The following is a 72,089-nucleotide window of genomic DNA, read 5'->3' on the forward strand; positions in this document are numbered from 1 at the left end:
GCACCAATCAACCACACTGCCCGTGGCCCAACATTTCAACTCCCCCTCCCACTCTGCTGAGGACATGGAGGTCCTAGGCCTCCTTCACCGCCGCTCCCTCACCACCAGATGCTTGGAAGAAGAACACCTCATCTTCCACCTCGGAACACTTCAACCCCAGGGCATCAATGTGGACTTCAACAGCTTCCTCATTTCCCCTTCCCCCACCTCACCCTAGTTCCAAACTTCCAGTTCAGCACTCTCCCCATGACTTGTCCGGACTTGTCCGACCTGCCTATCTTCTTTTCCACCTATCCACTCCACCCTCTCCTCCCTGACCTATCACCTTCATCCCCACTCACCCATTGTACTCTATGCTACTCTCTCCCCACCCCACCCTCCTCTAGCTTATCTCTCCATGCTTCCAGCTCACTGCCTTTATTCCTGATGAAGGGCTTTTGCCCGAAACGTCAATTTCGCTGCTCATTGGATGCTGCCTGAACTGCTGTGCTCTTCCAGCACCACTGATCCAGAATCTGGTTTCCAGCATCTGCAGTCATTGTTTTTATCCCAATACCTCTAGTCATCCAGTTTTTCCTACACCTGCCAGCCATTCTCTTCACACTAGCAGGAACATGCTGTCCCTGAATTCTTGTTATCTCGCTTTTTTAAGCCTCCCACTTGCCAGATATCTCTTTACTTGCAAACAGCCTCCCGCAATCAACATTTCCAAGTCATAAGAACGTACGAAATAGGAGCAGGATTAGGCCGTTTGTCCTTCGAGCCTGCTCTGCCACTCAATAAAATCATGGCTAATCTTTTTGTGGACTCAGCTCCCCTTACACATATTTTCACCATATCCCTTACTTCCTTTATTTTCAAAGAAGTATCTACCTTAGCTTTAAAAGCAATTACTGAAGTAGCATCAACTAATTCCTTGGGCAAGCAATTCCATAGATTAACAACCCTCTGGGTGAAGATATTCTTTCAGCTCAGTTCTAAACCTGCTTTCTCTCACTTGAGACCATGCCCTCTTGTCCGAATCTCACCTACCAGTGGAAACATCCTACCTATTTCTATTTTATCGATTGCCTTCATAATTTTATATGTTTTCCCCTCATTCTTCTGAATTCCAATTAATATAATCACAATCTACTCAGCCTCTCCTTATAAGCCAACCCTCTCAACTCCAGAATCAACCTAGTGAACCTCTTCTGCATCCCCTCCAGTGCCAGTACATCCTTTCTTAAGTAAGGAGACCAAAACTGTACACAGTACTCCAGGTGTGGCTTCACCAGCACCTTGTACAGCTGTACCATTATCTCCCTGTTTTTTAACTTAACCCCTTTTGCACTGAAGGACAAAACTCCATTTGCCTTCCTAATTACTTGTACCTGCAAACCAACCTTCTGCGATTCTTGTTCAAGGGCACACCAGTCTCTCTGCAAATCAGCATGCTGCAACTTTTCAACCATTCAAGTAATAATCTATTTTGCTGTTACTCCTACCAAAATGTATGACTTCACATTTACTAACATTGTAATCCATCTGCCAGACCTTTGCCCATTCACTCAATGTATCTATGTACCTCTGCAAAGATTTGCAGTCCTCTGCACACTTTGCTCTGCCACTCGTCTCAATGTCATCAGGAAATGTTGACACCATACACGTGGTCTCCAACTCCAAATCATCTATATAAATTGTAAATAATTGGTGTCCCAATGCTGATCCCTGAGGCACACCACTAGTCACTGATTGCCAGCCAGAATAATACTCATTTGTCCCCACTCTTTGCTTCCTGTCAAGCAACCAATCCTCTATCCATGCTAATACTCTACCCCTAACACCATGCATCCTTATCTTATGCAGCAGCCTCATGTGCAGCACCTTGTCAAAGGCCTTTTGGAAATCTAGCTACACCACATCCACTGAGTCCCGATTGTCCACCTTGCTTGAAATGTCTTCGTAGAATTCCAAAAGATTTGTGAAGCATGACCTGCCCTTCATGAAGCCATGCTGCATCTGTACAATGGGACACTTTCTTTTGGGATGCCCTGCTATTTCGTCCTTGATAATAGACTCAAGCATCTTCCCCACTACAGAGGTTAAGCTCACTGGTCTATAATTCCCCATCTTTTGTCTACTTCCATTTTTAAACAGTGGTGTCACATTTGCTATTTTCCAAACTGCTGGGACTGCCCTAGTGTCCAGCGAATTTTGGAAAATTATCACCAGTCCACCTGCTATTCCTCCAACCATCTCCTTTCATACCCTGGGATGCATTCCAACAGGGCCAGGAGACTTATCTATCCTTATCTCCATGAGCTTACCAAACACTAACTCTTCCATAATAATAATTGTTTCCAGGTCTTCACCTATTTTCGCCTCTTCGTCACTTTTGGCATGTTATTAGTATCCTCCACTGTGAAGGCTGATCCAGAGTACCTGTTCAATGCCTCAGAAATTTCATCATATTCCATAAGTAACTGCCCCATATCATTCTCTAAAGACCAACATTTACTTTAGCCAATCTTCTTCGTTTTATATATTTATCAAAACCTTTGCTATCTGTCTTTATATTCTGTGCTAGTTTTTTTCTCATACTGTCTTACTTTTCTTTATAGCTCTTTTTGTGGCTTTCTGTTGACCTTTGAAGTTTCACCAATCTTCTAGGTTCCTGCTGTTTTTGGCCACTTTCTGTGCCTTCACTTTCACTTTGATAGCATGTCTTATTTCGTTAGACACTATGGCAGATTACCCCTCCTCTTACAGTCCTTCCATCTCACCAGAATATACTTTTGCTGAGCACTTTGAAAAATTTCTTTGAAAATCCTCCACTGCTTGTCAACTGTCGCACCATAAAATCTCTGTTTGCAGTCTACATCAGCCAGATACTCCTTTGTTCTATCATCGTCCCCCTTATTCAAGTACAGGATCCTGGTATTGGATTTTATCTTCACACTATTCAGCTGTAACCATACTATGATCACTCCTTCCAAAAGGATCCCAGACTATGAGGTCATTAATTATTTGTTTCTCATTACATAGGACCAGATCTAGGATAGTTTGCTCCCTAGTCGGTTCTTTTACATGCTGTTCAAGAAAACTATCACAGATATATCCAACAAACTCCTCCTCAAGGCTCCCCTGACTGAGCTGGTTCGCATAATCTACATGCAGATTATGAGCTGTACCATTTTTGCTGGCATTAATTATTTCCTGGTTTATTGCCTGCCCCGATGTGATATTATTTGGTGGCATATAGACTACACCTATCAGTGACTTTTTCTTCTTGAAATTCCTAACTTCCACACAAATGGATTTGGCCTCATACTCCATAGAGCCTGTATCATCTCTCAGCACCACCCTGATGTTGTCCTTGAATATCAGAACAGCACCAATTCCCTTGATTCTTGTCTGTCCTTCCAAATAGTCTGATAGCTCTGGATATTTAATTCCCAGTCATGACCATTCTGCAACCATGTCTCCGTGATGGCTATCAAATCACATTCGTTCACGATGATTTGTGCCGTTAACTCATCAACTTTGTTGCAAATGCTACAAGCAGTCTGGTAAAGTGCCTTTATGCTAGTTTTCTTACCATCATGATTGACAATATCTCTAATATCTCGAGTTATCCTTCATTTTTGCTTCTTTCATAGTCTGCCTTGAACTTAAACTCTCCTGCATACATTCTAACCTGCTGCTTACCTTTACATCTAGATATTAGGAAAGTTATCTTTATATTTGTCAGACGTGACTGTAAACCACCTTCCTTTTGTCTTGCAATGTTCACAGCACCTTGCCCATTAATAAGTATGTATATTTCATATCTTCCACAGGGGCAGAAGCTTTAATAATATTACTGAACAGCTTGTTGAGTTTGGATCCATGTGTTCCCCAGATTACTCAGGAGGTATTGTTTTGGTGAGCATTGATCAGTTCTTTTAATGTTCTCTCCATCAGAATCTCTGATTGGCGGAACAGCCAGCTGAGGACACACAACTCCTGCAGGATTTTGTTAATTAGAAAGTGCATGCAATGTATACACATGTTAATCTTCCTTTCATCTATGCATTTTGCTACTGATAGTAATTGAAAATTTGAAGTTTAACATCATTGATTATTCTAAATTCACAAGAATAGGTCTTCCTACTTTTGTGTATATATCTTTGTACTGGAGCAAAATTCCTCTGGCCAGTTGATGGATTAGGATGTAGCAATAAATTTGATGTCATTCCTGAATTGTTTAACTCTGACTTTAAGAGTTTAAACTCTGGTTAAGCCATATGGTACCTCCGTTCCTCTGGGCATCCTCCTTTCCCAAAGACTGCAAAGCAAATTATTTGAAAATTTTCAAGACTCTGAGCCTCACTGTGAAACACTATGTTGTAAAACACAAAATTGAACAATGATTCATCTGATGATAATTGATAAGTCTTGTCATTCTTAGATCATGCAGTATTGCAAAAAATAAGGTGAGTGAAATTGTCTCCATTTTTGTATGCTTTGATATGTTTTGTTATTCAAAATCTTAATTGAAATAAATATCACTTGATTCACTGCATAAAGGTTGACATGAGCTTCTTTAATCAAAGATATATTGGCATTGAGGGGGTATAGTATGGATTAATGAGAGCTCAAAACCTTAAAATTAGACAGTTCCGGAACTAACTCCAGAAGGAGGAGAGGAGTATCCCCAGTCTCCCAGATCAGAGGTCAGCATACCCTCCTTGGAAGACCAGTTCTACCCTAAGCTGTCCCCTTCCTAGCAACACATAATGTCATAGAGAAAAACATCCCTCATAGCAGAAAGAAAGGCCATCTCTTTGTGAAATGAGACCCTACTTCCATAGGAGAAGAGATCCAACCCGTATGAAAGGAACCCCTGTGGGAAAGGAGCTTCAGCCCTTGAGAAATCAGGCAATCCCAGCAAACCCAGAAAGGAGAAGCCATATTTGCATCCCCAGAGAAATAGAGTACCTCTGTGATACAGAAGGCCATTCCAACTGGACAGGAGCTTCCCACTATGGGAATGAATCATCTTGCAGTCAGGTGTTACTCCACAGAGCACTGTAGAGCTTTTATGGGAAATTACTGGCTTCTCATAGAGTCATAGAGTATGAAAACAGACCTTTCATTGCAACTCGTCCATGCCAAGCAAGTTTCCCAAACTAAACTAGTCCATTTTCCTGCATTTGGCCCATATCCCTCGAAACCGTTTCCATTCATTTACATGTCCAAATGTTTTTTAAAGGTTGTAACTGTACCTGCATCGATCATTTCCTCTAGTAGTTCATTTCACATATGAACCATCTTCTGTGTGAAAAAGTTGCCCCTCAGGTCTCTTTTAAATCATTATTAAAAGTTTGCCCTTTAATTTTGAACTCCCGAACTCTCAGGAGAAGATCTTTCTATTCACCTTATCTATTCCCCCTCATAATTATATAAAACTGTAAGACATCACCCGTTAACCTCCTGTATTCTGGTGAAGGAAGTCCCAGTTTATAAAGCCTCACATTATAACTCAAAACCTTCAGTCCCCGTAACATCCATGTAAATCTTTTCTGTAACGTCCCCCATTTAATAATATCCTTCCTATAGCAGGATGACCAGAACTTTTCATCATACTCCGAAAGTGGGTTTACCAAGGTCCTGTACAACAGCAACATCAGATTCATTACAGTATAGAAGGAAGCCATTTGAATCATCCCGACTGTCCATATCCATATGTAAATCATATGTATATATAGCATTTCCACCCACTTCTTGTCCATTCATTTTTAATGCTTGTGTGTCCTTTTTTTCCGAGGATACTACTGCTGAAAGCTTGGGAATTGCTTCCAATTTGGCTCATGGAATTGGACACAATCTTGGAATGGATCATGACTTTGCAGCTCCAAAATGTGTCTGTACAGACAAAAAAGCCGGTTGCATTATGGCTGAGGCACGAGGGTAAGAAGTGTAAATTGGCAAAATCTGTAAATAACAGGGTTAGAACGTTATTGGCAGAATGCTAGGAAGAGATTACAAAATAAGTGAGAAACAGGTGGAGGGGTAACATATTAAGCATAGCAACCTGTGACCTGTGGAATGCCAAGTTATTAAATCACCCATGATCCCATCGAATAGTGTGGCATATTCAATGGGACTGTTCCTATGTCTGATAGTCTTACTTGTCTGTGATGTTCTGTTCAACACTTTAACACTCCAACTCAAAATGCAATCAATTGCACTTTATTTGAAACTGGACTGTTTCTTCCCTTTTCTGATTTTTTCTGTTCTTTTGCAGAGTCCAACATTTCTCCATCAATCAACATCATCAGAGTACATTAACTTGGCATTTACTTTATTGTTGCTTGTAACATTTTGCTCTGTGCTAATTGCCTATTGTGGTTAGAAGCTACCCATGACTAGATTTTGAAAGCAGCTGTTTGGCTGTGATAATTTTGTAATGAACCATGGATTTGATAAAATTAAAGTTCTTTTATTTTGTGTATTTCTGAAGGTGTGTGTGCAATAATGCATCCATATTATTACTACTGATAACCAGAATCCATGTTATGGATAGGTGGGTATATAACTTAGACCGAACCACCCCAAGGCATTTTTGTTTGAGCTATTGGGAGAGGCTGAATAGAACATTACAGCGCAGTACAGGCCCTTCGTCCCTTGATGCTGTGCTAACATGTGGAACCAACCTGAAGCCCATCAATCCTACAACTATTCCGTTTTCATCCATATGTTTATCTAAAGACCATTTAAATGCCTTTAAAGTTGGTGACGCTACTACTGTTGCAGGCAGTTTATTCCACACCCTACTACTCTCTGAGTAAAGAAACTACCTCTGACATCTGTCCTATATCTATCATCCCTCAATTTAAAACTATGTTTCCTCATGCTATCCATCATGATCCGAGGAAAAAGGCTCTCACAGTACACCCTATCGAACCCGCTGATTATCTTATATGTCTCAATTAAGTAACCTCTCGATCTTTTTCTCTCTACCAAAAACAGCTTCAGGTCTCTCAGCCTTTCCATACAAGACCTTCCCTCCAAACCAAGCAACATCCCAGTAAATCTCCTCTGCATCCTTTCCAAAGCTTCCACATTCTTCCTATAATGTGGTAACCAGAACTGTACTTAATACACCAAGTGCGGCAACACCAGAGTTTTGTACAGCTGTAGCACGACCTCAAGGCTCCGAAACCCAGTCCCTCTACCAATAAAAGCTAACACACCATATGCATTCTTAAGAACCCTACCAAACTGGGCAGCAACTTTCAGGGATCTATGTACATGGACACTGAGATCTCTCTGCTCATCTACACTACCAAGAATCTTACCATTAGCCCAGTACTCTTTATTCCTGTTGTACCTTCCAAAGTGAATCACCTCACACTTTTCCGCATTAAACTCCATTTGCCACCTCTCAGCCCAACTCTGCAGCAAATCTATGTCCCTCTGTAACCCGCAACATCCTTCAGCACTATTCACACCTCCACCGACATTAGTGTCATCCGTAAATTTACTAATCCATCCTTCTACACCCTCATCCAGGTCATTTATAAAAATAACAAATGTCAGTGCCCCAAAACAGATCCTTGTGGTACACCACTAGCAATTGAACTCCAGGATGAACATTTCCCATCAACCATACCCTCTGTCTTCTTTCAGCTAGCCAACTTCTGATCCAAACTACTAAATCATCCTCAATTTCATGCCTCCGTATTCTGTGCAATAGCCTACTGTGGGGAATCTTATCAAATGCCTTACTGGAATACATATACACTGCATCAACTGCTTTACCCTCATCCACCTGTTTGGTCACCATCTCAAAAACCTCATTAAAGTTTGTGAGGCATGACCTACCCTTCACAAAACTGTGTTGATTATCTCTAATCAATTTGTTCCTCCCTAGATAATTGTAAATCCTATCTCTTATAACCTTTTCCAACACTTTACCCATAACCATGATAAGGCTCACTGGTCTATAATTATCAGGGTCGTCTCTACTCCCCTTCTTGAGCAAGGGGACAATATTTGCTGTACTTCAGTCTTCTGGCACTATTCCTTTAGACAATTATGACATAAAGATCAAAGCCAAAGGCCCTGCAATCTCCTCTCTGGATTCCCAGAGAATACTAGGATTATTCCCATCTGGCCCAGGGGACTTGTCTATTTCCAGAATTGCAAACACCTCCTCCTTGCAAAACTCAATCCCATCCAGTCTAGTAGCCTGTATCTCAGTGTTCTCCTCAACAACATTGTCTTTTTCCAGTGTGAATAATGACAAAAAATATTAATTTATCGCTTCCCCTATCTCCTCAGACCCTATGTACAACTTCCCAATACTATGCTTGATTGGCCCAAATCTTTCTCTAGTCATTATTTTATTCCTGATATACCTATCAAAAGCCTTAGGGTTTTCCTTGATCCTACCTGCCAATGACTTCTCATGGCTCTTATTTCACTCTCTTTCAGTGTTTCCTGGCTAACTTGCAACTCTCAAGCACCCTAACCCTTCATGTCTCATCCGAACATCAGCCTCCGCCTTCCTCTTGACAAGAGATTCAACTTCTTTTGTAAACCACAGCTCCCTCACTCGACCACTTCCTCCATGCCTGGCAGGTACATATGTAACAAGGAAATGCAGTAGCTGTACCTTGAATAAGCTCCACATTTCAATTGTGACCATCCACTGCAGTTTCATTCCCCATCCTATGAATCCTAAATCTTGCCTAATTGCATAATAATTAGATTAGATTAGATTACTTACAGTGTGGAAAAAGGCCCTTCGGCCCAACAAGTCCACACCGACCTGCCGAAGCGCAACCTACCCATACCCCTTCACATTTACTCCTTCACCTAACACTACAGGCAATTTAGCATGGCCAATTCACCTAACCTGCACATCTTTGGACTATGGGAGGAAACCGGAGCACCCGCAGGAAACCCACGCAGAATTGAACCCGGGTCTTGCGCTGTGAGGCAGCAGTGCTAACCACTGTGCCACCATGCCACCTGCAATAACTCTTGCCCTCCGTTATATGCCTATTCATTTCCATCGCTAAGTGAACATAACTGAATTGTGGTCACTATCACCCAACGTTCACCACCTCCAAGTCTAATACTTAGCCACATTCATTACCCAGCACCAAATCCAATGTGGCCTTGCCCCTTGTTGGCTGGCTGCATACTGTGTCAGGAAACTATCCTGCACACACTGAACAAAAACTGACCCACCCAAAGTACTCGAACTATAATATTTCCAGTCAATATTTGGAAAGTTAATGTCCCCCATAACAACTGCCCTGTTACTCTTGCTCCTGTCCAGAATTATCTTTGCTGTCCTTTCCTCTACATATCTGGAACTATTAGGAGGCCTATAGAAATCCCCCAACAAGGTGACCTCTCCTTTTCTGTTTCTAACCTCAGCCCATACTACCTCCATGGACAAGACATCAACTGTCCTTCCCCCCACCATAATACTGTCCTTGACTAACAATGCCACCCCCCCCCCCCTTTTTACCATCTCCCTTGATATTACTGAAACATCTAAATCCCAGAACCTGAAACAGCCATTCCAATCCCTGCTCTAGCCATGTCTCTGAAATGGCCACAACATCGAAGTTGCAGGTACCTGCCCATGCTGCAAGTTCACTCACCTTATTCCAGATGCTCCTTGCATTAAATTAGACACACTTCGAACCACCTTCCTGCTTGGCAGTGAACTCTTGCGACCTTGAAATTTCATTTCTGAACTCACTACTCTCAACCTTCTGGACATTGGAACTACAACGTAGGCTCCCATCTCCCTGAATTAGTTTGAACCCACTCAAATAGCAATAGCAAAGTTAGACCCCCTCCCACTGCCAAGGATCTTGGTATTCCTGGGTTCAGGTGTAGACCATCCTGTTTGTAGAGGTCCCACGTACCCCATAATGAACCCCAATTATCCAGGTATCCAAAACCCTCCCTCCTGCACCATCCCAGCCATGTGTAAAAATCCTCCCTCTCCCTATTCCTCGCCTCGCTAGCACATGGCACGGGCAACAAATCAGAGCTAACAATTTTGTTCTGCCACTAAGCTTACACCCTAGCTCCCTGAATTTCTGCCTTAAATCCCCATCTCTATGTCGTTAATACCTATGTGGACCACAACTTGGGGCTGCTACCCCTCCCCCTCAAGTATCGCAAAAACACGATCAGAGACATCACGAACCCTGGCACCTGGGAGGCAACACATCAATTGTGACTCTCTCATTACCACAGAACCTCCGGTCTGTCTTCCTAACTATGGAACCCCCAGTGGCTAATGCTCAGCTCATCTCCCCCCTTCCCTTCTGAGCAACAGAGGTAGACCTGTGCCCCCAAGACTTACCCCTTGTAAGTCACCCCCTCACCCACCCAACAGTATCCAAAACGGTATACTTGTTATTGAGAGGAATGGCAATGGGGTTCCCTGCACTGGCTGCCAGTTCCCTTCCCATCCCCTGACAGTAACCTATCTGCCTCTTTCTTGCATTTGAGATATAACTACCTTCCTGTAACTCCTCTCAATAATGCCCTCTACTTCCCAAATGATCTGAAGTTCATCTAGCTCCAGCTCCAGTTCCCTAATGCAGTTTTTGAGGAGTTGGTTGCACTTCCCACAGATGAAGTCAGCAGGGACACTAGTGGTCACTCCTCCCTCCCACATTCTGCAGGAGGAACATTCAACTACACTAACTGGCATCCCCACAGAACTAAATTCCAAAACAGATTGTAAAAAATTAAAAAATAGAAAAAAACTAGTCATCTTAAACCAATCTGGCACACAACTTTTTTTTCGGTTAGAGGAGGATGACATGTGGGAGACACGACCTGAGTACTGACACAACCACCACTTACTCAGCAGTGCCATGTCCACTCCTGCTCAGAAAATAGGCTGGGGTTATTTTCCCTGGATCGTCGGAGGCTGATGGGTGACCTTATAGAGGTCTATAAAATCATGAGTGGCATGTATTGGGTAAATAGGCAAGGCCTAGAGGGCATCGATTTAAGATGAGAGGGAAAAGGTACAAAAGGGACCTAAGGGGCAACTTTTTTACGCAGAGGGTGGTGTGTGTATGGAATGAGCTGTCAGAGGAAGTGGTGGTGGCTGGTATGATTACAACATTTAAAAGGCATATTGATGGTACATGAATAGAAAAGGTTTAGAAGGATATAGACTAAATGATGCCAAATCGGACTAGGTTTCAGATATCTGGTTGGCATGGACGAGTTGGACCGATGAATTGTTGCCATTTGTATATCTTTATGACTCTATAACCAGTTAGACAGAGGAATACATTAGTGTTCTACTAAAGGTCCGATGTTTATTTCCCCTTTTAAAATCAGTGCTCTTGAAATTGAAAAGTTTGTGGTGTAAGATTTGAACCTCTCTATTGATCCATGCATTTGACCCTTTGCATTTTGATTGTCTCATTTATTTCTTCAGACTTCAACCAGCCCAGGTCTTCAGCAGCTGCAGTAGAGATGCCTTACAACGCAGTCTAGCCCGTGGTATTGGGATGTGCCTTTATAACCTGCCTGATCCAAGTTTGTTAGTCCGTGGACAGAAATGTGGAAATTCTTATGTGGATCCAGGTGAAGAGTGCGACTGTGGAAAACCTGAGGTATGGAGAGTATACCTTTAAAAGAAATTTCTCCTGTCCTGTTTCTCTTGAAAGCAAGTGTTGTAATTTGGAGGTGAGCTGTCTAGTCAGTACCCAGTACTATAACTACCTTTGGTTGTTTTTTAAGTAGGAAAAAGCATGGTTGAGTGGAATCAAGCTCACACAGACTCAGGTTTTACTCTCAGTTGGTGAAGTTAGAATTTTAGCGGAAGTCACAGCTCTCTCTCTGCAAAAGCTTGTGTTCATGTTTTCAAGTTTTCCTTTCCATTTCCCTTTGCCAAGGTTGTGTTTATGAGAGGCTGCTATATTGGAACAGCCAATCAGTAGTAGCTAATATATATTTTATTTAGTTAAGAGTTACAGTTAAGCCAATTCATTTTTAAAATTTTTATTTGCCTGTATTTTAACTGTAGTGTAAGAACAAAACATGTTTCGCGTGGAGCCTCACAGTTTGACTAATCACATTGCATCTGGCATGCAATGCCTTATACTTGCCTTTAAATAAGAAAAAGTTAAGGTCTCCACAGTCTTCCTGACATATTTTGAAAGGATTTGGCCATAACAAATTGGAGACTCTTGTTAGGATCAAAATCTCTAATCCCAGGTTGGGTTTAGGGTTATTGGACTCAAAGATTCAAGTGTTGGTGGGTTTTTTTGGGTTTATATTCGGTTCTTTAAATAGGTATTCCTTGCTCTTTTAGTCACTAACCCAGTTTCTTGGGGGTGGAAGAAGTCACTTTGGGAGTTTTACACCACGTGCATAGGGCACAGCTTTTGAAATCAGTGGACAAGCTTTTGCCTTTTTCCTGAGGAAATGGGAGGTAATTGCAGCAATTGATCGACATTTAGAATTTTCAGAATTGCAATCATTAGAATCATTAGAAATGGCGAAAATATAATTGCAAATGCGACAATTTGAGTCAACAGCAAGAGAGAAAAGGAAAAGGAAAGGAAATCCTTCATTTTTGCAGCAGCAGCTGGAGCAGTGAGAGCAAGGGTAAATTTCCCTCTAAAAGGACTTGCTTTAAGAGTCAGCGGCCTCCATTTTGCAGCAGCAGTGGGAGCACTGAGAGTGAGGACCAGGAGACTGGCAGGAAGATAGTCCTCTAAAAGGACTTACCTCAAGAATCAGTGGCCTGCATTTTGCAGCAGTAGCAGGAGTGGTGAGAGTGATGACCGGGGACTGCCAGGAACGTAAACTTCCCTCTAAAAGGACTTACCTCAAGAGTCAGCGACCTCCATTTTGCAGCAGTGGCAGGAGAAGTGAGAGTGAGTACCAGACGGCTGCCAGGAAGGTAGTGTCTCCCAGCTGCCGTCCTCCTCTAACCAAAAAAGAGATTGTTGTGTGTTGATAAGGTATGCTTTTTCTATTTCTTTTTTAGCCAGTGATGGGTAAAATTTGTTTTCTTTTTCTCTTTTATCATTTATCTGTTATTTGATATTATAGTTGGACTAAGTTAAGCTTAAAAGTAAAAATAGCAGGAAATCTCAGACCTCAGTGTTATGTTCCTGTTGCTAATGTGAGAGCTCAAGGACGCAGCTGATGTCCCTGACTCCTTAGCATGCTGGAAGTGTGTCGAGGTGCAGCTCTTGTTAGACTGCATGATGAGTCTGGGGTTGCAGATGGACTCACTCTGGAGTGTCCGCGATGCTGAGGCATTTGTAGATAGCATGTTTAGCGAGTTGGTCACGCTGCCGAATAGGATTGTTGAGGCAGAAAGGGAATGGGTGAACAAAAGGCAGAGAAAGAGCAGGAAAGCAGTACCTTTGTCCCCTGTGGTCATCTCCCTCCAAAACAGGTATACCGGTTTGGATAAATTTGGGAGAGATGGCTCACTAAGGGAAGGCAACAGTAACCAGATTCATGGCAACGTGGCTGACTCTGCTGTTCAGAAGGATTATAGTCAGAGGGGATTCAATTGTAAGGGGAGTAGATAGGCAGTTCTGTGGTCCTGGTATGTATAGGCACCAATCATATCAGTAATAAACGGGATGAGGACCTATAAGCAAAATTGAGAAAGTTATGAGCTAAGTTAAAAAGTAGGACCTCAGTGGTAGTAATCTCAGTATTGTTAGTAGTGCCATGTGGTAGTCAGAGTAGAAATGAAAGAATAGGCGGGATGAATGCGTGGCTTGAGAGATGGTGCAGGAGGGAGGGGTTCAAATTTGTGGGACATTAGGACCGTTCTAGAGGAGGTGAGATGATGACAAATTGGACGGTGTACACCTGGACCACATGTGTTAGAGGTCTAGATGGAGCAGAATGTGTAAAGAGCACCCATGAGGGTTTTAATGAACAGTATGGTAATAGTCCAACTCAGAAAGGGCCATACTGGACCTGGTGTTGGGGAATGAGCCCAGCCAGGTGATTGACGTTTCATAGAACATCGAACATTACAGCGCAGTACAGGCACTTCTGCTCTCGATGTTGTGCTGACCTGTGGAACCAATCTGAAGCCCATCTATCCTGCACTATTCCATTTTCATCCATATGTTCATTCAATGACCATTTAATTTCCCTTAAAGTTGGCGAGTCTACTTCTGTTGCAGGCAGTGCATTCTGTGTCCCTACTATTCTCTGAGTAAAGAAACTACCTTTGACATCTCTCCGATATAAATCACCCTCAATTTAAAGCTATGTCCCCTTGTGCTAGCCATCACCATTAAAGGAAAAAAGCCCTCACTGTCCACCCTATCTAACAGTCTGATTATTTTATATGTCTCAATTAAGTCACCTTTCAACCTCCTTCGATCTAGCGAAAAGAGCCTCAAGTCCCTCAGCTTTTCCTCACAGTACCTTGCCTCCATACCAGGCAACATCCTAGTAAATCTCCTCTGCACCTTGCCAAAACTTCCACAACCTTCCTATAATCCGGTGACTAGAACTGTATGCAATACTCCAAGTGCGGCCGCACCAGAGTTTTGTACAGCTGCGGTATGACATTGTGGCTCCAAAACTCAATCCCTCCACCAATAAAACCTAATACACAAAGATCTCTCTGCTCCTCTACACTACCAAGAATTTTACCGTGAGCCCAGTATTCTTTATTCCTGTTGCTCCTTCCAAAGTGATCTACCTCATACCTTTCCACATGAAACTCCATTTCCCATGACTCATCCCAGTTCTGCAGCTTATCTATGTCCCTCTGTAACCTGCAACATTCTTCAGCACTATCCATATCTCCACCGACCTTAGTATCATCGCAAATTTACTAATCCATCTTTCTCCACCCTCACTGAACTCCAAGATGAACATTTCCCATCAACCACACCATCTGTCTTCTTTCAACTAGCTAATTTCTGATCCAAACCGCGAAATCAGCCTTCATCCCATGCTTCCATACTTTGTGCAATAGCCTACCATGTGGAACCTTATCAAACACCTTATTGAAATTCATATACACCATATCAACCACTGTACCCTCATCTACCTGTTTAGTCACCATCTCAAAGAACTGAGGGGAGAAAGTGAGGTCTGCAAATGTTGGAGATCAGAGCTGAAAATGTGTTGCTGGAAAAGCGCAGCAGGTCAGGCAGCATCCAAGGAACAGGAATTCCTGAAGAAGGGCTTATGCCCGAAATGTCGAATCTCCTGTTCCTTGGCTGCTGCCTGACCTGCTGCGCATTTTCAGATCTCAAAGAACTCAGTAAGGTTTGTGAGGCACGACCTACCCTTCACAAAACATGTTGACTATCCTAATCAACTTATTCCTTTCTAGATAATTATATATCTTATCTCTGATAACCTTTTCAAACACTTTACTCACAACTGAAGTAAGGCTCACTGGTCTATAATTACCACGGTTGTCTCTACTCCCCTTCTTGAACGAGGGGACAACATTTGTTATCCTCCGGTCTTCTGGCACTATTCCTGGAGACAATGATGACATAAAGATCATGGCCAAAGGCTCTGCAATCTCCTTCCTAGCTTCTCAGAGAATACTAGGATAAATTCCATTCTGGCCCTGGAAACTTAACTATTTTCACACTTTCCAGAATTGCTAACACTTCCTCCTCCCTGTGAACCTGAATCTCATCTAGTCTAGTAGCCTGTACCTCAGTATTCCATCAACAACATTGTCATTTTCCAGTGTGAATACTGACAAAACAAAATCATTTTGCACTTCCCCATCTCCTCGGACTCCACACACAACTTCCCACGACAATGCTTGATTGGCCCTAATCTTTCTCTCGTCATTCTTGATATACCTATATAAAGCTTTAGGGTTTTCCATTATCCTATCTGCCTACTACTTCTCATGTCCCCTGCTGGATCTTCTTAGTGCTCTCTTCAGGTCTTTCCTGGCTAACTTGCAAGTCTCACGTGCTCTAACTGATTTTTCACAATTCCTTCTAACATAAGCCTTCTTCTTTCTGTTGCCAAGAGATGCAGCTTCTTTAGTAAACCACGGCTCCCCATTCGACGACATCCTCCGTGCCTGACAGGTACATGTTCATCAAGGACGTGCAGCAGCTGTTGCTTCAATAGCTGCACATTTCAATTGTGCCCATCCCCTGCAATTTCCATCCCATACTATGCATCCTAATCACATCATCATTGCCTTTCCCCCAGCAGTAATTCTTGCCATGCGTTATATACCTATCTCTATCCATCGCTAAAGTAAACATAACTGAATTGTGGTCATTATCACCAAGTGCTCACCTACATCCAAATCTAACACCTGGCCATATTCATTGCCCAGTACAAAATCCCCTGTTGGCTTGTCTACATACTGTCAGGAAGCCCTCCTGCACACATCAGACAAAAACTGATCCATCTAAAGTACTCAAATTAAAGTGTGTCCAGTAACTATTTGAGAAGAAATACCTGGGGCCTGAACAGATATCTTAGCAGCATCCTTGAACATAGGTGAGGTCCCGGAGGACTGGAGAATTGCTAATGTTGTCCCCTTGTTTAAGAAGGGTAGCAGGGATTTAAATTAAAGGTAATTAAAGACTGGTGAGCCTGACATCAGTAGTAGGGAAGCTGATGAAGATGATTCAAAGGGGTAGTATCTGTTTACGTTTGGAAGAAAATGGGCTTATCAGTGCAGGGAAGGTCACGTCTTACCAAATTAATAGAATTATTTGAGGAAGTGACAAAGTTGTTTGATGAGGAATGGGCTGTAGGTGTATGTACGTGGACTTCAGTAAGGTGTTTGATAAGGTTCATGATGGTAGGCTGATCGAAAAAGTCAAGTCATGTGGCTTCCAGGGTGTACTGGCTAGATGGATAGAGAACTAGCTGGGTAGCAGGAGGCAGAGAGTAGTAGTGGAAGGGAGTTTCTCAAACTGGAGAACTGTGACCAGTGATGTTCCAAACGGATCTTTTTTGGGACCTCTGTTGTTTGTGATATACATAATTGATCTGGAGGAAGGTGGAGATAGTCTGATTAGTAAGTTTGCAGATGACACTAAGATTGGTGGAGTTGCAGATAATGAAGGGGATTGTAAGAGAATGCAGCAGAATAGAGATAGATTGGAAAGTTGGGCAGAGAAATGGCAGATGGAGTTCAATCTGGACAAATGGGAGGTGATGCAGTTTGGAAGATTCAATTCAAGAACAAAGTATGCAGTAAGTGGAAAAGTCGGGGGAAAATTATTGTGCAGAGAGATCTGGGTGTTCAGGTCCATTGTATCCTGAAGGTGGCAACGCAGGTCAGTGGAGTGGTCAAGAAGGCATACGGCATACTTCCTTAATCTTGGGGTATTGAGTACAAGAATTGGCGGGTCATGTTACAGTTGTATAGGATTTTGGTTCAGTAAAATTTCAATAAAGCGGACAGTTCTGGTCACCATATTACCAAAAGGATATGGATGCTTTGAAGAGGGTGCAAAGGAGGTTCACCGAAATGTTGCCTGGTATAGAGGGCACTAGCTGTGAAGAGAGGTTGAGTAGATTAGGATTATTTTCATTAGGAAGATGGAGTTTGGTTGGGGATCTGACTGCTGTCTACAAAATCATTAGAGGGAGTAGAGACAGGCTAGATAGCAAGAGGCTTTTTCACAGAGTGGGGGGGTTCAATTAGTTGGGGTCACAAATTCAAGATGAGAGGGGAAATGTTTAAGGGAGATATGCGTGGAAATTTCTTTACAAGCGGAGATGGTAGTGGCAGGCATGATAGTGTCATTTAAGATGTATCTAGATAGATCCATGAATGGACATGGAGTAGAAGGAAACAGATCCTTTGAGAATAGGCAACAGGTTTCGATAGAGGATCTGGATCGACACAGGCTTGGGGGGTCGAAGGGCATGTTCTTGTTATGTAATTTTCATTGTTCTTTGTTCTTTGAAATGAAGCAGTTTGAATTATCATTGGAAGCAGAATGAAAACAGAAAGACAGCGAGAAAGAGAGTTTTTAATTTCAGAAATTGGAACTGTAAACTGAAAGACGACTTAAAATGAAGCAGATAGAGGGGAAAGGTAAGAGTAGTGATGAGGACAGTGATGGAATGCACACCCATTGTAGCCAAAGGCCTGGTGGGGATCTTCATAAATGTGTACAAGCATTTCCTAAGTTCAGCAAGAAGGATGTAGAAGCATTTTTCACTTCATTTCAGAAAATGGCCAAACAAATGAAATGGCCGGTGACCATGTGGGTTTTGTTTCTTGACGCAAATTTGGTAGGTAGAGCTAGTGAGATGTTTGCATCACTATCAGATGAGGTATCTGGTGAGTATGATGAGATGAGAAAAGCCATCTTAAATGCACATGAGCTAGTGGCAGAAGCCAGCAATGTTTTAGGGATCTAAGGAGGGAATGTATTCACACTTACTAAGGATCAAGCAAAGTAATTTTGATAGGTGAAAAAAGGCATTGAAAATAGATTAAACACTTCGATGATTATTTTGAAGGAGTTCAAGACTTCACTTGCTGAAGTAGTGAGAATTCATGTGGAAGAACACAGAGTTAAACTGCAAGATTAACAATGGAAATGGCAGATGATTGAGTTAGTTCATAAATCAATGCTTGGCTTCCAACAATTATTTCAATCTGTGAGAGATAGAAATTGGGGAAAAGAGAAATCCTCAGGTGGTAAAGGAAAAGGAGATCTCATTAAAAATAATAAAGATAGTTTACTACAGGGTAAAAAGAAAGTCATGAGGAGAAATGAGAAATAAAGAAGTTCAGGTGTTTACGCTGAACTAAAATGGGCCACATGAAATCGCAGTTCTGATGGTTTAAAAGAAAGTTCTGAGGAAATGGATGTGGGAAAACATGATAAGCTAGTGAGTTTTCTTGAAATTGGTAAAGAAAAGCACAGCAGTAGCTAAAAATCTGCAAAAGAATATACAACCTGGTCAGACATTGGTTCAGAAAAAAATGCCAGATGTCTTCAAAGAATTTACTTACATGAGTAACATTTACTCATGTATGCCAGGAGAAACAGGTAAAGAAATTAAGATTTTAAGAGATGTCGGAGCAAGTCAACCTTTAGTGGGAGATGAGAAGATATGAAATTTGGAAGAAGTATTGCCAGAAATGGAAATATGTAGAATTCATGGTGAGATGAGCAGTGTTCTATTCTATAACATTAGGTTAGAGAGTCTGGTGAAAAGTGGCAGTAGGAATAATAAATTCTTGGTTCTGAAAATGCAATTTGTCCTTGTTAATGATATAGCTGGTTCACGGGTGGAAGTAATGCATACTGTTGGTGAAAAGCCAGTGGAAAATCCAACAACTGAGGTCTTACAGGAAGTATATCGTAGAATATTTTCTGACTGTCTTGTGACAACATTACAAAGCCACAGGTTGAAACAGGAGGAGAACTCAAGGAGTACGGATTAGGAATCTGACGATTCATGATCAGAAACCATGTTTGATAAATAGTATTGATAAAACAGGTGGAGAACAAGTGGATACTTTTAGTTCAGAAAACTTGTTGAATTACAACAGAAATATGAAAGACTGAAACAATTGTATCAAAAACTGTACAGAATAAAAACCTGAGTATATCGCAAAATGCTTCTATCTTAAAACGATATCTTGATGAAGATATGGAAACCATCACAAATTCAGGTCGAAGAAAAATGGGCAGACATTCACCAAGTAATATTATTGGTTTGTTATCAAAAGGAAGTGTTGAGGATAGCACATTAATTACCAATAGAAGGTAATTTGGGAGTAAGGAAAACTCAAGCCAAAATATTTTTACTGACCTGAATTGCGTAAAGATGTGGTTGAACTTTGCTGGATATGTAATATGTTCCAGGTAATAGAAAAACCTCTGTGATAAAACATGGATCATTAATACCTATGTCAATAAAACGTGGACCTGGAAAGGCACAGCAGATCAGGCAGCATTGGAAGAACAGGAAAGTCAACGTTTTGGGTCAGAATCCTTCATCAGGACTGGAGCTGGAAAGGCACAGCAGGTCAGGCAGCATCGAAGTGGCAGGAAAGTTGACGTTTCGGGTCAGGACTCTTCAGCATCCACAGTCCTTACTTTCAGCTTTTGATAAACCTTTTACAGTAGTCTTAACTGATTGCATAGGATGCCTCCCTAAAACAAAAAATGGGAATCAGTATTTGTTGCAGCTCTATAAGGCCCTGTTTCGACCCCAGTTGAAATATTGTGTTCAGTTCTGGTTGCATCATTATAGGAAAGATATGGAAGCTTTAGAGAGGGTGCAGAGGAGATTTGTCAGGTTGCTGCCTGGATTGGAGGGCATGAAGAAAGGTTGAGCCAGGTAGGATTTTTCTCACTGGAACAACGAAGGATGAAAGGTGACCTGATAGAGGTGTACAAGATGATGAGTCGCATAGAAAGAGTGGATAGTCATAGACTTTTTCCCAGGGTGGAAATGGATATCATGAGGGGACATAATTTTAAGGTGATTGGAGGAGGGTTTAGGGAAGATGTCAGAGGCAGGTTCTTTTTACAGAGAGTGGTGGATGTGTGGAATGCACTGCCAGCAGTGATAGTAGAGTCAGATTCATTAGGGACATTTAATCAACTCTTGGATTGGTACATAGATGATAGTAAAATGAAGCGTATGTAGGTTAGTTTGATTTTAGAGTAAGACAAAAGCTCAGCACAACATTGAGGGCTGAGGAATCACACTTTTTGACTATCATCTCCTATACTCAATACTAACACTAGTCGAGGAAAGTATACTGATCACCTGCCTCACTATCCTATCTACCTACGACTCCACTTTAAAGCAACTATGAACTTGCACCCCAAGGTTTCTTTGCTTAGCAACACTCCCTAGGACCATTAAGCAGCACCTCACATTTATCTAAATTAAACTCCATCTGCTTCTTCTTGGCCCATCGGCCCATCTATCAAGATCCCGTTGTACTCTGAGGTGATCTTCTTCGCTGTCCACTACACCTTCAATTTTCTGCAAACATAGTAATTAAACCTCCAATGTTCATTTATATAAATAATGAAAAGTAGTGGACCCAGTACTGATCCTTGTGGCAATCCACTTATCACAGGTATCCAGTCTGAAAAGAAACCCTCCACCACCATCTTCTCTCTTCGACCTTCAAGCCAGACGCTAGTTCTCCCTGAATTCATGTGATCTAACCTTGCTAACCAGTCTACCATGAGGAACATTGTTGAACGCCTTACTATTCTGCCCTCATCAATCCTCTTCATTACTTCTTCAAAAAAACTCAATCGTGGGACATGTTTTTCCACGCACAAAGCCAGGCTGACTATTCCTAATCAGTCCTTGCCTTTCCAAATGCATGTAAAGCCCGTCCCTCAGGATTCCCTCCAACAACTTTCCCACCACCGCTGTCAGGCTCTCCAGTCTGTAGTTCCCTGGATTTTCCTTACCAGCTTTCTTAAATAGTTATACCATGTTAGCCAACCTCCAGTCTTCTAGCACCTCACCAGTAACCATCAATGATACAAATGCCTCTGCAATCACTTCCCTAGTTTCCCATGGAGTTCTAGGGTACAACTGAACAGGTCCTGGAGATTTATCCACCATTACGCACTTTAAGACATCCAGCACATCCTCCTCTGTAATATGGACATTTTTCAAGATGTCATGATCTGTTTCCCCACATTCTATATCTTGCATCTCCTTCTCCGCAGTAAACACTTGTTTAGTATCCCCCATCTCCTGCGGTTTCACACATAGGCTGCCTTGCTGATTTTTGAGTGGCCTTATTCTCTCCCAGTTAGCCTTTTGTCCTTCACATATTTATAAAATCTCTTTGGATTCTCCTTACCTCTACTTGCCAAAACTACCTCATGTCCCCTTTGCACCCTCCTGATTTCCCTCTTAAGTATACTCTGACAGCTTTTGATTTATTATTGTCACATGTACCTGTGTACAGTGAAAGATTTTGTTTTGTGTGCAGTATAGGCAGATCATACCATTCAAAGTGCATCAGTGCAGTAGAACAGAGTGGAGAACATAACGTTATGGCTGCAGAGAAGGTGCAGAGAGAGACAAATGAACATTAAATTTAAATCTTGAGAGGTTCATTTTCAGAAGTCTAATAACAGCAGGGAAGAAACTGTTCTTGAAACTATTCACACGTGTATACAACTCCTTCATCTCCTGTCCAACAGAAGAGGGTAGAACAGAGTATAAAACTGGAATGCAACTTTGTTTATGTTGGGGGCAATGGGAAGTATAAATAGATTCAATGAATGGAAGGCTGGTTTACGTGATGGACTGTTTGTGGTTTCTTATGGTCTTGGGCAGAGCAGTTGCCAAACCACACTGTAATGCATCCAGGTAGAATGCTTCTATGGTGCATCTGTAAAAAATTGGTAAGAGTCATGTAGACATGCCAAATTTCCTTAGTCTCCTGAGGAAGTAGAAACTTTTTGTGCGTTGTTAACCATTGCATCAACATGAGTAGACCAGGATGGATTGTTGGTGATCATCATTCCCAGGAACTTGATGCTCTTGACCATCTCCACCTCAGCAGCATTGATTCAGCTCTCAAGCAACACATTTGCTACAGATGTGGTCACTATGAACCACAATGGTTCTACCAGTTCCCACGTCATACTGGTACAACACACTGAACTTGTCCTATACCTCTTTTATTTAGTGAGTTCTTAGTTTGTTTTTTATTTAAATTCCCATTGTAGTAAACTCTAAATATTTCACCTATTTACCTTCAATCTGAAAGTAACCGAGATCGTATAACTGGGCATTCTCACCAATCAATGAATAAAGAGTTACCTGTGTTGTCACTCTTGTGCTTGGCCCCTGATTCTGGGCTTAAGTTTATCCTGTTAAAGACCTAATAAGCTATGAGCCAAAAGAAAGCAAGAAGCTCCTCATCCCCTCTGCACCAAATTCCCTCAGACTATGTTGCACTTCTGATGCAAGCTCTCCTTCTTGACCATGTGAAGCTTTTAGTAGCTTGTTATGTTGGTACTTGCTTTCGAACCAGATAGAGACTGATAGAGACCAAAGAACAATGAATAATACAGCACAGGAACAGCCGAACGGCCCTCCAAACCTGTGACAACATATTTTGCCTGCCCTTAACAGAACTGTCTTTAATTACAGGATCCGTATCCCTCTATTCCCTCCCTATTTATGTATTTGTCCAGGTATTTCTTGAATGCTGCTATTGTGTCTGCTTCTACCATTTTCCTTTGGCAGTGCATTCCAGGCACTCACCAGCTGTTGTGTGAAAACCATGCCACACACATCTCTTTCAAACATCCTGCTCTGCACTTTGAACTTGTGCCCCCTTGTGATTGACCGCCTCCACCCTGGGGTAAAGCCTCATACTTTTCACTCAAACTATGCCATTCACAAACTTATAAATTTCAATCAGGTCACCCCTCCACCTCCAACATTTCAGTAAAAAAACAAACCCAGTCTATCCAATCTTTCTTCAAAGTTAAATACCAGGCAAACTTTTGTGGTAAACTTTTCTGTTTCCTCTCCAAAGCATCCACATCCTTCTAGTCATGTGGTGACCAGAACTGTGTGCACTATTTCAAGTGTGACCTAACTAAAGTTCGATAAAGCTGCAGTATATCTTGCCTTTGCATATACTCAATGCCTCTTCGAATGAAAGCAAGCATGCCATAAGCCATTTTTATTACCTAATCTACCTGTGCTTCAGTGATCTGTGGACCAGCACATCCAGATCTCTCTGCATATCATACTCCAAAGAGTTCTGCCATTCACTGTATAATTTCTACCTGTACTTGAACTTCCAAAATGCCTCACCTCATGTTTGTTCAGAAACTCCATCTATCGTTTTTCTGCCCATGCTTCTTATTGACCTATGTACTGTTGCATCCTCTGACAGTCCTCCTCACGATCCACAACTTCACCAATCTTTGTATTGCGCGTAAACTTACTAATAAGACCAGCTACACTTTCCTCAAAATCATGTATATAGGCCATAAACAGCAGAGGTCCCGGCACTGATCCCTGTGGAACACCACTCATCACAACTCTCCATTCTGCAAAGCATCCTTGCATCCTCTGTCTCCGATGACTAAGTCAGTTCTGTGTTAGTCTTGACAAGTCATCCTGATACCATGCGACTTCAGCTTTTGCATCAGAATGCCATGAGAGACCTTATCAAAGGCTGTACTGAAGTCCATGTAGATAACATTAACCCTTTTTTCCTCATCAGTCATCTTTGTCACTTCTTCAAAACTCAATCAAGTCAGTGAGGCATAATCTCCCCTGCACAAAACCATGCTGTCTATTGCTAATAACTCAATTTGCTTCAAAATGGGTATAGACCTTGTCCCGGAGAATCTTTTCCAATAAGTTCTCAATCACTGGCATGAGGTTCACAGGCCTGTACTTTCCTGGATTATCCCTTGTTAAAGAGTGGGACAAAATTGGATATTCTCCAATCCTTTGGGACCTCATCTGTGGACAGAGAGGATACAAAAATGTCTGTCGCTGCTCTAGCAATTTGTTCGTTTGCCTCCCTCAATATACTGGGATAAATCCCATTAGGACCCGGGAACATATCTGCCTTAATAATTTTTAAGACGCATAACACCGCTTCATAGGACATAGAATATTACAGTGCAATGCAGGCCCTTTGGCCCTCAATGTTGCACTGACCCGTGAAACCAATCTGAAGCCCAACTAACCTATACTATTCCATTTTCATCCACACATTTATCCAATGGCCATCTAAATGCCCTAAAAGTTGGCGAGTTTACTACTGTTGCAGGCAAAATTTTCCACGCTCCTACTTCTCTCTGAGTAAAGAAACTCCCTCTGACATCTGTCCTATATCTATCACCCCTCAATTTAAAGCTATGTACCCTCGAGCTAGCCATCACTATCCGAGGAAAAATGTTTCCACTGTCCACCCTATCTAACCCTCTGATTATCTAATATGCCTCAAATCACTTCTCAACCTTCTTCTCTCACAAAAACAGCCTCAAGTCCCTCAACCTTTCCTCAGAAGATCTTCCCTCCATACCAGCCAACATCCTAAAAAGTCTCCTCTGAACCCTTTGCAAAGCTTCCACATCCTTCCTATATTGTGGTGACCAGAACTGTGCACAATACTCCCAAGTGTGGCTGCACCAAATTTGTGTACAGCTGCAACATTACCTCAGGGCTTCAAAACTCAATCCTTCTACCAATAAAAGCTCACACACTATGCCTTCTTAACAACTCTGTCAACCTGGGTGGCAGCTTTCAAGGATCTATGTACATGGACACCAAGATCTCTCTGTTCTACACTGCCAAGAATCTTACCATTACCTCAGTACTCTTTATTTTGCACCTTCAAAAGGAATTACCTCACACTTTTCCACATTAAACTCCATTTGCCAAATCTCAGCTCAGCTCTGTACCTCATCTATGTCTCTCTGTAACCTGCAATATCTTTTGGCATTATCAACAACTCCACGGACCTAAGTGTCATCCGTAAATTTACTAACCCAGCTTACGCCCTCTTCTAGATCATTGCAGATCCTTGCTGTACTCCACTAATAACCGAACCCCAAGCTGAACATTTCCCATCAACCACCATCCCCTGTCTTCTTTCCGCTAGCCAATTTCTGATCCAAACCACCAAATCACCCTCAGTCCCATGCCTCCGTAATTTTATTGATAGCTTATCGTGGGAAACCTTATCAAATGTTCCGCAAGGATCTGTTTTGGGACCATTGCTGTTTGTCATTTTTATAAATGACCTGGAGGAGGGGCTAGAAGGTTGGGTGAGCAAGTTTGCAGATGATACAAAAGTCGGAGTTGTTGACAGTGAGAAAGGATGTGGCAGGTTACAGTGGAATATAGATAAGCTGCAGAAAGGTGGCAAATGGAGTTCAATGTAGGTAAGTGTGAAGTGATTCACTTTGGTAAGAGTAACAAGAAGATGGGATACTGGGTTAATGGTCGGATACTTGGTAGTGTGGATGAGCAGAGGGATTTTGGTGTCCATGTATGCTGATCTCTGAAAGTTGCCACCCAGGTAAATAGTGCTGTGAAGAAGGCATATGGCGTACTGGCTTTTATTGGTAGAGGAATTGAGTTCCGGAGTCCTGAGGTCATGTTGCAGTTGTATAAGACTCTGGTGCGGCCACATCTGGCGTATTGTGTGCAGTTTTGGTCGCCATATGATAGGAAGGATGTGGAGGCGCTGGAACGGGTGCAGAGGAGGTTTACCAGGATGTTGCCTGGTACGGTAGGAAGATCGTATGAGGAAAGGCTGAGGCACTTGGAGCTGTTTTCATTGGAGAAAAGAAGGTTTAGGGGTAACTTGATAGAGGTGTACAAGATGATTAGGGGTTTAGATAGGGTTGACCATGAGAACCTTTTTCCACGTATGGAGTCAGCTATTACGAGGGGGCATAGCTTTAAATTAAGGGGTGGTAGGTATAGGACAGATGTTAGGGGTAGATTCTTTACTCAGCGAGTCGTGAGTTCATGGAATGCCCTGCTAGTAGCAGTGGTGGACTCTCCCTCTTTATGGGCATTTAAACGGGCATTGGATAGACATATGAAGGATAGTGGGCTAGTGTAGGTTAGGTGGGCTTGGATCGACATAACATCGAGGGCCAAAGGGCCTGTACTGCGCTGTATTTTTCTATCTATGTAAATGTCTTATTGAAATCCATACAAACGAGACATCAACTGTTTTACTCTCATCCACCTGTTTGGTCACCATCTCAAAGAACTCAATAAGGTTTGTGAGGCACGACCTATCCTTCACAAAACCGTGTTGACTATCTCTAATCAACTTATTGCTTTCTAGATCCTATCTCTTATAACCTTTTCCAACACTTTACCCACAACTGAAGGCTTTCTGGTCTATAATTTACCAGGGTTGTCTCCACTCCCCTTCTTGAACAAAGAGACACCATTTGCTATCCTCCAGTCTTCTGGCACTATTCCTGTAGACAATGACAACATAAAGATCAAAGCCAAAGCCTCTGTAACCTCCTCCCTAGTTTCCCAGAGAATCCTAGGATAAATCCCATCTGGCCTGGGGAATTTATCTATTTTCACACTGTCCAGAATTTCTAACACTTCCTCATTGTGATTCTGAATCCTGTCAAGTCTAGTAGCCTGTATCTCAATATTCTCCTCAACAACATTCTTTTTTCAGTGTGAATACTGACGAAGAATATTCTTTTAGCACCTCTCCTAACTCAGACTCCATGCACACCTTCCCACTGCTGTCCTTGATTGGCCCTAATCTTACTCTAGTCATTCTTTTATTCCTGGTATACCTATAGAAAGCTTTAGGGTTTTCCTTGACCTTACCCGCCAACAACTTCTCATGTCCCCTCCTGGTTCTTCTTAGCCCTCTCTTTCGGTCTTTCCTGGCTAACTTGTAACTCTCAAGTGCCCTAACTGAGCCTTCACGTCTCATCCTTACATAAGCCTCCTCCTTCCTCTTGACAAGATACAACTTCTTTTGAAAACCACAGCTCCCTTGCTCAACCACTTCTTCAGTGCCTGACAGGTTACATACTTATCAAGGACATGCAATAGCTGCTTCACATTTCAATTGTGCCCATCACTACAGTTTCCTTCCCCATCCTATACATCCTAAATCTTGCCTAATTGCATCATAACTGCCTTCCCCCAGTCATAACGCTTGCCATGCGGTGTATACTGACCCCTTTTGTTACACAATAGCGTAAACCCTTCTGTTAATTTAAACCAGGCACACAGATAAGCACACCTCACCTCATTTGTAAATGTATGAGTGACAAAGATTTACCCCAAATTCCACTATTTAAAGAAAAAATGTAATAATTTATTTGTTAACTCCAAAAGAAGAGAACATTAAACAGCAACTACCTCCACTGTAAACCTTGTTTGTCTTAATGATGTATCTACCTTCCTCTCTATATCACTATATTGATCTCAGAAACCCCCCCCCCCCAGCTGTTTCGAATCTCTTCTATAGACTTTGCTCAGTCTTTTCTTTGGTCTTCTGTTTCACAGATTTCATATGAAAAGGTACTTTTCAGAGAGCATTGCTGCGGGCAGTCTGTTGGTGCCCTTTGCCTCTGTGGCTAATTGTTCAAAATGCCTGTGTTTTTATATGCCCAAACATATGATCGGCTCATTGGTTTGATGTTGTCAAAACAATAAAATTCAAATCGGATTGGATTTTGGTATCTTGGGGCATGATTTAAACTGATTGGCCAAATTCAAATTTTTTTGTATGACGTAGCAACTCATCTTGGCCATTTGTTTCACAGACAAATGTTACATTTTTAAAGTTTTCAGCAAACCTTTTCTAGGTCTGTGCCAGCTTTCACTGTCTCTTAAAAGTACAACACGCCTACAGCTTCATAACACTTTCCATCACTAAAGTAAACATAACCGTATTATGGTCACAATCACCAAAGTGCTCACCTACCTCCAAATCTAGAATCTGACCTGGTTCATTACCCAGTACTAAATCCAATATGGCCTTGTCTCTTGTTGGCCTGTCTACATCAGTCTTCAGCAAAAGCCTTACCTTCATTCCCCCTCTGTCCACGCATCAAAGAATTCAATATGTGGCGTGACATCGAACACTTCTTCTGCCGCCTCCGCCTCTGAACTTACTTTTTCAATTAGGACTCCCGCCTACCTTCTGAGGACCTCTTAACGTGCCTCCAACACATTCCATCCACCTGGACACTCCGTGTTGGCCAATTACCCACCCTTGATCTCTTCATTTCCAACTGTCGTCGAGACATTAACCGCCTCAGCCTGTCTCCCCCTGTCCCCCACTCCAACCTCTCACCCTCACAACGCGCAACCCTCCACTCCCTCTGTTCCAATCCCAACCTCACCATCAAACCAGCAGATAAAAGGGGGTGCAGTGGTAGTCTGGCACACTGACCTCTATTGGCTGAAGCCAGATGCCAACTCGAAGACACCTCCTCCTGCCGCCCCCTCAACCATGACCCCACCCCCATCACCAAACCATCATCTCCCAGATCATACAGAATCTCATCACCTCCGGAGATCTCTCACCCACAGCTTCCAACCTCATAGTCCGGGAACCCCGCACCACCCGATTCTACGTCCTACCCAAGATCCACAAGCCTGACCACCCCAGCCGACCCTTTGTCTCAACCTGCTCCTGCCCCACCGATGTCATCTCTACCTACCTCGACACTGTCCTATTGCCCCCAGTCCAGGAACTCCCCACATACATTTGAGACACCAACCCACGCCTTCCACCTCCTCCAAGACTTCCCCGGCCCCCAATGCCTCATCTTCAACATCCCTCTACACCTCCATTTGCTATGACTAGGGCCTCCAATCCCTTCGTTTCTTTCACTCAGGAAGACCCCACCAGTACCCTTCCACTGATACTCTCGTTTGTTCGGCTGAAATGGTCCTCACCCTTAACAATTTCTCCTTCGAATCGTCCCAATTCCCTCAGACGAAAGGGGTAGCCGTGGGCACCCATGTGGGCCCCAGCCATACCTGCCCCTTTGTCGGTTACATAGAACAGTTCATCTTCCGTAATTACACCGGCACCACTCCCCACCTCTTCCTCCACTACATTGATTACTCCATCGGCGCCAACTCGTGCTCCTGCGAGGAGGTTGAGCAGTTCATTAACTTCACCAACACATTTAACCCCGACCTTAAGTTCACTTGGACCATCTCTGACACATCCCTCCCCGTCCTCTCCATCTCCATCAACGACGACAGACACAACACTGACATTTTTTACAAACCCACCGACTCCCACAGCTACCTGGATTACACCTCTTCCCTCCCTACATCCTGCAAAAATGCTGTCCTGTATTACCAATTCCTCCACCTCGTCCTCTGCCATATCTGCTCCCAGAAGGACCAGTTCCACCACAGAACACACCAGATGGCTTCCTTCTTTAAAGACCGTAATTTCCCTTCCCATGTGGTTGAAGATGCCCTCCAACGCATCTCATCCACATCCTGCACATCGGCCCTCAGACCCCACCCCTCCAACTGCAACAAGGACAGAATACCCTCGGTCCTCACCTTCCACCCCACCAACTTCTGCATAAACCGCATCATCCACCAACATTTCCGCCACCAACAAGTGGACCCCACCATCAGGGATATATTTCCCTCCCCATCCCTTTCCGCTTTCCGCAACGACCGTTCTCTCCATGACTACCTGGTCAGGTCCACGCCCCCCATCAACTCACCCTCCCCTCCAGGCACCTTCCCCTGCCACCGCAGGAAACGTTAAAACCTGCGCTCACACCTCCCCACTCACCTCCATCCAAAGTCGCAAAGGAGCCTTCCACATCCATCAAAGTTTTACCTGCACTTCCACCAATATTATTTATTGTATCCATTGCTCCCGATGTGATCTCCTCTACATTGGTCACCTCCTCGCAGAGTGCTTTAGGGAACATCTCCAGGACACCCGCACCAATCAACCCAGCCGCCCTGTGGCTGAACATTTCAACTCTCCCTCCCACTCTGCTGAGGACATGTAGGTCCTGGGCCTCCTCCATTACCACTCCCCCACCACCTGATGCCTGGAGGAAGAATGCCTCATCTTCTGACTTGGAACACTTCAATCCCAGGGCATCAATGTGGACTTCACCAGTTTCCTCATTTCCCTTACCCCCACCTTATCCCATTTCCAAGCTTCCAACTAAGCACTGTCCTCATGTCTTTCCTATCTGCCAATCTTCCTTCCCACCTATCTGCTCCACCCTCCTCTCTGACCTACCACCTTCAACCCTATTTCTATCCACCTATTGCACTCTGCTACCTTCTCCCAGCCGTATCCTTCCCATTTATCTCTCCACCCCGGAGGCTCCCTGCCTCATTCCTGATGAAGGGCTTTTGCCCGAAACATTGATTTTCCTGCTCCTCGGATGCTACCTGACCTGCTGTGTTGTTCCAGCACCAGTCTAATCTTGACGACATACTGTGTCAGGAAACCCTCCAGCACTCATTGGACAAAAAACTGCCCCATCTAATGTACTTAAATGATAGCATTTCCAGTCAATATCTGGAAAGTTCAAGTCCCCCATAACAGCTACCCTGTTACTCTTGCTCTTATCCAGAATAATCTTTGCTCTCCTTTCCTCTACATATGTGGAACTATTAGGAGGCCTACAGAAAACCTCCAACAGAGTGACCTCTCCTTTCCTGTTTCTAACCTCAGCCTATACTACTTCAGCAGACAAGTCATCAACCATCCTTTCTGCCACTGTAATACTGTCCTTGACTAACTGTGCCACGTCTCCCCCTATTTTACCATCTTCCCTGTTCTTACTGAAACATGTAAATCTTGGAACCTGCAATAACCATTCCTGTCCCTGCTCTGACTATGTCACTGAAATGGCCACAACAACGAAGTCCCGCGTACCAATCCATGCTGCAGGTTCACCCATTTTATTCAGGATGCTCTTGCCATTGAAGTAGACACACTTCAAACCGCATTCCTGCTGCTGTGGCACTCTTGTGACCATAAAACCTTAATTCTGATCTCACTACTCTCAACCTTCTGGAGACTGGAACTTCAATTTGGGTTCCCATCCCCCTGCTTGTATTAGTTAAAACCCTACCGAAGAGTGTTAGCAAATTTCCCCCCCAAGGACAGACCATCCTGTTTGTCAAGGTCCCACCTACTCCAGAATATAGAACATAGAAAAATACAGCGCAGTACAGGCCCTTTGGCCCTCGATGTTGCGCCGACCGAAGCCTACCTAACCTACACTAGCCCAATAACCTTCATATGCTTGTCCAATGCCTGCTTAAATGACCATAAAGAGGGAGAGTCCACCACTGCTACTATCAGGGCATTCCATGAACTCACAACCTGATGAGTAAAAAATCTACCCCTAACATCTGTCCTATATCTACCACCCCTTAATTTAAAGCTGTGTCCCCTAGTAACAGCTGACTCCATTAGCGGAAAAAGGTTCTCACTGTCAACCCTATCTAAACGCCTAATCATCTTGTACACCTCTATCAAATCTCCCCTAAACCTTCTTTTCTCCAACAAGAACAGCCCCAAGTGCCTCAGCCTTTCCTCATACGATCTTCCTACCATACCAGGCAACATCCTGGTAAACCTCCTCTGCACTCGTTCTAATGCCTCCACATCCTTCCTATAGTATGGCGACCAAAACTGCACACAATACTCCAGATGAGGCCGCACCAGAGTCTTATACAACTGCAACATGACCTCAGGACTCCGGAACTCAATTCCTCTACCAATAAAGCCCAGTACACCATATGCCTTCTTCACAGCACTATTTACCTGGGTGGCAACTTTCAGAGATCTGTGTACATGGACACAAGATCCCTCTGCTCATCCACACTAGCAAGTAGCCTACCATTAGCCCAGTAATCCATCTTCTTGTTACTCCTACCAAAGTGAATGACTTCACACTTAGCTACATTGAACTCCATTTGCCACCTTTCTGCCCAGCTCTGCAACTTATCTATATCCCGCTGTAACCTGCCATATCCTTCTTCGCTGTCCACAACTCCACCGACTTTCGTGTCATCCGCAAACTTGCTCACCCAGCCTTTAAGCCCCTCCTCCAGGTCATTTATAAAAATGACAAACAGCAATGGTCCCAAAACAGATCCTTGTGGAACACCGCTAGTAACTGCACTCCAAGATGAACCTATACCATCAACAACTACCCTCTGTCTCCTTCCAGCCAGCCAATTCCTAATCCAAACCTCTAATGCACCCTCAATGCCATACCTCCGTAGTTTTTGCATTAGCCTGCCATGGGGTACCTTATCGAACGCCTTGCTAAAATCCATATACACCACATCTACTGCTTTACCCTCGTCCACTTCCTTGGTCACCTTCTCAAAGAACTCAATAAGGTTTGTGAGGCACGACCTGCCCTTCACAAAACCATGCTGACTATCATTGATCACATTATTCCTATCCAGATGTTCATAAATCCTATCCTTTACAATTCTCTCGAAGACTTTGCCCACAACAGAAGTGAGACTCACCGGTCTATAGTTACTAGGGCTATCCCTACTCCCCTTCTTGAACAAGGGGACCACATTCGCTATCCTCCAGTCTTCTGGCACTATTCCCGTAGACAACGACGACATAAAAATCAAGGCCAATGGCTCTGCTATCTCCTCCCTAGCTTTCCAGAGGATCCTAGGATAAATGCCATCAGGCCCAGGGGACTTATCTATTTTCATCCTTTCCAGTATTCCCCAGACCTCTTCCCTACATACCTCAAGGCCATCCATTCTAATCACTTGTGACTCAATATTCACATCAGCAACAGTGACCTGTTCCTGAGTGAATACTGATGAAAAGTATTGATTTAGTGTCTCTCCAATCTCCTCCGCCTCCACGCACAACTTCCCACTACTATCCTTGACTGGACCGATACCTACCCTAGTCATCCTTTTATTCCTGACATACCTATAGAAAGCCTTTGGGTTTTCCCTAATCCTACCAACTAAGGACTTTTCATGTCCCCTTCTCGCTGCTCTTAGCTCTCTCTTTAGATCCTTCCTGGCTACCTTATAACTCTCAATCGCCCCAATTGAACCTTTACGCCTCATCTTTACATAGGCCGCCCTCTTCCCTTTCACAAGGGATTCCAATTCCTTATTAAACCACGGCTCCCTCACAAGACCCTTTACTCCCTGCCTGACTGGTACAAACTTATCAAGACACCCATTAGCTGCTCCTTGAACAATCTCCACATATCATTTGTGTTCTTCCCTTGAAGCCTATTTTTCTAATCCACACATCCTAAGTCATGCCTCACCGCATCATAATTTCCCTGCCCCCAGCTATAACTGTTGCCCTGCAGTGCACACTTATCCCTCTCCATCACTAGAGTAAAAGAATGAGCCTCAATTATCCAGGTGTCTGAAACCCTCCCTCCTGCACTATTCCTGCAGCTAAGTGTTCTCCTCTCCTCTCTCCCTATTCCTCACCAACGCGTGATACGGGTAACAAACCAGAGATAACAACACTGTTTGTTCTAGCTTCCTTTTTAATAGCAGTTTGGCTTAGAAATTCGACACTTGTTTCTCTGAGATCATCCTCCACCAATTCCTTCTCTTTGCTTAACACGGACTTAAAGTATTCCTTTACGACCTCACTTCCTCTTCTAGCTCCAAACATAGATTCCCTCCTTTGTCCTTGACTGGGCCAACCCTTTCCCTGGTTACCATCTTGCTTTTTATGTGTATGAAATGCCTTGGGATTCGCCTTGATCCTGTTTGCTAATAACTTTTCATGACCTTGTTTAAGTTCTTTCCTACCTAACTCATATATTTCAAAGGCTTCATCAGTTCCCATCCTCCAAGACTTAACATATGCTTCCTTTTTCTTTTTGACCAAGGTCATAGCATCCCTGGTCATCCAGGTTCACTTAACTTGCCATGCCTATCCTTAATTCTCAGAGGAACCTGCCAATCTTATCAACTGCCATTTGAACAACTACCACATGTTCAATGTGGATTTACTCTCAAACAGCCAGCTCCAATCAAAATTGTTGTAGTTATTGATGCAATTCGCCTTCCCCCAAATTCTCCTTATTAGGAAAGGTACAAAACTTGACCTACACTTGGGAAATATGGCAGGGCAGGTGACTGAGGTGTCAGTGGGGGAGGACTTTGGGGCCAGTGACCATAGATCCATTAGATTTAAAATAGTGGTAGAAAAGGATAGACCAGATCTAAAAGTTGAAATTCTAAATTTGGTGAAAGGCCAATTTTGACGATATTAGGCAAGAATATTTGAAAGCTGATTGGAGGCAGATGTTCGCAGGTAAAGGGACGGCTGGAAAATGGGAAGCCTTCAGGAATGAGATAACGAGAATCCTGAGAAAGTATATTACTGGATGATGCTGACAATGCTGGATGACTAAAGAAATTGAGGGTTTGGTTAAGAAAAAGAAAGAAGCATATAATAAGGTTCGAGCTGAAAATGTGTTGCTGGAAAAGCGCAGCAGGTCAGGCAGCATCCAAGGAGCAGGAGAGTCGATGTTTCGGGCATGAGCCCTTCTTCAGGAATGAGGATGCTGCCTGACCTGCTGCACTTTTCCAGCAACACATTTTCAGCTCGAACCTTATCAAATGCCTTGCTGAAGTCCATACACACTACGTGACCGTCGTCGATCTGTCTTGACACCTCATCGAACAACTCAATCAGATTTGTGAGGCATGACCTGCCCCACACAAAGCCATGCTGACTGTCTTTAATCACACTATGCTTTGCCAAATAATCATAAATCCTATTCCTCAGAATTCTTTACAAAGCTTTGCTGACCACAGATGTAAGACTCACTGGTCTGTAATTGCCAGGGATATCCCTATTACCCTTCTTGAAAAGAGGAACAACATTTGTCTCCTTTCAATCTTCCGGTATTACTCCTGCGGAGAGTGAGGAGGCAGATATCCTCGCCAGTGACTTAGCCACCTCCTTTCCCACTTCCTGGAGCAGCCTAGGATAAATCTGGTCTGGCCCTGGGGACTTATCAATCTTAATATTTTCCAAAATTATAGAAGTTCATTCATCAATTTGATAGGAGGAAAGAAAATGTTCTTTCACCTGTTGATGTGTGTGTTTAAACTTTTGTATCTTCTGCCTGATGGAAGAGGTTGGAAGAGAGTATTATTGGGTGGGAGGTGTTTTTGATGATATTGGTACCCTTTCCTGCACAGCAAGAAGTATAACTGGCATCCTTTTGATGGGAAGTTGGCTTTCGTGGTGGTCTGGGTGGTGTACACAACTTTCCATAGTTTCTTACGCTCCTGAATTAAATTGAATTGAATTTATTGTCATGTGTTAGCAAGTTTTGAAAAGATTTGTAGCTCAGGTTGAGGTTCTGCATGAAGATTTACTCGTTGAGCTGCAAGGTTCATTTTCAGACATTTCATCACATCTTCAGGTGTTACTAGGGGACATAGCTTTAAATTAAGGGGTGGTAGGTATAGGACAGATGTTAGGGGTAGATTCTTCACACAGCGGGTTGTGAGTTCATGGAATGCCCTGCCCGTATCAGTGGTGAACTCTCCTTCTTTATGGTCATTTAAGCGGGCATTGGATAGGCATTTGGAAGTTATTGGGCTAGTATAGGTTAGGTAGGATTTGGTCGGCGCAACATCGAGGGCCGAAGGGCCTGTACTGCGCTGTATCCTTCTATGTTCTATGTTCTATGTTCAGTGAGCCTCCGGATGAAGCAGTACTGATGTTTTCTGCTTTCAATTTATATGTTTGGGTTCCCTTGGGTTGGTGATGTAATTTCCTGTGCTGATGTCATATCCTCTGGTGATGTCATTTTCTGTTCTTTTTCTCAGAGGGTGGTAAATGATGTCTAAGCCAATGTGTTTGTTGATAAAGTTCCGGTTGAAATGCTATGTTTCTAGGAATTCTCATGAGTGTCTCTGTTTGGCTTGTCCTAAGATGGATGTGTTGTCAAAGTGGTGTCCTTTCTTATCTGTATGTAAAGATACTAGAGAGAGAGGGTAATGTTGTTTTGGGATTAGTTGATGTTCATGTATCCTGGTGGCTAGTTTTCTGCCTGTTTGTCCAATGTCGTGTTTGTTACAGTTATTGCACGGTATTTTGTAAATGACATTAGATTTGCTTGTTGTCTGTATAGGGTCTTTCAAGTTCATTAGCTGCTGTTTTAGCGTATTGGTGGGTTTGTGGGCCTCCAGGATGTCAAAGGGTCTGAGTAACCTGGCAGTCATTTCTAAGATGTCTTTGATGTAGGGGAAAGTGGCTAGGGTTTCTGGACGCTTTTTGTCTGCTTGTTTGGGTTTGTTGCTGAGAAATCGGCGAACTGTGATCATTGGTGCCCATTGTCACGTATACCAAGGCATAGTGAAAAGCTTTATCTTGTGAGCAATACAGGCAGATCATGTAGTTATGCAGCATAGATAGTAAGAAATAGGTAGTAATTTATAAAAAGCATGATATTAAGTTTAAAGTGTATAGAACAGTTGTGCGAAATAGTAAACTTAGATCTGCACGCAGGAGCTCGCAAGGAGTCGACCATATCTGGCGCTATCTCTGGGGAGAGCACTTCCCCTACCAAGCCATTATGCACCCAGAAAGACAGTCAAAATACAGCTGGGAGATGTGAATATCGTTAATCAAGTGTTCTTGTTTGGCTTTACTGTCTACCTGATATATGACCATATCATGAGTGACCACAATATCGTGAGATTTCAGACACTCATACATAAGGATAGCAGCAGTCTTACAGTCATAGAGATGTACAGCATGGAAACAAACCCTTCAGTCCAATCTGTCCACGCCGACCAGATATTCCCAACCCCATCTAGTCCAACCAGCCCTCGGCGCATATCCCTCCAAACCATTCCTATTCATATAGCCATCCAAATGCCTCTTAAACGTTGCAATTGTACCAGCCTCCACCACATCCTTTGGCAGCTCATTCCACACATGTACCATCCTCTGTGTGAAAAGTTGCCCCGTAGATCTCTTTCATATCTTTCCCCTCTCACCCTAAACCTATGCTCTATAGTTCTGGACTCCCCAACCCCAGAGAAAAAACTTTGCCTATTTACCCTATCCATGCCCCTCATAATCTTATAAACCTCTATCAGGTCACCCCACAGTCTCTGGCGCTCCAGGAAGAACAGCTCCAACCTGTTCAGCCTCTCCTTATAGCTCAAACCTCCAACCCTGGCAACATCCTTGTAAATCTTTTCTGAACCCTTTCAAGTTTCACAACGTCTTTCCTAATTACACGCAATATTCCAAAAGTGGCCTAACCAATGTCCTGTACAGCCGCAACATGACCTCCCAACTCCTGTACTCAGTACTCTGACCAATAAACGAAAGCGTACTAAATGCCTTCTTCACTATTCTATCTACCTGCAACTCCACTTTCAAGGAGCTTTGAACCTGCGCTGCAAGACCTCTTTGCTCAGCAACACTCTCTAGGACCTTACAAGTCCTGCTAAGATTTGCTTTCCCAAAATGCAGCACCTTGCATTTATCTGAATTAAACTCCATCTGCCACTTCTTAGCCCATTGGCCCATCTGGTCAAGATCCTGTTGTAATCTGAGGTAACCCTCTTCGTTGTCCACGACATCTCCAATTTTGGTGTCATCTGCAAACTTACTAACTGTACCTCTTAGAAAACTCAATCAAGTTTGTGAGACATGATTTCTCACGCACAAAGCCATGTTGACTATCCCTAATCAGTCCTTGCCTTTCCAAATACATGTATACCCTGTCACTCAGGGTTCCCTCCAACAACTTGCCCACCACCGACGTCAGGCTCACTGGTCTATAGTTCCCTGGCTTGACCTTACCACCCTTCTTAAACAGTGTCTCCACATTAGCCAACCCCCAGTCTTCCAGCATCTCACCTGTGACTATCGATGATACAAATATCTCAGCAAGAGGCCCAGCAATCGCTACTCTAGCTTCCCATAGAGTTCCAGGGTACACCTGATCAGGTCCGAGGGATTTATCCACCTTTATGCATTTCAAAACATCCAGCACTTCCCCCTTTGTTATATGGACATTTTGCAAGATGTCACCATCTATTTCCCTACAGTCTATATCTTCCATATCCTTTTCCACAGTAAATACTGATGCAAAATACTCATTTAATATCTCCCCTATTTTCTGTGGTACCACACAAAGGCCACCTTGCTGATCTTTGAGGGGCCCTATTCTCTAGGAGAAAGTGAGGACTGCAGATGCTGGAGATCAGAGCTGAAAATATGTTGCTGGAAACCTGCAGCAGGTCAGGCAGCATCCAAGGAGCAGGAGAATCGACGTTTCGGGCATGAACCCTTCTTCAGGCCCTAATCTCTCCCTAGTATTCCTTTTGTCCTTAATGTATTTGTAAAAACTCTTTGGATTCTCCTTAATTCTGTTTGCCAAAGCTATCTCATGTCCCCTTTTTGTCCTCCTGATTTCCCTCTTAAGTATACTCCTACTTCCTTTATACTCTTCACTCGATCTATCCCGTCTATACCTTACATTTGCTTCTTTCTTTTTCTTAACCAAACCCTCAATTTCTTTAGTCATCCAACATTCCCTATACCTACCAGCCTTTCGTTTTACCTTAACAGGAATATACTTTCTCTGGATTCTTGTTATCTCATTTCTGAAGGCTTCCCATTTTCCAGCCGTCCCTTTACCTGCCAATATCTGCTTCCAATCGGCTTTTGAAATTTTTTGCCTAATACCGTCAACATTGGCCTTTCTCCAATTTAGAATTTCAACTTTTAGATCTGGTCTATCCTTTTCTATCATTATTTTAAATCTCATAGAATTATCGTCGCTGACCCCAAAGTGTTCCCCACTGCCCTGCCTTATTTCCCAAGAGTAGGTCAAGTTTTGCGTCTTCTCTCATAGGTACATCCATATACTGAATCAGAAAATTTTCTTGTACACACTTAAAAAATTCCTCTCCATCTAAACCCTTAACACTATGGCAGTCCCATAGAGGAGAAGAATGAGATACGAGATATTAGACTAGAAAGGATCGAGGTTAGTTACGAAGAAGTGTATCAATTCTCGAAGGAGTGAAAGTAGACAAGTCCCCTGGGCCGGATGGGATTTTTCCGAGGATTTCTGGGAAGCTAGGTAGGATATAGCAGAGCCTTTGGTTTTGATATTTGAGTCGCCATTGTCTACAGGTTTAGTACCAGAGGACTGGAGAATTGCAAATGTGCCCTTGTTCAAAAAGGTGAATAGAGATGACCCAGCTGCAAATGTGTTGCTGGTCAAAGCACAGCAGGCCAGGCAGCATCTCAGGAATAGAGAATTCGACGTTTCGAGCATAAGCCCTTCATCAGGAATAAGAGAGAGAGAGCCAAGCAGGCTAAGATAAAAGGTAGGGAGGAGGGACTAGGGGGAGGGGCGATGGAGGTGGGATAGGTGGAAGGAGGTAGAGAGGGACTCACTGAAATCCTTGTAGAGGGAGGAAGAGAGCTTCTTCAAGGAAGGCATCCTTGTAAGAGGATTCGCAGTAGGTTAAAATCTTTGAGTAAAAAATGAGGTCTGCAGATGCAGGAGATCACAGCTGCAAATGTGTTGCTGGTCAAAGCACAGCAGGCCAGGCAGCATCTCAGGAATAGAGAATTCGACGTTTCGAGCATAAGCCCTTCATCAGGAATAAGAGAGAGAGAGCCAAGCAGGCTAAGATAAAAGGTAGGGAGGAGGGACTAGGGGGAGGGGCGATGGAGGTGGGATAGGTGGAAGGAGGTAGAGAGGGACTCACTGAAATCCTTGTAGAGGGAGGAAGAGAGCTTCTTCAAGGAAGGCATCCTTGTAAGAGGATTCGCAGTAGGCTAAAATCTTCGAGTAAAAAATGAGGTCTGCAGATGCTGGAGATCACAGCTGCAAATGTGTTGCTGGTCAAAGCACAGCAGGCCAGGCAGCATCTCAGGAATAGAGAATTCGACGTTTCGAGCATAAGCCCTTCATCAGGAATAAGAGAGAGAGAGCCAAGCAGGCTAAGATAAAAGGTAGGGAGGAGGGACTAGGGGGAGGGGCGATGGAGGTGGGATAGGTGGAAGGAGGTAGAGAGGGACTCACTGAAATCCTTGTAGAGGGAGGAAGAGAGCTTCTTCAAGGAAGGCATCCTTGTAAGAGGATTCGCAGTAGGTTAAAATCTTTGAGTAAAAAATGAGGTCTGCAGATGCTGGAGATCACAGCTGCAAATGTGTTGCTGGTCAAAGCACAGCAGGCCAGGCAGCATCTCAGGAATAGAGAATTCGACGTTTCGAGCATAAGCCCTTCATCAGGAATAAGAGAGAGAGAGAGCCAAGCAGGCTAAGATAAAAGGTAGGGAGGAGGGACTAGGGGGAGGGGCGATGGAGGTGGGATAGGTGGAAGGAGGTAGAGAGGGACTCACTGAAATCCTTGTAGAGGGAGGAAGAGAGCTTCTTCAAGGAAGGCATCCTTGTAAGAGGATTCGCAGTAGGTTAAAATCTTTGAGTAAAAAATGAGGTCTGCAGATGCAGGAGATCACAGCTGCAAATGTGTTGCTGGTCAAAGCACAGCAGGCCAGGCAGCATCTCAGGAATAGAGAATTCGACGTTTCGAGCATAAGCCCTTCATCAGGAATAAGAGAGAGAGAGCCAAGCAGGCTAAGATAAAAGGTAGGGAGGAGGGACTAGGGGGAGAGGCGATGGAGGTGGGATAGACCCAGGTAATTATAGACCAGTCAGCCTTATTTCTGTTGTAGGAAAGGTTTTGGAAAGGATTATAAGCGATAAGATTTATAATCATCGAGCAAGCAACAATTTGATTTCAGGTTGTCAGCATATTTTTGTCAAGGGCTGGTCGTTTCACTAACCTCACTGAGTTTATTGAGAAGGTAACCAAGCATGGAGATGAGGGTAGGGCAGTTGACATGGTATGCATGGACTTCAGTAAAGCCTTTGATTAGATTCCACATGGTAAGTTGTTGGAGAAACTGCAGAGGCATGGGCTTGAGGGTGATTTAGCAGTTGGGATTAGAAACTGGCTTTCTGAAAGAAGGCAGCAAGTGGTGGTTGATGGAAAATATTCAGCTTGGAGTCCAGTTACTAGTGGTGTGCCACAAGGATCTGCTTTGGGACCACTGCTGTTTGTCATTTTTATAAATTACTTAGATGCAGGCATAGGTGGATGGATTAGTAAATTTGCAGATGACACTAAAGTCGGTGGAGTAGTGGACAGTTTGGAAGAATGTTACAGGTTGCAGGGGGACTTGGATAAACTGCAGAATTTGGTTGACAGATGGCAAATGAATTTCAATGCAGCATTTTGGGAAGAATAACAGGAAGGCAGAGTTCTTGGAAAGATTCTTGGTAGTGTGGGTATGCAGAGGGATCTTGGAGTCCATGTACATAGATCCCGAAGGTTGCCACCCAGGTGGATAGTGCTGTTAAGAAGGCATACGATGTGTTAGGTTTCATCGGTAGAGGGACTGAGTTCCAGAACCGCAATATCATGCTGCAACTATACAAAATGCTAGTGCGGCCACACTTGGAATATTGTGGTCGCCATATTTTGGGAAGGATGTGAACGCATTGGAAAAGGTGCAGAGGAGATTTACCAGGATGTTGCCTGGTCTTATGAGGAAAGGCTGAAAGACTTGGGTCTGTTCTCATTGGAAAGAAGAAGGTTAAGAGGGGATTTGACAGAGACATACAAAATGATCAGAGGATTAGATAGGGTAGACAGTGAAAGTCTTTTTCCTAGGATGATGATGTCAGCTTGTACGGAGGGACATAATTACAACTTGAGGGGTGATAGATTCTTGGTAGTGTAGTGGGCGGCACGGTGGCACAGTGGTTAGCACTGCTGCCTCACAGCGCCTGAGACCCGGGTTCAGTTCCCGACTCAGGCGACTGACTGTGTGGAGTTTGCACGTTCTCCCCGTGTCTGCGTGGGTTTCCTCCGGGTGCTCCGGTTTCCTCCCACAGTCCAAAGATGTGCGGGTCAGGTGAATTGGCTATGCTAAATTGCCCATAATGTTAGGTAGGGGGTAAATGTAGGGGTATGGGTGGGTTGCGCTTCGGCGGGTCGGTGTGGACTTGTTGGGCCAAAGGGCCTGTTTCCACACTGTAAGTAATCTAATCTAATGAGGCAGGTTATTTACTCAGGATGTCAGAGGCAGGTTCTTTATGCAGAGAGTGATAAAAGCATGGAATGCCCTTCCTGCCATTGTAGTTAACTCAGCCATATTAGGGAAATTTAAATAATCCTTGGATAAGCACATGAATGACGATGGGCTAGTGGAGCAGGATGAGCTGAGAATAGTTCACAGATCAGCGGAACATTGAGGGCTGAAGGGACTGTTCTGTGCTGTATTGTTCTATGTTTTATAACTAAACATCCTATTGAGAGGACAGGCAGTGTATCAGGGTTACCTTGATGGTCAAAAAAAGGAATTCTGTGGTTAGCAAGGAGTGATATAAAATTGAAAGCCATAGAATCTGTGTGAGTAGTAGAACATAGAACTTTACAGCACAGTACAGGCCCTTCAGCCCTCGATGTTGTGCTGCTCTGAGAAACTAATCTGAAGCCCATCTAACCCACACTAGTCCATTCTCGTCCATATGCCTATGCAGTGACCATTTAAATGCCCATAAAGTTGGAGAGTCTACGACTGTTGTAGACAGTGCGTTCCACGCCTCTACAGCTCTAATACTTTACTCTCTGAGTGAAGAAGCTACCCCTGACGTCTGTCTTCAATTTGAAGCTATGCCCCCTCATGCTAGCCTTCACCGTCCGAGGAAAAAGGCTGTCACTGTCCAACCAATCTAACCTTCTTATTATCTTATATGTCTCAATTAAGTCACCTCTCAACTATCTTCTCTCCAACAAAAACAGTCTCAAGTCCCTCAACCTTTCCTCAAAAGATGCTCCCTCCATACCTGGCAACATCCTATGAAATCTTCTATGAACACTTTCCAAAGCTTCCACATCCTTCCTATAATGTGATGACCAGAACTATATGCAATACTCCAGGTGTGGCCACACTACAGTTTTGTGCAGCTGCAGCCTGGCCGAATGGTTCCGAAACTAGATCCTGCTACTAATAAAAGATAACACACCGTATGCCTTCTAAACAGCCCTGTGTAAAAAGTGAGGTCTGCAGATGCTGGAGATCAGAGCTGAAAATGTGTTGCTGGTTAAAGCACAGCAGGTCAGGCAGCATCCAAGGAACAGGAAATTCGACGTTTCGGGCCAGAGCCCTTCATCAGGAATCACGATTCCTGATGAAGGGCTCTGGCCCGAATCGTCGAATTTCCTGTTCCTTGGATGCTGCCTGACCTGCTGTTCTTTAACCAGCAACACATTTTTAGTTCTAAACAGCCCTGTCAACCTGGGTGGCAACTTTCAGGGATCTATGTACCTGGACACCAAGATCTCTGCTCATCTACACTACCAAGAGTCTTACCATTAGCCCAGCATTCTGTATTCCTGTTACTCCTTCCATAGTGAATCACCTCACACTTTTCTGCATTCTACTCCATTTGTCACCTATCAGCCCAGCTTTGCAGCTTATCTATATCCCTCTGGAGCCTACAACAACCTTCGGCACTATCCACAACTCCACTGACCTTCATGTCATCCACAAATTTACTAACCCATCCTTCTACGCCTTCATCAAGGTTGTTTATAAAAATGGCAACAACAGTGGATGCAAAACAGTTCCTTGAGGTTCACCACTAGTATCTGAACTCCAGGATGAACATTTCCCATCAACCACCACCCTCTGTCTTCTTTCAACTAGCCAATTTCTGATCCAAACCGCTAAATCACCCTCAAACCCATGCCTCCATATTTTGTGCAGTGGCCTACCATGGGGAATCTTATCAAATGCCTTACTGAAATTCATATACACCACATCAATCGCTGTACCCTCATCCACCTGTTTGGTCACCTTCTCAAAGAACTCAGTAAGGTTTGTGAGGCGCGATCTATCCTTCACAAAACCGTGTTGACTATCCCTAATTAACTTATTCCTATCGAGATAATTATAAATTCTATTATAACCTTTTCCAACACTTTACCCACAACCAAAGTAAGGCTCACGAGTCTGTAATTACCAGGGTTGTCTCTACTTCCCTTCTGGAACAAGGGAACAACGTTTGCTTTCCTCCAGTTTTCTGGCACTACTCCTATAGACAATAATGTCATAAAGATCAAAGCCGAAGGCTCTGCAAACTCCTGCCTACCTTCCCAGGGAATCCTTGGATAAATCCCATCCGGCCTAGGGGATTTGTCTTTTTCATACTTTCCAGAATTTCAAGCACCACCTACTTGTGGTTCTCAATCCGGTCAAGTCTAGTAGCCTGTTTCTCAGTATTCTTGTTGACAACATTATCTTTTTCCAGTGTGAATCCTGACAAAAAGTATTCATTTGGCACTTCCCCTGTCTCCTCGCACAACTTCCCATTATTGTCCTTGATTGGCCGTAATCTTACTCTAGTCATTCTTTTATCGCTTAACTACCTATAGAAAGCTTTAGGGTTTTCCCTGATCCTATCCGCCAACAACGTCTCACGTCCCCTCCTTGCTCATCCTTGTAAATCTCAATCGCCTTTACTGAGCCTTCACATCTCATCCAAACATTGGTCTTCTTCTTCCTGTTGACAAGAGATTCAACTTCCTTCCTAAACCACAGTACCTGCACTCAACAACTTCCTTCTTGTCTGACAGGTACATAGTTATCAAGGACATGCAGTAGTTTTTTAAATAAGCTACACATTTCTATTGTGCCCATTCCCTGCAGTTTCCTTGCCCATCCTATGCATCCTAAATCTTGTCTAATCTCATTGTAATTTCCTGTCCCCCATCTGTAGCTCTTGCCCTCCAGTGTATACCTATTCTTTTCCATCACTAAAGTAAACATAATTGGATTATGGTCACTATCACCAAAGTGCTCACCTACCTCCAAATCCAACACCTGGCCGGGTTTATTTTCCAGTACCAAATCTAATGTGGCCTCGCCCCTTGTTGGTTTGTCTACATACTGTGTCAGAAAACCCTCTTGTACACAATAGACAATAACTGACCCATCTAAAGTACGTCAAATATAGTATTGCCAGTCAATATATGGGAAGTTGAAGTCCACATAACAACTACCCTGTCACTCTTGTTCCTATGGCGATTCCTTTCTTCGACATCTCTGGAAGTATTTGGAGGCCTGCAGAAAATTCCCACAGGGTGATCTTTCCTGTTTCTCAGCCCATATAACCCCAGTTGACAAGTCCTCAAACATCCTTTCTGCAGCCGTAATACTGTCCATGACTAACAATGTCACCCCCCCCACCCCCACCTCTTTTACCATCTCTCTCTTCTTATTGAAATGTCTAAATCCCGGAATTTGCAACAACTACTCCTGTCCCTGCTCTACCATGTCTCTGAAATGGCCACAACATCGAAATCTCAGGTACCGACCCATACTGCAAGTTCACCCACCTTATTTTGGATGCTCCTGGCATTGAAAGAGACTCGCTTCAAACCACCCTCTTGCTTGCCATTACCCTCTTGTGACCCTGAAGCTTCATTTCAGACCTCCATATTCTTCTCCTCCTCTACACTGGAACTGCAATTTAGGTTTCCAAACCCCTGCTGAATTAATTTAAACCTACCCAAAGAGTTTATGCCCAAAACGTTGATTTAGCTGCTCCTCGGATGCTGTCTGACCAGTTATGCTTTTCCAGCACCACACTCTTGCCATTTGTTGTGAAAGGCAAGAGGTTCAGAGGGGATTTGAGGAAAGGTTATGTTCACCCTATAGAACGCATTGCCTGGGAGGGTAGTTGAGACAAAAAAGCTGCAACTGCTGGAATCCAAGATAGACAAGCAGGAGGCTGGAAGAACATAGTAAGCCAGGCAGCTTTAGGAGGTGGAGAAAGCCTGGCCCTGAAGAAAGATTACACCCGAAACATCGATTTCTCCACCTCCTGCGTTGCCTGGCTTTCTGTGTTTTTCCAACCTCCTGTTTGTCTACCTGGGAGAGTAGTTGATGCAGGAAACTTGAAAGAATACTTGAATGAGCACTGAAAATGTAAACACATTAAAAACTTTGGGCCAAGTGCAAGGAAGTGGGGCTACTGTAGATTTAGAATGGTTATTGTTAGTGCCGACTCAGTGGTTTGAAGAGTCACTTCTGTACTGTCATAGTTGTAGAGGTCTACAGCATGGAAACTTGTCCTTTGGCCCAACTTGACCGTGCCACCCAGTTTTCACAATTTAAACTAGACCCATTTACCTGCATTTGGTCTATGTCCCTCCATGCCTATCTCCTCCATGTACCATGTCTAAATTGTTTCTTAAATGATGAAATTGTATTCACTTGCACCACTACCTTGGCAGCCCGTTCCAAACATTCACCACCCTCTGTGTGAAATAAAATGCCCCACTAGACTCTTTTGTGTCTCTCCCGTCTATGCCCTCTAGTTTTAGGCTCTCCTTCCATAGGGAGCAGCTGTCACTATCTACATTATGTATGTCTTTCATGATATTATATGACTCTATACGATTAGATTACTTACAATGTGGAAACAGGCTGTTTGGCCTAACAAGTTCACACCGACCCACCGATAAGGTCACCTCTCCAATTCCTATGCTCCAGGGGAAAAAGTCTCAGCCTATCCAACCTCTCCTTTTAACTCAAGCCTTCCAGAGCGGAAGCATCCAATTAATTTTTCTCTGCGCTCTTTATAGTTTAATAATATACTTTCTGTGTAGGTTAACAAGAACTGCGCTCAGTACTCCAGATGTGGTCTCACCAACATATTGTACAGCTGCAACAACAGCTGACCAATGAAAGCTGGAATACCAATAACCTACTTCACCTTCCTGGCTACCTTTGACTCCACTTTCAAGGAGTTATGAACCTGTACCCCTAAATCTCTTTGTTCTATAACATTCCTTAAGGCCCTACAATTGACTGTATAGGTTCTGTCCTGGTTTGCCTTACCAAAATGCAGCATCTTGCATTTACCTAACTTAGACTCCATCTTGTTTCTCAGCCTACTGGTCCAGTTGATCTTGCTGCCCTCCCAGAAAACCTTCTTCACTGTTCTTTGTACCACCAATCTTGGTATCATCTACAAATTTAGGGTAACCATACCTCTTAAATTCTCATGCAAATCATTTACTTAAAGGTTAAAAAGTAGTGGACCAATCCCTGTGGCACATCACTAGTCAATGGCCTCCAGTCTGAAAAACAATCCTCTACTACCACCCTCTGTCTTTTACCATCAAGGCAATTTTGTATTCAGTTGGCTAGCTCTTCCTGGATCTTGTGAGATTTGATCTGACTCAGCAGTCTACCATGTGTTACCTTGTGAAAGGCCTTGCTAAAGTCCATATAGACAATGTCTACCGCAATGCCCTCATTTAATTTCTTGGTCACCCCTTCAAAGTGCAGTCAAATTTGTAGCACATGATTTCTGACACACAAAGCCATGTGGATTATCCCGAATGAGCCATTGCCTCTCCAAATGTCTATAGATCCTGTCTCAGAATTTCCTGTAACAACTTACCCACCCTGGATGCTAGGCTCACTGATCTAATTCCCAGGTGTTTCCCTGCAGTCTTTCTTAAATAATGGCACAACGTTAGCCACCTTATAATCTTTGAGCATTTACACATTGCAGTCAATGATAAGAATGTCTCCACTGGGGTGCCACAATTTCCTCCCTAAACTTCCTGAGTGCTCTTTAAGACATTGGACAAGTTGCCACCTGAAAGTTTATTACAGAAGATAAACATTCAAGGTGTAGGGGGGCATGATATTAGCTAGCTAATAGGAAACTAGACATAAATGGCTAAACGTAAAATATTGGAAATGTTGGAGATCTGAAATCAAAACAAAATGCTAGAGAAGCTCAGCAGGTCTGCCAGCAAGTGTGGAGAGAGAAAGAAAGCTCTGAAGAAGACTCTTTGAACTCAAAAGAACCGAAGAAATAGGAGTAGGTGTAGGCCATTTGACCTCCCAGAATGGTCCACTATTTGATAGGATCATGGCTGATCTGGCACTCCTGATGTCCACTTTTCTGCCCTTTACTAACTCCTGATTTACCTACTGATCAAGAATCTATCTCAACCTTAAATATATACAAAGACTCTGCCCCATGGTTCTCTGTGCCAAGGAATTCCAAAGGCACTCCAAAGAACAAACTGGCCTGATGGTAAAAGACTGAGGGTAGTGGTAGAGGATTGTTTTTTAGACTGGATGCCAGTGACCAGTGGTGTGCCACAGAGATTGTTGTTGGGTCCACTACTTTTTAACTCTGAAAGAAGAAATTCTTCTTCATCTCAGACTGAAATTAGCACCTTTTACTTAGACTATGCCCTCTGGTCCTACACATTCTTATGATGGGAAACCTTTTCTCTCCATAGATGCTGCAAGAAATGCTAAATTGCTCCAACACTCTGTGCAGACATAATTTTCTTTTTAGATATGGCAAGATGTTATTGATAATGTGCACAGTAAACAATGCTGGGTCCTCAGCTTTTTATATTTTGCCTAATTACATTGGATAAAGGAAGCAAAGGACAATTGATAGATTTACACGAGTGGACAGAAATCTAGCAAATTGAGTATAATGTATAAATTTAAGTAGGAAGAATGAAAAGGAAGCCTACTCTATAATGTGAGGACTCGTAGAGCTCTGGAAGGTAGAAGAATTTATTGTTTGTCCCGAATAGATCCAGAGAAGGTCATGTGAGCTGTCTTCTTTAAACAGCTGCATTTCATGGGGTGCAGACACACAAATAATACTGTTAGGAAAGGACATCCAAGTTTTGACTCACTGGCATTGAAGGGATGGTGACACAGTTTGAAGTCAGGATGGGGTGTGTAGCTTGTAGAGGAACTTGCAGCTTATGATGTTTTCACATACAAGCTGCACTTGTTCTTTTGGGGAAAGTGTACAGTTTGATTATAGGGAGGAACATTATTTGCAGAAAGCGATAACAAGCTGGAAGTTGCTGCTGTTAAGGATACTTCAAGTGGAAACAATCAATTATTGATAAGAGCTTATGATGTGGAGGTGCTGATGTTGGACAGGGGTAGGCAAAGTTAAAAATCACACAACACCAGATTGTAGTCCAACATGTTTATTTGGAAGTAATAGCTTTCGGAGCTCTGCTCCTTCATCAGGTAGCTGTGGGGCAGGATCAGAAGACATAGAATTTATAGCAAAAGATCACAGCATCATGCACTTGAAATGATATATTGAACAAACCTACATTGCTATTAAGTCTTTCATTTTTTAGAGTGGGTTGTAGGTTTTGGTTCATTAATATGGATATCCCAGAACTTCTTTTAAGTCACATTCTCAAGATAACTTAAGATTTATTTTTAAAAAGTGACATCTCACCTCAGGCAAAGGTTCAGGTCTGTCTATATCCCAATCTTGAGTCAGACTGATCCTATTTCCAAAGTAGGAATTTATAAAATGTTACATGGGTTGACTGTCTGTATTGTATTGTATTGACTGCCTACACATTGTGTAAAAAAGTGAGGTCTGCAGATGCTGGAGATCACAGCTGAAAATGTGTTGCTGGTTAAAGCACAGCAGGTTAGGCAGCATCTCAGGAATGGGGAATTCGACGTTTCGAGCATAAGCCCTTCATCAGGAGATGAAGCTCCTGATGAAGGGCTTATGCTCGAAACGTCGAATTCCCTATTCCTGAGATGCTGCCTAACCTGCTGTGCTTTAACCAGCAACACATTTTCAGCTGTGATCTCCAGCATCTGCAGACCTCATTTTTTACTCGAAGATTTTAACCTACTGCGAATCCTCTTACAAGGATGCCTTCCTTGAAGAAGCTCTCTTCCTCCCTCTACAAGGATTTCAGTGAGTCTCTCTCTCATTCCTGATGAAGGGCTTATGCTCGAAACGTCGAATTCCCTATTCCTGAGATGCTGCCTAACCTGCTGTGCTTTAACCAGCAACACATTTTCAGCTGTGATCTCCAGCATCTGCAGACCTCATTTTTTACTCGAAGATTTTAACCTACTGTGAATCCTCTTGCAAGGATGCCTTCCTTGAAGAAGCTCTCGTCCTCCCTCTACAAGGATTTCAGTGAGTCTCTCTCTCTCATTCCTGATGAAGGGCTTATGCTCGAAACGTCGAATTCCCTATTCCTGAGATGCTGCCTAACCTGCTGTGCTTTAACCAGCAACACATTTTCAGCTGTGATCTCCAGCATCTGCAGACCTCATTTTTTACTCGAAGATTTTAACCTACTGCGAATCCTCTTACAAGGATGCCTTCCTTGAAGAAGCTCTCTTCCTCCCTCTACAAGGATTTCAGTGAGTCTCTCTCTCATTCCTGATGAAGGGCTTATGCTCGAAACGTCGAATTCCCTATTCCTGAGATGCTGCCTAACCTGCTGTGCTTTAACCAGCAACACATTTTCAGCTGTGATCTCCAGCATCTGCAGACCTCATTTTTTACTCGAAGATTTTAACCTACTGTGAATCCTCTTGCAAGGATGCCTTCCTTGAAGAAGCTCTCGTCCTCCCTCTACAAGGATTTCAGTGAGTCTCTCTCTCTCATTCCTGATGAAGGGCTTATGCTCGAAACGTCGAATTCCCTATTCCTGAGATGCTGCCTAACCTGCTGTGCTTTAACCAGCAACACATTTTCAGCTGTGATCTCCAGCATCTGCAGACCTCATTTTTTACTCGAAGATTTTAACCTACTGCGAATCCTCTTACAAGGATGCCTTCCTTGAAGAAGCTCTCTTCCTCCCTCTACAAGGATTTCAGTGAGTCTCTCTCTCATTCCTGATGAAGGGCTTATGCTCGAAACGTCGAATTCCCTATTCCTGAGATGCTGCCTAACCTGCTGTGCTTTAACCAGCAACACATTTTCAGCTGCCTACACATTGTGTGCTTTTTGAGCAAAATAGAATGTATTTGCAAATGCAATTCTGCAGTTGAAGTTGATTCAGCAGCAGGAAATAAAGAGTTGGAATACTTAGTAAGTACTCAATTTAGCAGCTGAAAATGTGTTGCTGGAAAAGCGCAGCAGGTCAGGCAGCATCCAAGGAACAGGGAGATTCGACGTTTCGGGCATAAGCCCTTCTTCAGGAATGAGGAAAGTGTGTCCAGCAGGCTAAGATAAAAGGTAGGGAGGATGGATTGGGGGAGGGGCGATGGAGATGCGATAGGTTGAAAGAGGTCAAGGTGAGGGTGATAGGCCGGAGTGGGGTGGGGGTGGGGAGGTCAGGAAGAAGATTGCAGGTTAGGAAGGCGGTGCTGAGTTCGAGGGATTTGACTGAGACAAGATGGGGGGAGGGGAAATGAGGAAACTGGAGAAATCTGAGTTCATCTCTTGTGGTTGGAGGGTTCCTAGGCAGAAGATGAGGCGCTCTTCCTTCAACCGTCGTGTTGTTATGGTCTGGCGGTGGAGGAATCCAAGGACCTGCATGTCCTTGGTGGAGTGGGAAGGGGAGTTAAAGTGTTGAGCCACGGGGTGGTTGGGTTGGTTGGTCCGGGTGTCCCAGAGGTGTTCTCTGAAACGTTCCGCAAGTAGGCGGCCTCTCTCCCCAATATAGAGGAGGCCACAAGAAATGCAAAACTTGCGCCCACACCTCCTCCCTTCCTTCTCTCCAAGGCCCCAAGGGATCCTTCCATATCCGCCACAACTTCACCTGCACCTCCACACACATCATCTATTGCATCCACTGCACCCGATGTGGTGGTTAAGGGTCTATAGTGCAGTCCTCCTTTGTTCCTAAGTTCCAACAACAAAGCCTCATTTGAAGATCCTTCCAAGATGTTATCCCTTCTTACTATAGTAACTTCTCAGTTAATCATGCAACAATACTGCCTCTTGTACTATCCTCTGTCCAATCTGAAGATCCTGTACTCAGCAAGGTTGTGCTGTCATTCTTGTCCCTCCCTTTACCGCATATCTGTGATGGCAATAACATCGCAATTCCACGTGTTAATCCACACCCTTAACTCATCTGTCTTACCTGTAATATGCATTGCATTAACATAGATCCAATCCAGTCTCACCTACTCCTTCAAAATTGAGAATAGCTGAAAATCCCTCTTCCTTGGTTTTTTTACTAACGTATGTTGTGTCCCTACCACACTAGCATTACGAACTTTCCCCTCCAAAACTATTGTAGATTCCTTCCAACAGCATGACTAAACCCACCCACAAGGACATTAGTCCCTTTCTGGTTCAGATGCAATTTTCATCTTGCACATACTCCACCTTTCCCTAAAACAGTCCCAGTGATTCAGGAGTCAAAAACCCTTCCCACTGCATGAACTCTTAAGCCATTCATTCAGCTGCCCTATTGTCCCATTTCTGCACTCGCTGACATGTGGTACCGGGAACAATCCAGAAATTACAACTATTTGAGATGTTGCTTTATAATGTACTTTCCAACTCACCACCTAAATGTTTGGTGCCAGTTTGTACCATGACCAGTTGCCTATCATCTTCCCCGTTCAGGATGCCCTGGAGCTATTCAGTGATATCTCCTACCCTGGCACGAGGGAGACAACAGACCATCCTGAGTCATATCTGTGGTGCAGAAACACCTATGCCATTCATCTAACTCATGAACCACCCATCATTATCACTCACAGAGCAGTAATTCCTGCACATTTGATTATCCAAGACCCTGGTCAGGTCCATGACTTCCCACTTATGACAGCTCATACATTCCACTTAACTGGCTTTGCCTGCTCAACTTCAACTTGAAGTTAGCATGCACAGCAGATGCTGGAGAGTCAGAGTCAATAAAGTATGGTGCTGGAAAAGCACAGCAGGTCAGGTAGCAACTGAGGTGCAGGAGAGTCGATATTTCAGCAGAACCCTTCATCAGAGCTGGGGATGGGGAAGGGGATGATAAATAAATGGGGGATGGGGTTGGGGGGTGGTAGGTGGGATGGCAATAGGTGAATGCAGATAGGACGTGATTGAGGTTGGTCAGTGGGAAGAGTGGAGCAGATAGGTAGGAAGGAAGATAGTCAAATAGGTCAGATCAAGAGGGTGATGCTGAGTTAGAAGGCTGGATCTGGGGTGGGATGGGGAGATTCGGAATCTGGTGAATTCAACGTGGTTGTAGACTTCCAAGATGGAAGGTGAGCTGTTCTTCCTCCAGTTTACGGGTGGCATTATTTAAGCAGTGGAGAAGGGCCAGAATGGACATGTCATTGGGGAAGTCAAATTGAAATGTTGGCCACTGGAAAGTGGGATTGGTTGGTGTGTACGGACCAGAGATGCTCCCTAAACCATTCCGCGAGTTTGCACTCATTCTGTTCGATGTAGAGGCGACCACAGCGAGAGCAACAGATGCAATAAATGAGCTTCGAGAGTATGCAAGTAAATTTTTGCTGGATTTGGCGTGATCCTTTGGCGCCTTGGGCAGAAATGATGGGGTAGGTGTGGGCGCAGATTTTGGATCTCTTGTGGTAGCACTGGAAGATGCTATGTGTGGAGAGCATGGAAGTCACAGAGGGAAAGGTCCCTATAGAATGCAGATCAGAGTGGGGAGGGAAATACTTGAATTTACTTAGTCTAACTTGCTAATTTTTCTAGTTATTTAATCGTAAAGATTATTACGACATGGGGTAAACCCTCCTGCTAAATTTAGAACCAGCAACAAAGAAACGATTTATCCCATGCAGTAGTCTGTAAAAATTGGAGTGGCCAAGAAATATTTAAAATAAAAATTAACACTTTATTTCTTAAAGTATAACAGAGAGTAATTAATTGACAATTATTTACCATTCCTTACTCTAAACTATCTGTGACCTTCCCTTCTAAAGTGCTAGTCTGATAAAACACCCAATTAAAATTTACAAAGCCACACTTCTTATCTCAAAACCAGGCAGCTATAGGTTTTTCTCTTTGGATCTTCCTGAGTCATCTTTTCTCCTTGTTAAGAATTTCTGTGTCACAAGTTACTGATCGTAAAGGAACTTTTAAGACAGATTTTTTTCCAAGCAGTCTACATGCTAGGCTTGGTGGTTCTCCTCTCAACTGTTCAATTTTCCCCAGTCTTATACTCCAGAGCATCGGATTGGGTCATTGTCTTTTAAGATTGTCAATATACTCAATTCAATCTTGATTGGAGTTTGATATGTTTCAGGTATAAGTTAAACAGATTGGCTGAATTCGAATTTGTTTTTGTCTCCAAGCAACAAACTGTTTCTGGTCAATGGTAACCTCAAGGAGTTGAACGTATGTGGTTCAGTGATGGTAACACCATTGAATATCAAAGGGCGGTGATTAGATTATCTTTTAGTAGAAATAGTCATTTTGTCTGGCATTTGTGTGGCACGAATGTTACTGATCACTTGTCAGCCCAAGCCTGGATATTGTCCAGATGTTGTTATATTTGCACCAAGACAATGATGATATTCAGAAATGAGTGACCCTTGGCAAAACTCAACTGGGCGGCATTAAGCAGGTTATTGTTGAACAGATGCTGCTTGATAGCACTGTTGATGACACATTTCATTCCTCACTAATGATTGAGATTAGACCATGAGGAGGTAATGTATCTGTAAAATGCCTTGCGGTTTTGCTTCACCAGATTTGCCAAAGGTTTTTCTTGGCCCCTCTTTGCCCATCTAAATTTCTTAATCAGCCCCTTACACTGTTTTTACTCCTCAAGAACCTGCCCTGTTTTTAATGCTCTGCACCTCACATATGCTTCCTTCTTAACATGGTCACTGATTATTTTCTGGGTTATAGGAAGGCTTATCATGGAGTTCCTGAAGAGAAAGTGTTAGGTTCCTTGTTTTACTCAGTGAGTAGTTAAGGTATGGAATGGGATAACTGGAAGTAAGGTGGTGGTGATGTTGTTTTGTGCTTGTGTCCCAGAGATGTTCTCTGAAGTGTTCTGTAAGTTGGCATATTATCTCCCTAATGTAGAGAAGACCACATCGAGAGCAACGGACGCAGTAGCTGAGGAGTTTGAATGTGTAGGAAAATCTCTGCCAGAGAGTAAGGATCCTTTGAGGCCTTGGATGGCAGTGAGGGGGGAGGTGTTGGCGTAAATTTTACACCTCTTGTTGTGGCAATGGAAGGTGTCGGGAGTGGTGGCTGGGTTGATGGGAAGTGTGGTGGATGGGGGGAGTGGACTTAAGGAAAGAGTCATGGAGGGAATGGTCTCTGCGGAATGCTGAAAGGGATGGAAAGGGAAGTATATCTCTGGTGGTGGGATCCGATGGTTGGTGATGGAAATGGAAGAGGAATATGCGTTGTATCCAGCGATTGGTGGTTTGGATGGGAAGGAGCAGGTGGATATATCCTTGTTGCAATTGAAGGGATGGGGTTCAAGGGTGGAGGTGCGGGAAGTGGAGGAGAGGCGCTGAAGGGCATTGTTGACCATGTGGAATGGGAAATTGCAGTTCTTGATGTAAGAGGCCATCTGGGTTGTTCTGGAGTGCAATTGATCCTCCTAGGAGCAGATTCAGCAGAGGTAGCGGAATTGGGAGTAAGGGATAGTGTTTTTACAGGAGGCAGGGTGGCAAGAGGTGTAGTCCAGGTAGCTTTGGGAGTTGGTGGGTTTGAAGTAGATGTTAGTCTTAAGTCAGAAGCTGGAAATGGAAATGAAGAGCTCCAGGAAGGGGAAGGAGGTGTCTGAGATTGTCCAAGTAAACTTGAGGTCAGGGTGGAAGGTGTCATGAAGTTGATGAACTGTTCAACCTCCTCGTGGGATCATGAGGTGGCGCCAATATAGTCACCTACATAGTGGAGGAAAAGGTGGGGAATGGTGCCAGTGTAGCTATGGAAGATGGATTGTTCCATGTACCCGACACAGGCATAGCTGGGCAGTCATGGCTACCCCTTTGGTCATGAGGAAGTGGGAGAATTTGAAGGAGAAATTGTTGAGGGGCAGGACCAGTTCAGCCAATTGAATGAGTTTGTCGGTGGAAGGGTACTGGTTGGGTCAGCGGGAGAAGAAGAAACGGAGGGTCTGGAGGCCTTTGTCACAGTGGATGGATGTGTGCAGGGACTGGTTGTCCATGGTGAAGACAAGGCATTGGGAGCCAGTAGTCCTCACATTCGCCTAATTCTGTCTGTGGAGCCTGCTGTGCCATTTGATATGATTATTGTAGATTTCATCTCAACCTGGAGGACTGATTTGTAATTTGCAGATGACACTAAAATCGACTATATAGTGGACAGTGAACAAGATTATCTCAGAGTACAATGGGACCTTGATTAGATGGGCCAAGGGGCTGAGGAGTGGCAGACAGATTTTAATATCAATAAATGTACTATGTTGTGGAAGGCAAGTCAAGGCAGGATTTATACACTTAATGATAAGGTCCTGAGGAGTGTTGCTGAAGATAGACCTTGGAGTACAAATTCATACTTCCCTGAAAGTGGTGTGGCAGGTAGACAGGATAATGAAGAAGGTGTTTGGTATGCTTGCCTCTATTGTTCGGTACATTGAGTAGAGGAGTTGAGCTAGGTAAAAGTGAGGACTTCAGATGCTGGAGATCAGAGTCTCGATTAGAGTTGGTGCTGGAAAAGCACAGCAGGTCAGGCAGCATCTAGGAGCAGGAAAATCAATGTTTCAGGCAAAAGCTCTTCATCAGGAATAAAGGCAAGGAGCCTCCAGAGTGGAGATATAGGAGTTGAGCTGTCATGTGGTCACTGTACAGGACATTGGTTAGGGCATTTTTGCAATATTGCATTCAATTCCAGTCTCCCTGCTATAGGAAAGATGTTACAAAACTTGAAAGGGTTCAGAAAAGATTTACAAAGTTGTTGCCAGGGTTGGAGGGTTTGAATATAGAGAGAAGCAGAATAGGTCCTCTCCAGCAAGAACAGTATCATCAAGCCAGTGGACCTATGCCTTACCACCCACTTCACCTTCAACAACAAAGCCTATAGACAAACCAACGGAACACCCATGAGATCTCCAAAATCAGGGTTCTTAGCAGAGGCAGTAATGCAGAGACACGAACAAACAGCTCTGCCAACCACCCAACCCAAACTTTGGGTCCGCTACGTGGATGACACCTTTGTCACCACTAAACGAAACAAATTAGAGGAAACCTTCACGACCATCAATAATACCCTTATTGGCATAAAATTCACTACAGAGGCAGAAAGCAACAACAAACTGTCATTTCTAGATGTCACAGTGGAGCACACAGCCAATGGGGAACTTCAAACCAGCATCTACAGGAAAACAACACAATGGACCAAGTATTGTACTACAGAAGCAATCATTCCAATATCCACAAACAAAGTTCCATCAGAACATTATTTCAACGAGCCACCATACACTGCAGCACTGAGGAACTAGGAAGGGCAGAGGAAAATCACCTATGCAGTGTGTTCAAAAAGAATGGATAACCAATGAACACAGTCCGCCGATTTCTCAGCAATAAACCCAAACAAGCAGACCAAAAGCATCCAGAAACCCTAGCCACTCTCCCCTACATTAAAGACATCTCGGAAATGACTGCCAGACTGCTCAGACCCTTTGGCATCATGGTAGCACACAAACCCACCAACACACTAAAACAGCAGCTAAAGAACTTGAAAGACCCAATATAGACAACATGCAAAACTAACGTCATTTACAAAATACCGTTCAAGGACTGTGACAAACACGACATTGCACAAACAGGCAGAAAACTAGCCACCAGGATACATGAACATCAACTAGCCACAAAAAGACATGACCTCTCTCACTTGTATCCGTTCATACAGATAAGGAAGAACACCACTTTGACTGGGACAACATATCCCTCCTAGGACAACGAAACAGAGAGACACACGAGAATTCCTAGAAACATGGCACTCCAACTGGAACTCTATCAATAAACACATTGACTTGGACTCCATTTACCACCCCCTGAGAAAAAGAACAAGAAATTACATCTCCATAGGAAATGACATAACTGCAGGAAATGATGTCACCAATCCAAAGAAACCCAAATATATAAATAGAAAACAGGAAACATCAGCAGTGTTTCGTCTGGAGGCTCACTGAAGATGTTGCCTAACTTGAAAGTGAACCTTCCAGCTCAGCGAGCAAACCTACATCCATAAGGTGAATAGCTAAGGATGTTTTTTTCACCCAGAGGTGTCCAAAGGTTGAGGGCATGGGTTTAAAGGTGAGTGGAGAAAGATATAAAAGGGAATTAAGGGCAACATTTTCATGTAAAGGATGGTCCTTGGATGGTAGAGCTGCCAGAGGAACTGGTGCAAGCTGGTACAATTACAACATTTGAAAGGTAAATAGATGAGTATATGAATAGAAAAGGTTTAGAAGAATATAGATCAAATGCTGGCAAATGAAATTAGATTAAATAAGGATATCTAGTTGGCATGGACGAGTTGGACCAAAGGGTCTGTTTCCTCGCTGTACAATTCTAACTCCACTTTTCATAAGCCTTCATCCTATTATTAATTATAAATTTGTTTATTCCTCATTAAATGTATCCAGTGTCCTAGCATCTACCACACTCTGGGATAGTGAATTCCACGGGTTCATAACCCTTTGAGAAAAGAAATTTCTCCTTATCTCAGTTTTAAATCTGCTTTTATCCTAAACATATGACCCCTCAAGCTAGATTGCCCCGCATGAGGAAGCATTCTTTCATATCTTCTCTGCCAGTCTCCTTTAGCATCTTACATACCCAAATTTATTCAACTGTTATTCTTCTATAACTCTCTTCATAAGCCAAATCTCTCATCTCTGTAATCAGTGTAATGAATCTCTACCGAACAGTCTCCAGTGCAACTACATCCTTCCTCAAGTAAGAGGACCGCAATTGTACGTAGTGCTCCAAATGCAGAATCTCTAATGCTTTGCACAGTTGCAGCGACAGTTCCCTACTTTTATCACTACAGAAATAGTGTATAAATGCAAATATTCCCTTTGCCTTCCTTATTACATGCTTCTTCTGCATGTTAATTCTCTGTGATTCATGCACAAGGACAGCCAATCTCTCTACCCCAAAGCACTCTGAAGTTCTTCTGCATTTAGCTAATGAATTACTTTTCTGTTCCTCCAAAAAATGGACAACGTAACACTTATTCACATTAAATTTCATGTGCAAAATTTTGGGCTATTCACCTAACCTGTCCATATCTATTTTTAAATTTATTACTTCTTCATTGCAGCTTACTGTCCAATTTATTTCAGTGTCATCTACAAATTTGGCAGTAGGTACATTCTATTCTCACATCCAGATAAAGAAAGTTAATAGTTGGGGCTCATGGACTGAATCTTTTGATAGCTCACTACTTACACCTTGCCAGCCAAAACAGACCTTACTGTGGTGGCTTCCCGGCCAATGTAGTGACCTCCTGACCTAGCATGGCGGTCTCATGGCCCAGTGTGGTGGTCTCTTGGCCTGGCGTGGTGATGTTTTGGTGGTACACAGCAGTCTCTCAGCCCGGTGTGGCCTTAGCCTGGTGTGGACTTCCAGTCTCAAGGTGATTCTTCAAAGTGCTCTCTCACTGTGGCTAAGCACTTAAAAAGGACTGTAATGTTTGAACTTTAAACTTTGTTTCTTTACTTTCTACTTAATGTTAAAACATTTGCGTGTAACATCTGCCATTTTTTTGTGTGTTTCATGCTATACAATAATTACTTTGGTGTTTAAATTCTAACTTTATTCTTTCTTTCTACCTTGTTCTTAAGATTCTGTATGTAAGTACTTGTACTTCAGATAGCACCTTGTTTGGTGATATTATGCACTTTGTACTGTGTTCCTTACTTTTGTACTTGAGTACGTGACAATAAAATCAAACCCAATATATATCCCAACTCTCAGCTTTCTGATGACTGGTTAATCTCTCAAAAATATTAAATTATTCCTAATCCTAAGTATAAATGTATCTTAATCTTTTGTGCAGCACCTTATCAAGTGCCATTTGGAAGTCTAGATATATTTCATCTACAGGGTCCCTATTATCCATTTTCTTGGTACATCTTCAAAGAATTCTGGCCATTTCATCAAATATGATTTACCCTTCATACATTAGATCAGATTCAGCATGGTTTTACTTTGACTTTCCAAATGTCCAATTATTGTTGCGGTCCACCGTGAAAACTGAAGCAAAATATTGATTTAGTAGCTCTGCCGTTTTAGTGTTCCCCACTATTAACTCCCCAGTCTTATCTTCAAAGGGACCAACATTCTCATTAGCTACTCTGCTCCCTTTTATATACTTACAGAAGCTTATGTTACCTGTTGTTATATTTTGTGCTAGTTCTCTTCAATACTTTCCTTTTGCTCTTTTTACGACATTTTTAGTCACCATCTGTTCTTTAAAAGTTTCCCAATCTTCCAACATACTAGTTGCCTTTGCAACTTGGTATGCCTTAGGTTTTTTCTTTATATTGTCTATAACTTCCTTTCTTAGCTGTGGATTTTTTTTCCCCTTCTTTCACAAACCTTCTTCCTTTTTGGAATGTATTTTAGTTGGGAGCATTTGAGTACCTTCTTAAACATTTACCACTGTCCATCAACTGTCCTACTTTTAGTCTTCCTGCCCATTCACTGGGGCCAGATCTGACCTCATGCCTATATAATGTCCTTTGTTTAACACCAGAATGCTAGTTTGGAATTCAAGTTTCTTACCCTTCAGCTGAGTTTGAAATTCTAGTCCACTATGATCATACTTGCCTCAAGGATTCTTTACTATGAGATCACTAATTAATGATGAAGGGCTTTTGCCCGAAATGTCGAATTTCCTGTTCCTTGGATGCTGCCTGACCTGCTGTGCTTTAACCAGCAACACATTTTCAGCTCTGATCTCCAGCATCTGCAGACCTCACTTTTTACTCGATCACTAATTAATCCCAATTTATTACCCAATACCAAATCCAGAATAGCCATTTCTTCAGTTAGTTCCATAACATACTGTTCCAAGAAACAATCGCTGAAATACTCAATGAGGCTTCAGGTTATCCAAACAAATTTGATTAATCGAGTTGATATTTATACTAAAATCACCCATGATTATTACTGTACTTTTCTTATAGGCCCCAGTATTTCCTGGTTTGTACTGCAGTCTACTGCAGGACTGTGTGGGGTGGCTCAGTGGTTAGCACTACAGCCTCACAGCGCCAGCCTCAAGTGACTGTGTGGAATTTGCACATTCTTGTCTGTGTGGGTTTCCTCACACAATCCCACAGATGTGCAGGTCAGGTGAATTGGCCATGCTAAATTGCCAAGTCAGGGGTAAATATATGGTGGGAAAATGTGTTTGGGTGTGTTACCCTTTGGATGGTCGGTGTGGACTTGTTGGGCTGAGGGGTCTGTTTCCACACTGTAGGGAACCTAATCTCATGTTTGAGGACTTATAGATTACTCCAACCAGGGCCGTTTTTAACTTGCTGTTTCTAATTTCTACACAGCCTAATTCTACATCTTGATCTCCAGTGCTGATGTCATTTCTCACGAGAGCACTGATCCATGCCTTTACTAACAAAGCTACACCATCTCCTTTTCCCGCCTGCCTATCCTTACAAACACCGAGTGTTCATGGATATTCAATTCCAAACCTGATCTCCCTGCAACCACATCTCAGTAATCACACCCATTGGTCTCTATTTGCACTGTTAACTCATTAATTTTATTCTAAATCATTCATTCATTTCGATATAAAACCTTTAAGTTTGTTCTATTGTCAAATTTCTACTCTTGTACAAATCCTTGGTGTAATATGATGTTTAGACCTTCTGACCATTGTTTTCTGGTAACATTGAACATGATCACTAACTTACACTTCTACTTTCTCCTTTCACTTTGATTTTCTAATTTCCATGTAACTGAATACTTTCCCTCCAGTCCCCAATATTTACTCTGAATACCGATCTACAGCCTTAGTTATGTGATACATCAGCACTCTAGTTACAGCATGACGCAACTGGATTCCATCCCTATCAGAACAGTTTCAACCTTCCCCAGTACTAATGCCAATGGTTCATGAATTCAAACCCATTTCTCTCAGGCCAATTTTACATGTATATTTACCTCTCTAATATTATTGACCCTGTGCCAATTACATCATGGTTCAGGTACTAATCTGGTGTTTATTACCTTTTACATAAAAGATATTAGTGAAGCAGATTTTCTTTTTCAGCAATTGACCATGGATTCATGGTCCCTGTTAAACTCAATTCCAGATTTTTATTGAATTCAAATACTACCATTTACCAGATTTGAACTAAAGTCCTCGGAGCATTATCTTGATCTCTGAATTAACAGTTCAGCTATGATACCACTAGGCTGTCACATCTTCTATAAGAAGAATAGTTTTCTTCTGCTCTGTAAAGCTTTTATGATTCTGCGATATAGTGGAAATTCACCAAGATTCATTAGACAGCAGCTTCCAAACTTTTGATCACTACACCTAGACGGAAAGGTCCGCAATTACATGGGAGCACTGCTATCTGGCACACTAAACCACGCTGTCATATTGATTTGGAAATGTTGGATCGGAAGCCTGAAATTCCCTCCTCAGTGACATTATGAGTCTACCTACAGCAGATGGTCTGCTGTGGTTCAAAAAGACAACACATAATACCTTCTCAAGGACATCTATGGATGGGCAGTAAATGCTGGCTCAGCCAAAAATGTCCACATGCCCAAAATTGAATTGTAATCACAGAAGGTACCACTACAGAATTGTTTATTTCCTTTCCCATTTTGCCCCTGATTATTTAATACTTTTGGAATGCTATTCATGCCTTCTATCTGCCTCATTGTGTGTCATATATCCTGATTGTTAGTTGGATCTACAATGTATGTTTAACAAAATGTATGTCCTAAACAAAACAAACTTAAAGGTTCTGTATCTGACTGCATGGACCATTCAGAACAAAATTAATGAGTTAACAGGACAAATATCATTATTCAACTCCTCTGCTATTTTCTGCTTCCCCATTATATTTCCCCAGCCACACTATCTGAGAGACCTATGTTCACATTGGCTCCTCTATTCCTTGAATATATTTGAAGTAGTTCCTGCTGTCCATCTTGATATTACATGATAATTTACTTTCAGAATCTATTTTCTCCCTCTTTGCTATCTTTTTGGTCAACTTTTATTGGTTTTGAAACTTTTCCAATCCTCTCCCTTCCCAATAATCTGTAGCATATTGTGGGTCAGATTTCCTGGAAGAGTGACAATCTCACACAGTTTGCCACTACAGTCTTTTTTTAATGGAAGAAGGGAGCTCTGCACATCTGAGATGAAGTTCTGCTCAGGTTTCCCTCAAAAAGGTGAAGCCATTCTCCCAATCTAATGGTTCTTTTATAGTATATTACCGTCAGCAGGAGGCAAACCACATCCCATTTTCACAGCTGTGAAATTGAAGGACCCAGGATAAGTATATCAGGTAAGTATGATACTAATGTTCTGGAAAGGTTTGGTGTAAGATGATTAGAAAGGGTTTGTGTAGCAGATGTGTGAGTCTCTGCTTGGGAGGGAGTTTGAGGTACCAGATGGCAGGATGCTAGATGCGTAGGTGGCATGATGCCAGTTGGGATTAGGGTGCCAGCTGGATAGAGTATCAGGTGGGGAGATGATAGGACACAAAGTCATTGGATGCCTCATGGATAGGGGTGAAGGATGATGGGGTAGATTGGCAGATAAGTAGGATGGCAGATGGTGAGGTATGTCATTGACTGGGTCTGATTTTGGGGGAGAGATGGCTGGGTAGGTTTTTTGACCTAGTGATATTAACACTTGACTATTAATCTAGAGACTCAACATTCTGAGGACCAGGGTTCAAATTCCACCCCTGTAAATGGTGGAATTTAAATTCAGTAAAAATCTGGAAGTAATATTCTACTGATGACCATGAAACCACTGCCAGTTGTCTGGGAAAAACCCAGACAATTGGGTTTAATAATTTCCCTTTAGGGAAAGAAACTGCCGTCCTTTCCTGGTCTGACCTACATGTGACTCCAGACCAACAGCAATGCAGTTGGCTTTCAAATACCTCTGGATGTTTAGGGATGGGCACTAAATATTGTCTTACAGTGATGTTCTCATCCCATGAATAAAAAAAATTCTACTGTTATGCCAACTGTTTTCCAGGCCATAATTTCCTCTGAGATCATTTATTAAGTCTGCCTCATATGCATTACCAGATCTAGAATATCCTGATTTGTTTGGATCTACAATGTATGCTTCTAGGAAATTGTCCTGAAAACATTTTCATAATGTCATAAAGAAGTACAGCACGGAAACGGACACTTCGGTCCCACTCATCCATGCCGCCCAGATATCTTAATCTAATCTAATCCCATTTGCCAGCACTTTGCCCGTATCCCTCTAAATCCTTCCTATTCATATGCCCATCCAGATGCCTTTTAAATGCTGCAATTGTACCAGTCTCCACCACTTCCTCTGGCAGCACATTCCATGTATGCTCTATCCTCTGTGTGAAAAAAAAGTTGCCCCTTAAGTCTCTATATCTTTCCCCTCTCACCTTAAGCCTATGCCTTCTAATTCTGGACTCCCCAACCCCAGGGAAAAGACTTTGTCTATTTATCCTATCCATGTCCCTCATGATTTTATAAACCTCTATAAGGTTACCCCTCAGCCTCTGATGCTCCAGGGAAAACAGCCCCTGCCTATTCAGCCTCTCCCTACAGCTCAAATCCTCCAAACCTGGCAAGACCCTTGTAATCTTTTCACAGCATCTTAATCCCCTTGAAAATTAAAGTCAACCATATTTAATTATTGACATTTTTATATGGAGAAAATGAAGACAGCACCTGCTGGAGATCAGAGTCACGAGTGTGGTGCTGGGAAAGCACAGCAGGTTAGGCAGCATCCGAGGAACAGGACAATCAACATTCCTGATGAAGGGTTTATGCCCAAAACATTGATCCTACTGATCCTCGGATGTTGCCTGACCTGGTGTGCTTTTCCAGGACCATACTCTTAACATTTTTATATGCCCTCATTTTCTTATGACTTGTTCTATCTCTTATTGTGCAGCTGCTGTTGTGGTCTATTACCTTAGATTATACCATAGATGATACAGTGTCATTTTCAACTTGTTATTTCTTGCCTGCATCCATAGACACCAATATATTCATGGTATTGAGTGGGACCATCAAATTCACTGCTACTCGCCTCACAATAATTGGTTCAGGCAGGTCACAAATTCCAATCTTCTTTCCAAAGAAGAGGACTGAAATGCTGCTGTTCATTTTTTCTTTTACTTTTTTTGTGTTTCTTTTAGGATTGCATGGATCCCTGCTGTGTTGCTTCAATTTGTAAATTTCGGTCTGGTGCAAAATGTGCTTCAAATGATATCTGTTGCAGAAATTGCAAGGTAAGCAGTTGTAAAGTTTTCTCTGTCCTGCAAATTTATATAATCTGAATGCAGTATAAGCTCTGTTTGATTGTTCTTCATCCAAAAATGTCATGTCTGTGACCTATGGAGTTGGTTTAGCAAGATATTCTGTGGTAGCACAGAGGCCATAAAGTAAAATAACAGGAAATTTCCTAATGCATCAGCCAAAACAAAGAATTTCAATGTATATTATTAAGAAACAAAGGTTTTGTCCAAATAAAGGTCATTTGAATGCAATGTGAAAGAAAAAAGAAAGAAACAAGGCAAAGGTCAAGCCAGAAAACATAGAGGTTGAAAGAAAAATATCACCTGAACAATTTAGACTAGAAGTTGTTGACTTCACTGTCGAGTCCAAAAGTGGTGAGCCAAAAGTTAAAATGGTAATTCTTTAAGCTTGTATTGAGCTTCACTGTAATCTGTCACTGACCGTGAAGAGATAAGTTAACATGTGTGTTGGTCTTTACATCACACTGGAGCTGGTGGAATTGGCAGGATATGCTGCTGAATTTGAAGGTTGATGGGTAGAGAATGAGAAAAAGGACAGTCCAATGATGGTTCTGGCAAGTAAGCAAGGTGGTGACAGCAGAAGTGTGATGTCACGTTGACACGCTGGAGAGCCCTGTCAACCATGGGATGGGAAACGCCAATTATTTCATCTTCCCCAGCCCTCACTTGACAACATTCAATTGGAATCATTGCATTTGTGACACTGTAATCCACAATTCAGTGACCTGAACCTTCCCAGAATCAGAGTTCAAATAATTGTGATTGTGTGTGAGGAAGACACTCAGCCCATCGTGTCAGCTCAGAATCTTTGAGAATTTTAACTGAGTACAAATCTCTCCATTACCCAGCATACTGAATTGAATTGAATTTATTGTCACATGTACCAAGACACAGTGAAAAGCTTTGTCTTGCGAGCAATACAGGCAGATCACACAGTTACATAGCATAGGTAAGTAAGTAATAGGTAAACAGAGGCAAAAACAAAAACACAGGTACAGGCAAATGTTAAGAGTTTGTGAGTCCATTCAGTAGTCTAACAACAGTAGGGTAGAAACTGTTACGAAACCAGATGGTGTGTATGTTCAGGCTTCTGTCCTTCTCCCCGATGGTAGAGGTTCTCCAGATGACCATGAGACCATAAAGAAATAGAAACATGAGTCAGCCATTCAGTCCATCACGGCTGCTCTATCATTTAATTGGAGGAGACATTTCACCCCAAGCATCCCAGATGTCCACCTGTTTCGAACAACCTGCTTTGCCCCCCTCTGTTATCCAGCAGCCCTCCACACGCCTCCATTCTCCGTTCCACTGCTCTACATACCGCGCACCCCCCCCCAATGCAATAAAGACAGGGTCCCCCTTGTTATCACGTACTATCCCATCAGTCTCCGCATTCAACGCATCACCCTTCAACACTTCCACCAACTCCAACTTAACCACCACCAAGAACATTTTCCCCTCTCCAGCCATCTCTGCCTTCCGCAAGGACAGTTCCCTTCACCAATCCTTGGTTCATGCCACTCTCCCCACCGACCGCCCTGCCCCCGAACTTCCAGGTACCTTCCTCTGAAACCATACAATACGCAAAACCTGCCAGCACACCAGGACCCCAAACAGTCTTGTCAGGTGCGACAGAGATTCACCTGCCTCTTCTGTAACCTAGTTTAGTATATCCAGTCCTCCTGACGTGGTTTTCTCTACGTAACGTAAACTGAGGGCATGTTTCTCTGAGCATCTCAGCTGGGCCCGAAGAGGCCTAACTTCCCAGTCACCACCAATTTTAACTCCCAATCCTACTCCCTTTCTGACATGACCACCCTTGGCCTCCTCCATTGCTACAATGAATCAGACCACGAACTGGAGGAATAACACCTCATTTTCTGTCTGGCAGCCTATAACCCAGAGGATTCAGCATTGAGTTCTCCAATTTCAAATAACCTCCCTTCCCATCACCCAACTGCCTTCCCAGCCCCTCTTCCTTCCTTCCATTCCTCTCATGACCCTCCCTTCCAGCTGCCAACTGGATTCATTCCTCCCATAGACCAACCAGCTCGTACCCTCTACCTGTGTTCACCTATCCCCACCTCATTACCCTCTTACCCTCCCCCACCTCCTTTATCTGCAGCTCCCCTTACACAGACCCTCAGTCCTGAAGAAGAGTGACACCGGAAACATTGACTTCACCTCTGATGCTGCCTGGCTTGCCATGTTCTTCCAGAGTCCTGCTTGTCTACATTCAATGGGGTCATGGCTTATCTGACATTGCTCAATTCACTTTCCTTCATTTTTCCAAAAACTCCTGGTTCCCCTTGTGATGTAGAATCTAAGTACTTCCTGATGCCACAGAGAGGTGTGGCAAATAGTTCCAAAGACTGTCAACCCTCTGAAAAGAAATTCCTCCTCAGCTTAGCCTTAAATTAGTACCCTTGTATTCTGAAACTATATATTCTGATCCTAGACTGTCCCATGAGGCGAAAGCATAAACAAGCCTCTTAAGAATTCAAATTATTATTCAAATTATTATTCTAAACTGCATTGTGTAGAGTCCAGCTTGTTTAGCAAATTATTGCAGATGCGGCACGGTGGTCCAGTGGTTAGCACTGCTTCCTCACAGCACCAGAGACCCGGGTTCAATTCCCGCCTCAGGCGACTCTCTGTGTGGAGTTTGCACATCCTCCCCGTGTCTGCGTGGGTTTCCTCCGGGTGCTCTGGTTTCCTCCCACAATCCAATAAATGTGCAAGTTAGGTGAATTGGCCAAGCTAAATTGCCTGTAGTGTTAGGTGAAAGGGTAAATATAGGGGAATGCGTCTGGGTGGGTTGCGCTTTGGCGGGTCGATGTTGACTTGATGGGCCGAAGGGTCTGTTTCCACACTGTAAGTAATCTAATCTAATCTAATCTATACTGAAAGCAAAAAAATGCTGGAGATCACAGTGGATCAGGCAGCATCCATAGAGAGAAAGCAAGCTAACGTTTCAAGTCTAAATGTCTCGACATGTTAGCTTGCTTTCTCTACCTGACCCGCTGTTTTGTTTTTGCTCATAAGACAGTCCCTCCAAACTAGAATCATCTGCATAAACCATCTCTAAACTGCCTCCAATTAAATAATATCTTTCCTTAAGAGAGCCAGACCTGCTCACAATACTCCATATGTGGTCTCACCAGTAACTTGCAAAGTTGCAGTAAGACTTTTAGATTACCTACAGTGTGGAAACAGGCCCTTCAGCCCAATCGGTTCACACCGACCCTCCGAAGAGTAACCCACCCAGACCTAACACTATGGGGCAATTTAGCACAGCCAATTCACCTGACCTGCACATCTTTGGACTGTGGGAGGAAACCGGAGCAACTGGAGGAAAACCACACGAACACAGGGAGAATATGCAAACTCCACACATCCAGTCACCAGAGGCTGGAATCAAACCTGGGACCCTGGTGCTGTGGAGCAGCAGTATTAACCACTGTGCCACCCCTACTTAACTACTTTACTACTCTTATTCTCCAACTCCCATGAAATAAGGGCTAACGTTCCATTTGCCTTCCTGATTACCTGATGTACCTGCCTACTAGCTTTCTGTGTTTCATGTGCAAGCTACTACCAAGTCCCATAGTTTTGCAGCTTTCTGCAGCTTTTTTTCATTTAAGTAATACTCTGCTCTTTTGTTCTCTCTTCCAAAGGGATTTTTTTGCTCATCCAAATTGCCGCGCTATGCTTAATACCAATGAAGAGAGTTCCAACAAGTGGTTTGGCAAATTTCAAATAAAACATAACAGATTAGTAGCCAACAGTAAAGGAAGCCCAAAACTCCTTTAAAAATAATACATTTACAAAAATGATTTGTATGTGAACATAGGAGGTGCAGTGAGTAAGTTTGCAGATGACACCAAAATTGGAGGTGTAGCGGACAGCGAAAAAGGTTACCTCAGATTACAACGGGATCTTCATCAGATGGGTCAATAGGCTGAGGAGTGGCAGATGGAGTTTAATTTAGATAAATGCGAGGTGCTGCATTTTGAGAAAACAAATCTTAGCAGGACTTATACACTTAATGGTAAGGTCTGAGGAAGTGTTGCTGAACAAAGAGAGCTTGGAGCGCAGGTTCATAGCTCCTTGAAAGTAGGGTCACAGGTAAATAGAATAATGAAGAAGGCATTTGGTATGCTTTCCTTTATTGGCCAGAGCATTGAATATAGGAGTTGGGAAGTCATGTTGCAGCTGTATAGGACATTGGTTAGGCCACTTTTGAAATATTGTGTGCAATTCTGGTCTCCTTCCTATCGGAACGATGTTGTGAAACTTGGAGGGGTGCAGAAAAGCTTAACAAGAATGTGGTTGGAGAATTTGAGCTATATGGTGAGGTTGAATAGGCTGGGGCTGTTTCCCTGGAGCATTGGAGGCGTAGGGGTGACCTTATAGAGGTTTACAAAATCATGAGAGGCATAGATAGAGTAAATAGACAAGGTCTTTTCCCTGGGGTGGTGAAGGCCAGAAGTGGAAGAAGTATAGGTTTAGGGTGAGAGGCAAACGATACGAAAGAGACTTAAAGGGCAACTTTTTTACGCAGAGAGTGGTGCATGTGTGGAATGAGCTGCCAGAGGAAGTGGTGGAAGCTGGTACAATTGCTACATTTAAAAGGCATCTGGATGGGTATATGATTAGAAGGGTTTGGAGGAATATGGGCTGGGTGCTGGAGGGTGGGACAAGATTAATTTGGGATATTTGGTCGGCATGGAGGAGTTGGACCGAAGGGTCTGTTTCCATCTGTACATCTCTATTCCTCTACATGATTGTACTAATGGGAACATACTGTCTCTGGACTCTCGTTATCTCATTTTTTTAAGACCCCCTACTTTCCAACCAGTCCTTTACTGCAAATAGCCTCGTGCAATCAACTTTTGAAAGTATAAATAGTGGCCTTACTCCAATTTAGAACTTGAATTTTTAGATCAGGTCTTTCATTTTCCATAATTGTTTTAAAACTAATAGAATTAAGGTCACTGGCTCCAAAGTGCCCCCCACTGATATCTCATTCACTTGCCATGTCTTATTTCCCAAGAGAAAGTCAAGTCTTGTTTCTTCCCTCGCAGGTTCATCCTCATACTAAATAAGAAAACATTCTTCTTCACACTTAACAAATTCCTCTCCATCCAAGCCCTTAAACACTATAGCAGTCCCAGTCTGTGTTTGGAAAGTTTAAAGTCTGCTACCATTACCACTCTTCCACAAATCTCTGAGATCTCCTGATATATTTGCTTCTCAATTTCAATAACTAATTGGGCGGGCGGCGGGGGGGGTGTTGGTGGATGGAATGGATGGGAGTGCAACAGTACAATTCCAATAAGGTGACAATCCCTTTCCTATTTGTCAGTTCCACCCAAAGAACCTCACTGAACATACTTCTGGGAACATCTCTGTAAGTACAGCCATAATGTTTCCCTAACCAAAACATGCCACATCCCCTTTTCTCTCATGGCTGCCTTTCAACCCTTCCTATTCCTACTGGAACCTTAAGCTGCCAGTCTTGCCCTTCCGTGAGCCACTTTTCTGTCATACCTATGATATTCCAAACCCAGGTAGCCAATCATGCCCTGAGTTTGTTTTAAGTAAAAAATGAGGTCTGCAGATGCTGGAGATCACAGCTGCAAATGTGTTGCTGGTCAAAGCACAGCAGGTTAGGCAGCATCTCAGGAATAGAGAATTCGACGTTTCGAGCATAAGCCCTTCATCAGGAATAAGAGAGAGAGAGCCAAGCCGGCTAAGATAAAAGGTAGGGAGGAGGGACTAGGGGGAGGGGCGATGGAGGTGGGATAGGTGGAAGGAGGTCAAGGTGAGGGTGATAGGCCGGAGTGGGGTGGGGGCGGAGAGGTCAGGAAGAGGATTGCAGGTTAGGAGGGCGGTGCTGAGTTGAGGGAACCGACTGAGACAAGGTGGGGGGAGGGGAAATGAGGAAGCTGGAGAAATCTGAATTCATACCTTGTGGTTGGAGGGTTCCCAGGCGGAAGATGAGGCGCTCCTCCTCCAGCCGTCGTGTAGTTGTGTTCTGCCGGTGGAGGAGTCCAAGGACCTGCATGTCCTCGGTGGAGTGGGAGGGGGAGTTAAAGTGTTGAGCCACGGGGTGATTGGGTTGGTTGGTTCGGGCGGCCCAGAGGTGTTCTCTGAAGCGTTCCGCAAGTAAGCGGCCTGTCTCACCAATATAGAGGAGGCCACATCGGGTGCAGCGGATGCAATAGATGATGTGTGTGG

This window comes from Hemiscyllium ocellatum, chromosome 1 (genome assembly GCF_020745735.1).
Source record: "Hemiscyllium ocellatum isolate sHemOce1 chromosome 1, sHemOce1.pat.X.cur, whole genome shotgun sequence".
In the NCBI taxonomy this organism is placed as follows: Eukaryota; Metazoa; Chordata; class Chondrichthyes; order Orectolobiformes; family Hemiscylliidae; genus Hemiscyllium; species Hemiscyllium ocellatum.